This window comes from Rhea americana, unplaced genomic scaffold, assembly GCF_003343005.1.
Source record: "Rhea americana isolate MKP2758 unplaced genomic scaffold, rheAme1 scaffold_64, whole genome shotgun sequence".
Lineage (NCBI taxonomy): Eukaryota > Metazoa > Chordata > Aves > Rheiformes > Rheidae > Rhea > Rhea americana.
In genome coordinates this window covers 1,825,601-1,896,989 of record NW_028186801.1, presented here as the reverse complement: position 1 = coordinate 1,896,989, position 71,389 = coordinate 1,825,601, and the positions used below count along the sequence as shown (strand labels likewise).

At 40.6% G+C, this 71,389-nt stretch overlaps 4 protein-coding genes across 6 annotated transcripts in view; 3 read left to right on the top strand and 1 right to left on the bottom strand.

Annotated features, from left to right (window-relative positions):
- The window catches only part of LOC146586875 (GLIPR1-like protein 1), a 10,664-nt gene extending 5,039 nt beyond the window's left edge, over positions 1-5,625 (top strand). The window contains exons 4-6 of the mRNA XM_085320527.1: positions 3,734-3,819; positions 5,347-5,373; positions 5,471-5,625. Of these exons, the coding sequence (XP_085176653.1) occupies positions 3,734-3,819; positions 5,347-5,373; positions 5,471-5,625 (268 nt within the window). The remainder of the gene's footprint in view (positions 1-3,733; positions 3,820-5,346; positions 5,374-5,470) is intronic.
- A 10,792-nt stretch (positions 5,626-16,417) lies between these two features.
- On the top strand, positions 16,418-22,856 carry LOC146586874 (glioma pathogenesis-related protein 1-like). The gene is made up of 6 exons (XM_085320491.1): positions 16,418-16,597; positions 18,815-19,060; positions 20,240-20,352; positions 21,133-21,215; positions 22,489-22,515; positions 22,603-22,856. Exons 1-6 carry the CDS (start codon positions 16,418-16,420, stop codon positions 22,854-22,856), a joined length of 903 nt encoding a protein of 300 aa, XP_085176617.1.
- A 2,694-nt stretch (positions 22,857-25,550) lies between these two features.
- On the top strand, positions 25,551-36,087 carry LOC146586873 (glioma pathogenesis-related protein 1-like). 2 transcript variants are annotated; one of them, XM_085320471.1, is made up of 6 exons: positions 25,551-25,795; positions 28,943-29,107; positions 31,344-31,453; positions 34,162-34,244; positions 35,138-35,164; positions 35,249-36,087. In XM_085320471.1, exons 1-6 carry the CDS (start codon positions 25,616-25,618, stop codon positions 35,398-35,400), a joined length of 717 nt encoding a protein of 238 aa, XP_085176597.1. In that variant the 5' UTR covers positions 25,551-25,615; the 3' UTR covers positions 35,401-36,087. The 2 variants fall into 2 exon arrangements, with proteins under 2 accessions (XP_085176597.1, XP_085176596.1); XM_085320470.1 differs by having other exon boundaries at positions 28,862-29,107.
- Positions 36,088-38,803: 2,716 nt separating this feature from the next.
- KRR1 (KRR1 small subunit processome component) lies at positions 38,804-45,195 on the bottom strand. Of its 2 annotated transcripts, XM_085320498.1 has the most exons (10): positions 45,021-45,194; positions 44,016-44,191; positions 43,361-43,495; positions 43,042-43,167; positions 42,866-42,949; positions 42,102-42,158; positions 41,414-41,584; positions 41,183-41,260; positions 40,978-41,071; positions 38,804-39,439 (listed from the first exon to the last, which is right to left on the bottom strand). In XM_085320498.1, the coding sequence occupies exons 1-10, from the start codon at positions 45,094-45,096 to the stop codon at positions 39,297-39,299; spliced, it is 1,140 nt and encodes a 379-aa protein (XP_085176624.1). In that variant the 5' UTR covers positions 45,097-45,194; the 3' UTR covers positions 38,804-39,296. The 2 variants fall into 2 exon arrangements, with proteins under 2 accessions (XP_085176624.1, XP_085176625.1); XM_085320499.1 differs by lacking the exon at positions 42,866-42,949 and having other exon boundaries at positions 45,021-45,195.
- Between the last annotated feature and the right edge of the window lie 26,194 nt (positions 45,196-71,389).

Genomic DNA, 71,389 nt, shown 5'->3' with positions numbered 1-71,389 from the left:
ATCTTTCTTATTCCTTCTCGAAACTTGGGTCACAGTACTGTTTTTCTCTCCCCCTTGTCCTTGAGTCTTGTTAACTATTTGCAAGGTTTTTCTCACAGTATTTCTCTAACACTATCAGGGAGTTCAAGTAGGTTGACCTATAAACTTTTTTGAACCCTTGCTGTCTCTCTCACCACACCCTGAGACTGGACTTGCACTTGAATAATTATTTTGAAACTTGTTGGGGTATGGAATTTTGTTCTTTTTTTCAAATCTGACCTGAAATATTTTGAGTTATAAATTCAGAATAATGAGTAATTCACATCAGCAAGGTCTGTAAAGTATTGTTACTTAAGACTTTTCTAATCTGTCACCACATGCCATATTGATGTGCTGTACTATTCTACAGATCCTAAAGAACTGATCAGCTAGGCTAAACAGTCCTCTAAGATGAGGTCTAACATACCATGGTTCTTCTGCTTACTGCCTTGACACCAAGAACCCTCTACTTCRCTACAGAGTTAAGTGGAGTTAGAATAGACAGACTAGTTTCTAATGACACCTTTTTCCCTTTCTAAACTGTTTGAAAAAACATGTAGAATATTGCCCCCAATCATCACCACACTCCAGGTACTGAAACAGACAGCCTTTTTCAACCTGACTTTCGGGTCTCCTTTCTGAGATTAGGGCCCTTAGTGCTGAGTTAACCTGTGAGAGAGCAGTTTCTTCTTGGACTTGAAGATATACCAATTTGACAGCCTTCTCAGGCCTGAAGTTAGTTGCCACATCCATGCTACCAGGCCCAGTTCATCAAACTGTTCTTCTAGTCTCTTCGCTTCTACCTACCTTACTTTTGGCAGATGAATCTTTTATCTATTCTGTCCAAGGAGCCTTTGGCTCTAAGAGGGGCCTTATGATGATATTTGTTATTCTGTTTCAAAGGGTAACAAAACTTTACAAATGCCCTTGGATCTAGCAAGATATCACATAACTGGACATTCACTGTACATTCTTCTCCACTATCACAATAAGCTTTCCCAGTTAATTATTTCTTTTACCTAGTTGGCAGGCCCTTTTGTATTTTAGCTCTTCAATTTCTGCACCATAGGCAAAAAGTCCGAACTAGAAGAAATGAACACTGTCTCACATCTAACTCTCATTGCTGATAATCATGGCTGAAGGCAAGAAGTGTAAACAGTCTGAGGAATCCTGAAGGGAAGACTAGATAGAGATTATGGTGATTTGTCAGCTATCAGTTACAGCTTCCAAATTACCAGGAGTTGTATACATGATGTGAGTGTAGGGTGCTGCAGCTTTTACAGGATGTCAGAAAACTCCATTATTTCTGGAGACTTAATAGCACTGCTGGGTGAAGCCAAACTGTCTGTCTGAACTGGACTCAGTGGATCCAGCAAACTGTTAATGTCTCAGGTTGGGTGTTAGCATTGTTATTTTAGATACCAGTTAGAGTTTGCAGTCCCTGGCSACATTGTGATGTATCAGAGGCCTTCTCCTTTTAGTGTTCAAACTTGTTCCAGAGCAAATCAAGTCCTTTACATATCCATGATGCTCAAGTCGTTTTGAAATCGTGTAATTTCTGTTTTATGATGTGAAGGAAATGTCTACTGATACCTTTAACAATGTCTTCTGAGACACTAACATGTGGCAACTTTGCTTCCTTTTCCAAACCCCTTTTAATTATTTTCTTTCAATTTTTAAAGTTTCTGCATTTCATTTGTTTTATCACAAGAAGAGATGGTGATTAATCATGCATTGACTTCTAGGGAAACTAGTTAAATGCATGCAAGTCAGATATCCCAGATGCAAGTCTTCTTCACTCTCAGTTTCCTCTACCCTATTCGGAAAATGCATATCAAAATTATCAGCGTGACTATATCACTACATGGTTAAGAATATCAAATATCATCAGAGACAGCTGGATTTTAGATGTCATTGAGAGGGTTTATTCAACATTTTGCTGTATCAACAATGTTTCCATTTTACTGCTCTGTAGGAACCTTTGTCTTAAGTCTACTTTAGCAGAATAGGAAATCTCTCCTGTTTCTGGAACTACAGGTTTCCACTTATTTTAGAGTAAAAGACTTTATAACTGCTTTCTGGTGTAAGAGGATGGAACATATTTCCATATTCCAGAATTTACCAAATTACTAGATGTATTGTCATTTAAAGTTCTAGAGCAGTTAATAACAAGATCCCTTATTAGCATGATTCTATATTTAAGTGCCCCTCACAGTTTTGGTAGCTGTGTACAAGTCCACTAAAGGGTGAATTTATAGGTAGATGGAAAAGACAATTTTAATTCAGTCTCCAGCTAAACAACAACAGCTGAAGAAATAGCTTGATCCATACTTAACTTTATCAAAGACTCCTTAAGTGGAAATGAGTGCATGTCAACCAGTATTCSTCCCTTTGCAGTCTCCCCAAGAGGGAAGAAAGTGCTTCACATTTTGACCCTGTTTTTTTGTCTCTGGAGTGCTATTCTATTTCCTTATTCTGTTTTTCTATTGTATTTTCCCTACTCCATTTTCCTGTTTGAAGAAAATAGTAAGTACCTAGASTTCCTGCCAGATGAGGAAAGTCCATGAAGAGCAAGGATCCCATGTGTTTCAGTTCAGAACTTTGTTACAGACATATCACTAGACAACATCTAAGCAATATCTCAGTAAATCAGGAGAAAATATTGTTGATTAAACAATCTCACCTGCTTCTTCCCAAAGACAGGTTGATTAAAGATCCTGTTAAATTGGAAGCTTGAAGTTATCTTAGAGATTTCACATATAAATTCTGCAATATTTTGTTGTACAAATTAGATCATCTTTAAAATAAAGGAATGGTAAATTAGCATGTTTCAGTTTTAATTGAAAGGTATGTGACATAYCAAAAACTCAGATTTCCATTAGATTTGAGCTTCCAGTGTGTTAAATGCCACTAAGAATGTACAAGGCTCTCCAAGACTATTCTTATGTGTACAAACTATCTTTTAGTTCCTCAGGTAGGATTCTGTCTTCTGAATTGTCTGTTTCTTCACTCATTTACTGACTTCATTTTCCATAAAATTAGTTTTTACTTTAGTTAGACTTAAATACATTTTATTGAAAATTACCAATTTCAGCAGTTATTTGTATAAGTAGCCTTTTTGAGAATGTCATCAGAGTAACTACTGCAGGCTAATCTTTATACTTAAGCACTCAATCTCCAGTGTGATGAGGTACTTAAGCATGTAAGGATCGCACTGTTTTCAGTAAGACTGCATACTTTCTGTTAGGCATTTGCAGGCATTTTGCTGAACCATGGTGCTGTTTCTCAATATTATAGTTCAACAGTAAATAGCTTACAGGATTTTTTTTTTCCTAAATAAGTTGTTTTAAGCTATTTTGGGAATGTCAGCTTTAAAATTTTCCTATTTCAAATCCTTTTCATTTTACCTCCACTATTTAAAACCAGGCTCTACCCAGAACATTCTTTTTATTTTTTTTTAAAATAGTTTATTTTCTGATTTAAAGTTTGAATAAAAACCTGAGGATTTTCCCTTAAGAAAAACAACAGCTTTTTGAGATTGTTTTCTGTATCAGGGACCAAACAATGAAAATGAGTGATTTCAAACTATTCTGAGGTTTTTAATGAGTTTTCAGTAGTTCATTGTATTTTCAATGTATTTTTTTCAACAAATGATTTATTTAAAATTATGTATAAGGCCACACATCTCATAAAACCTTTTTCTTTTCCTTTGTAGTGGTAATCTTCCAAGAAAACCTTATACAAAAGGAGCATCATGCAGTAATTGTGCAAAAGAGGACACCTGTGAAAATAAATTGTGTAGTAAGTACAAGCCRATGTAAAATGCAATACGTAAGTCCATTGTTGCTTGATAAAGAACGTTACAAACTACAGTTTTACTCAGTGCTGATGTTCTCACAGATCCAATTCACAAACAATTTAAAGATATTCTTAAGGCCAATTAAGTTCAAAACCCAAATAATTAAATAGTTCATATTTTGCTGAATCTGGGCCTCAGTGATCATGATAAGGTCCCACTTTGATTCCAAGTATATATAATTAATGATTGTAGGTAAATGTGTTATTATTTTTCCTATTGCACTCTGATATTCTACTGACTTCACCATACCAAAGAAATCAGCATCCAGCTGCATACTTTTTAAAGTAGCACATAGCAGCAACTCTTTAGTGGTCACTTGGGCCTTCAGAAACTGCATACTTCTGTATTATTCATATTGTGTTATTAATCAGTTTTATTTAGATATAAATACTAAAATTTGAAGCCATTGAGTCTGTTGTTACTCTTTTCTGAAGCCACAGCCAAATTTCATTTGAGAATTAGTATAGCTGACACAGTCTCCATAAGCAGTCACAGTCACTGTGGGAAAGTCAGTCTGGTTGTGCAATCCATGTTAGAGTTGTAAAAGAAATCTTTCTCAGAGGCACACTGTATATCTCACTTATTCCATCCGTGGGAAAAAGGGCTGCATCCTAATTTAATTTTTTAGCTATAAAGTTTTTTTCCATGACAAATAGGATTAAGTCCTCGAACTGTTTTTTTAAACTCTATTATTGTCAAAAAAAAAAAGGAATTATTGTTGTGAAATGCTAAACATTCCTGATGTTTTGAGGAATGAAACATCAAGAAACAGWATATGGTCTCTGTTCAGAAAGTTCTAGACCTGACAATTTCTGCCTATTGGGAAATCACAAGCTGGGAGTTTCCTGTGGCTAAAGTTAGGACATGTGTTTTTAAGTTTCATTCAAAAAGCTGTCAGTAAGGCTCATGGCTTTCATCCAACAGTTAGTTATTAGCTTTAGTCATTATATATGTTAGTATAGCTTTAGAAACATTCAGGAGTTTTGTGGTCTTAATTTTTAGGTAGCAAACATCTCTGAAATAGAAGGGCTACTGGGTTATACTTGATCTTGAAGTTAGACACCACTTAAGCAGTTTTGTCTTCCTTTCTCGTTCATAAAATTGTACCTGATAATATTTACTAGCTTATGTGTGTAGTCAGAATATTAAATATCATTTCTTTTTTYGAGAAAGACAAGAGAGGATTCTAACTGAAAATAAAAAGGCCTTGTAATATGTTCCTCTTCTCCATTATCATTACTGTTACAAGCAATAATGCCTTTATGAATGTATTATAAAGTACAGCTGTTTAGYTTTTAAGAAAATATTTTAGCTTTTGTTTTATTTTTAAGGTTTGTCAGTGAGAATTCTGAGAGTTTGTCAGATTCTCCTGATTGTAAATCTGATTAATTTGCTTTAGCTAACTAAGATAAGCAAAGAGAAATTACAGCTGACTTGTAGAACTGTTTCTTTTTTTTTCCTTTTTCTAGGAAATCCACAACGTGATAAAATTATCCGTACGTATTTTAATTTTACATCCTTATTTAAATTGCCTAGTTACTGTATATATACACATATTCCCAGTAAGACTTGTATTTATATGCTTATTTATAGATTATTCAAGATGGAATCCCCCGTGGGAGTTCAGAATTGTATGCGATGAGATTTGTATTGCTCTTGCAGTTTTGAGACCATCAGTGATGTTTCTTGCTTTTATAGCTGTTTATTTTATAAAAAAGCGTTTTATAAACATGCATATGTCTACATAACTTGATTTGAAATATATACTCCTAGTGAATTATACTCTAGTATAATTCAAGATACTCTCAAGTGAATTAAGCAAAAAAGTCATACTGACATGATGCTAAAGACAACTGATCTGACAATAATTTGGTTATTATCTTTCGCTCCTTAGAGCCTGCTAACATGCTAGGAAAATATTTGCGGGAAAAACATCTCTGGGAAAACATTAAGCTAAAGATGGCATTTGGTAAGATTTGGAATATTAATTATCAAATTTAACAAAAATGTGTCATAGTTAACTCCTAGAATTCAAAGAAAAAAAATGTCAATTAATTAAACAGCTGTTACAGTTCACACTAAGCCAATATTYAAAGTAATTTAGATGCAAGAGAATACTAGCATCATTTTATGTACTCAGTCCTGTTTTCCTAGGATAAAAGAATGCTCTGAATAAAAAGTAAAAAGAAGATTCTATAGAAAAACAGTTCTTTAGAAATCTTAATGTTTGTAAAGTTACTACGACTTGATATTTATAAATTAGTAAGTTATAAAATAATAAGTCTCTTACTCAAAATGAGAAGTTTCAGATTTATTATTAAGTATTTTGTTCCTAAACTCCCGCTAAAGGTAATCAAAAAATTGAAAAGGTAATATTCATCTTTTTAAACTTCCTCACATATTCCTTGTTTTAGCATATGTTGTTATTTAAGCATATTCTGGCTTTAGCATAGCATACTTCTGGCTTTGTAAATGTTCTGAAATTTTAATAATAAATTTTGTTCACTTTATCTGTAAACTTATTCAAGTCTCTTTAATCAATGCAGATTTTGCTCTTCTATATCCAAAACATCATGTCTTTYATTAATATATTTTAATTTCAGTTTCACCAAAGGACAGGTAACGGTTACACAATAATTTTTAAGTTATTTTCCTGTCAATAGAATAAACTGTATTTTTTCCTGGTTATAGGTGAAGCAGAGGGATAAGACTATCTCAACACATTAAAATACCCCAAAAAGCTTAAGGYTATTTTAGTCTTATCTAGTAAATGCCTATATTACTGCATTACTGCTGACGTCCATTATTTTGGGGTAATGTTTTACTGTTGCTGTAAAACAAACAAATACCACTCCCCAAGCCAAATTCTGTCATTTACTTAATGACCAGAACTGAAACTGAATTTACAAAATGTTTCCAGGAGTTCAACTTTCAGAAATAATTTGTCTCATACTTCCCTTTTCTAGGTATGTATTTGAAAATTTAGGTCTAAAACATGGCAATTTATTATGTAAATCTATACTGATAATTACAGTGATTATGTAAAAAAAATTTTATTCTTATTATAGGAGATTCTCAAAGAAAATTAGCTAGATTTTTATTGCAGATTAAGTTGAAAACAACCATTAGACATAAGTGCTAGCTGTTTCTTCTAAGTTGCCTATTCTAAAATTASTAAAATAGAGACAAAACTTTTCAAATACAAGGTTTATTTTTTAAAACTTAGATTACATTCTTAAATCCTGAAGCCTAATGTTATACACCTAAAACCATAAATGGCTCTTAAATAACCAAATTGCCCAGTATGACACCAGCTGTTCCCATTGACTTACCTGCAAGTTGCAGATGTTCACCATCTCTGACAGTAAAATCATCATTTAGATGCCTTAATGTGGCTGAAAAGCCTAATTCAGAGATTAATTTCTGACTTTTGTAAGGAAAATAAAATATATATAAAATAAAATAGAAAATTGTATACTATAATAAGGCTTTTTCATGTTTTGAAGTGTTACTATTGCATTGATTTAAGATACTGCCTTTTTACAAGCAAAAACCCCATTTACATTCAAGTATTATTTAATGTTAAAAATTAATTCAAAAGTTTTTCTAGTCTGAGCTGTATAATTGGAAAAAAAAATCATATCTAATGCAGTAATTCATATCACTCAGAGGAACTCTCCTTTTCATCATTTAGTAACTGCATTAAAGTTAGGGCTTTTCTAATCACTGTATGCCTTAGAAAGCTAAGTTGAGAAAGAAAGAATTCTGCAGTCTCCCAAGCCGTTAGGACAACCTTATTTCCTAGCCAGATTTATACTGAGATAACGATGTTTTGTAGGCCTTTAATCTAAGACACAGTTTATTGCTTTTCCTGAGCTAAGTAGCATGGAATTTGCAATACTGAATGATCAGCAGATAGTTATGCCAACTGTTTACCATCAGGTTCTGTTTCAAAAAATGAAGTAGTTTTCATGAATATCATTTTTCATTCTACTCTCTTGAACTTGTGATATAATTCTTTTCTGGTAGTTTTTTAATTAAGGTGTTTTAAAGTTGTTAAAAAACAAATTAGAAAACTGGGACAGCTTTATGCAAATGGAGATTAGGATAAGGTTAACAAGCTTTTCAGCTTGTGGTTGATAGTTTTGATGAGTTTTTTGTTGTAGGTATTTTGAAGTTGAGAGAAGCTTCTTGTCACGTTTATCAGATTAAAATGTCTTTTTAATTAGTCTTTCATAGTATCTAACTGTACCTACCTACAGGGCCTATAGATGAGCATAATCATCTTAAAGCACCAACAATGCAGTCCTTCTTAMACAGATTACCCCTAGAAATATTGATACTACTTCCTATATTATTTTTTTACACTAACCTATTAACTTATGTATATTGGTTGTATTCTGTTAAAAATACACAGAAAGAAATGAAATTATGCATCAGATATTTGGATGACTGTGGTTTTCTGTTATTRTTGATGACAGCAAGTATTTTATTGTCCATTTTAAATGAAAAACTATGAAGATGAAAATTGTATCACTGAATTACTTCGGTTTTGATGAAGAGGATTTCAGTTGAAATGATCTGGTGGATCTAGCTTCCTTAACTTCATTCATCTGAACTCAATGTCACGATAAGATGAAAAATGAGGTCAGCTGCTGCAAAGGCCAGTGTAATCTGATGTACTGATAAAGTTGTTTATCACTATGTGTTGGCTATTATGCTTTGCTACTCAGAAGAGTTAGTATAACTGTAGGCTCTGTGTTGTGAGGCACTGCAAGGTTGTATCTAAAAACTGACCAACTGTCTGTGTGTGTTCTTCACTGTTTCCCTCTTGGGTGCTAGCTCTTCTGGTGTCCACACACAATATGTATTTCCAATTTCCTCTCTTGAAGAAAATGTAAGTATGGTTAAGAAGATAGTTTATTCCAAGATCCACTGGCTAAAAATAGTATAGATGTGGCCTATAGTGGCTTTTTCTCTCTTCTCTCAGGACAATCCTGAATATGATTCAGTAATATTCCAATAGTACTGTTAGCAATTCTTGAACTTTCATGCTATTGCTATGCACCAACCATTTCTGGTCTTATATTATAAAAACATCTCTAATGGACAGCAGAACAACTTCATTTTTCAAATGTCTTCAGTTAAAAAGAAGAAACAAACGCAACAAATCATGGTAGTTTATGTTCAAGAAACTTAAATTAGCATGTATGAAGGTCAACGAAGATAACTAGAGATTTGATGCAGCTAGGCATACATATGTACTATATAACAAGCTTCTTGTATCTATGTTGTCAAGACCAGACTAAATCCTTCATCCTGCAAAACCTGCAGACCATTGTCTTCCACAGTTATGTCATTGTGTACCCAGCTTTCCTTTACAATCTTTAGCAGTGCTATCAGCAAAGATTAGGAGACAACTTTTGGTAAGTGTATCACACATCTCTTGTTCTTTGGTTTAGGAAGGGGAGTGAAGCAAGCTGTGCTTGAGCAGCAATGGAGGCGTCATAAAGTGCCATTTTCACTAGCAGGAGGTAGACACCACAGGGGAAAGAACAACCAGCAGCACCTTGTGCTTTGRTTCATCTGAAATCCCAATACTGTCCCAAGAGACAGCAAGCAACGCATTACAATTTTGCTCACTTAGGCTAAGGGGCATGGTTGCAGTAAATGCTGTTATGCAAATCCCCCTAACCTTCTCCCACTAAAACAATAGTAAACTTCCTGCAGTCCAGCCACATACTAATGGCCTCCCATGCTCATAGGCAGGACATTTATAGCTCAGCAGAATCACTGAACAACTGAAATCCTCTGAGACATAGAAGAAAAATGAGCAGTTGGACAGTAGTGAGCAGACAGACCCAGTGGTACACCAGCTTCATCAGTCTTCAGATTTTATTGGGTAGCAGTGTGGCCRAGAGCAGCTGTACAATGAGCAGGGACTGCACTCTGCCATCCCTTTCAAAGGCTTCATTTATTTTCTAGTTGGAATGTTCTGCAGGATACTGAATTTCCATCTTGCAACTCAGAGCAGGCTGGAAAGACATTTCAAGGAAGTATCACTTACCTAGCTCTACTAATCAGCTTCTCCCTTCTGTTTTGCATGCCCTAGCCTGTTAGATGCTTATCCTGCAGTCTTAAAGACCACTCTGAAGATGATGACCAGCTGGTGAGATGATTCTCATCTGGTTTAGTCACAGCCCCTACTGACTGAGAAGAGCTGGTGGGCCATTCTATCTGAATTTGTCTTCTCCAAACTGTTCTCTAGAATGCAGAGAGATACATCTCCTCCATACCTTCTAACATAAAGTTGCAAAGTCTGGCCTTGGAATATAAGTATACAATTCAGCTATGGATTAAGACACTTACACTCGTCCACGTGTGCTATGGGCCTAAGCTTTTACTATAGGTAGGTAGAATCTAGCCAATGCTTCTTCCATTCCACTGATAGTAACTAATTCAAATTACCCTAAAGCAGATTCACAGTGCTTGGTCAACCGAACTTCTCTCTAGGGTCCTTTGACTGTATTAACTAGGTATTAATGAAGTATAACATGAGTTTAGACACTTGTATCACCTGTAGCACCTAAATTTAGAGTTCTTAGTTAYAAGCTGAATTCCACCCTGGAGGTCCACAAGTAGTATGGATATTGCAGTGGTGTCTTTTTTGGTTCCAGACTCTCTTCCTCCTCCCTMCTTAAAAAAATAACAGATATATGTGATAGTAAGGCTTTGGCCACAGCTGTACTCAAACTGGAATCAACCTCAGACCCTGGGCCCTCAGGCAGAGGGAGACCAGAAAGAAGATTCTGTTAGACAACATGAAGCTGCTGGACAGAGGACCAGTGATACTTATAGGCYCTCCATGGACTATTCTAGGAGCCTTTTCCTGCCAATAAAAGAGAAGTTACATGGTTCCCCTGAGTCAGGAAATCCTTCTACAAGAGATTCTTCTACTATGAGATTCAAATTGTTGCCAGTCTGCTCAGTAAGAGCAGCAATTCTTTTAGTAATACAAACTTTGCTTTCACAGACTGCAGATCCTGTCCTATGCAAGTAGCCAGGAACAAGAAGTTTGTCTCTCTTCTGTGTACTATTTGCTGAGGTTGGGGACATGACTACTAAGATATTTTCGTTCTCATGGTTCAGTAAGCATTTCTAATGGTCAGTAACATCCAAAAAATATTTATCATTGTATTTTGACATTAAGTATAGCAAGTTGCTTTCTTTCTTCTCATATCCTCTATAGAGTTAAGAACTTGACCCAGCCTCTGTCATCTTTGCCTATGACGTGCCTGTCCCTTCATGCAGTTGTAGCCTGTACCTGAGAAAGGGTGAAGGTGTGAGATGAACTCCACAAGTCCACACAGTAAAAAGTGAATACTATAATGTCTCTTACAGGAGATACAAGATTATGATCAGTGTTAGAACTCTATAGCATCTTATAACCTTCAGGGGTCTTAGTCTATCTTCTGCACCTGCATGGCTACCAAGGGCAGGAATAGTATTTGTGAAGGACTGTCAAATGTTCTTTACATATGCAAGCCCTGACCCTCTGTTGATTGTCCCAGATGTTTTGCATGTGGTTACACTGAAAGGTAGTAGTCTTCCAGGTCCATTACATCCCTTAATGAATGCAAGGTGACCTGGGGCTATTTTGCAGTCTGAGAGCATAGACTGGAAGTATTGGTTCAAGTATCTGAAAGAGATTTCTTCCTTATTCTGGAGGTAATGAAATATTAGCTCCTTCAGCCCAGCATGTTCATAACCTCATCTGACCCTATGGCAGAAGATGGAGCTGGTCCTAAGGTAGTCAGTGTCTCTTAGTCTTAATCACAAAGAGTTAAAGTAAAAATGGGAACAGCAGTGGAAGCATCATGCTGTTACAAATGAAAAGTGGAAGTTGTCAGCATCTATTAGGCATGTCATTCCTTTTATGTTATGATCYAAAAAGGTCATACAATGTGTGAAGCTGATGAGTGGTGAGTGTGGATTGCTGGAGTACCCTATGAGTGATGAAATGCCAGAGACTAGTTGGGTAGCTGTCCACTAACTACTTTGAAACATAGGCATCTACTGTCTGTCCAGAGGATGGTACTGAAGAGACAGATAAAATTTGTCTGATGACTTGAGTCACTCCTTGGCATAATTTGTAAAGACATAGTCATACTCTTGCTCTACTATAACATAAGATGAATATTTCATCACTACTTAAATACAWATGTCTAAGAACTGTTTCATCTAAACTGCCTTCAGTTGCCTTGGCTTTGCATAGGAAAACCTCAAAAGATCTTGCAGTTTTTGGCCTGCATAGGAAATAATTAAGAGCTTAAGATAAATTTCCTTTCTTTGCTATCATCTTTTTGGCAAACTTGAGCAGCCAAAACCAAAGTAATGGAAACATACATTTTTTTAATGATAGAGTCTAAGTAATTACAAATACTTASAGTTATTTTAAAAGCTTAAGATTTATACTTGGGGAGCTGCAAGCCTCTGAACAGAGTATTATTTAAGTTATCAATACTATCCTTTAATTTCCTAAAATGTCTCCTGGTTTCTGAATCATACATTAGGGGAAATTAAGAAATTGAAGAATTCTGTCCCCAGCTATTCTAAATTCAAAGCAATGTCAAAAGGGAAATCCTATAAATGACTTTTTTCTGAATGTTTCCATTTCAGCATTGCAAGCCTCTTTTCATATACCCAACCGAAACTAACTGTTTTAAGGTACCTTATCTCCCTCACCATGAAATTTCAAATGATTACTCAAAATCTGGGGATCTATGAAAACATTTTTCTTATTRCAAGTAAACTAAAGATACTTATTTTTTATGATTTTCTTAAAACTTGAAAATCGAATGCATTTCTGTTAAAGTAATTTGCGTATTATGATGATACTAATCTAAAACTGTGAATGAGACACATACCATAACAAGCAAATTAATGTACTTAGTGAAATGTTGGTTAAGTGCCATCTAGTGGTAAAGACAAGTATGAAGATCAGGGTTTTACATCTCTTCAGTCAAGATTCGAAATTTTTCTGAACGTCATTGTAATTCCAAGGTATTTCAAAGAGTTTTCAGTTCATATAGCAAAATAATACTATTATATGACTGTCTAATGTTATGAAAATCCCTTCTGTTAATAGTTATTCAGAAATTTAAGCAGGTGGCAGAAAACATTCACTAGGCTAATTCATATTCCTTTAGGCATGATTTTAATCTTTAATGAATTAAAACACATCTACCCTAAAAAAAAAAAAGATTACATTTAAAATTATTATTAGTATTTTTAATCATAGGAGGAAATAATATTGGTTTATGCGAGCCCTGACCCACTATTGATTTTTTGCATAATGCAGTTTCACAGAGGTTTTTTGGCCTCTTTTCTTTTGTATATGCTTGATTAAGGAATCAGTGTTTTGGAGCACTTTTCAAAAATTACATACTATTTTCTAATCTTTAATAAATTATATTATTTCTGTTTCTGTTTATTTCTATGTTTCTATTTCTGTTTTATTACTAAGAACATTTAAACACAAATCATACCAAATTTAAAGAGGAAATACGGTCCAGTGGTTCCATATTAAGGTACAAGCCTAGCATTTTCAAGATCAATGCTTACTGTCTGCTTTACTATGAATGTGTGATATTGAACATACCATCCATAAGGGAATAACCATAGTTAAATCAGTTACTACATGCTATTGTAGCCACAATATCCAGGTATACCTGTACTCTTTACATATGTAAGAAGCACATATGTATGTACGTATGGGGCAAAATGTATGTTTCCTCTCACATATTGCTGAGAAGTATTTGCAAATGGAATGCTTCCAGGCTGTATTTAAGGAAACTCAAAATATGRATTCCTATGGCACAAATTATTCCATATTTAAAAATATTTCAAAATCAAAGTTTTTTGTGTCTGGCTATGTCATTTCAGATTGTTTTGCAAGCTGCCTGACAATACTTGAGAATAATTCAAGTAACTGAGTGCTATCTGCTAGAAAATGGTTCCCTTTACTGTTTCAGATAAAACAGACTTCTCAGGAGGAAAAATGGCCGCTTCATCAACATGATCAATGATTTTAGTTCTGGATTCTGGAACACCTACAAAATTATTGACTTTGAGTTGGGACATTTATTTTTCTAGGATAAAACAGGCAGTATTTCTTGGTTTGAACAATGTTTAGTGTGTCCGAAGCATTCTGAGATTATACATTTCCAATATTAGTACATTCTGTGCCTTCAGTTCATCTTTTCAACCACTGCTGTCATGGGTGCATGTTCAAGAGATGCAAGTTCTAACTTCATGAGTTACGACAGAAATTTCCTAAACATGAGTAAAAGACACACTACCTCTAAAAGTCCTCATATGCAAAGAGGAGGAGGGATCTGTAGTCTCTTTCAGACCCATGTTACTTAAAGTAATTTCTTTATGAAAATGAAATGCTGCATGATCTTCTTGGTGATGAAAATTATGTCCACTTCACTTTCATGTATCCAAGAAACTCAAAGCCTTTGATTTCCAAGATAAATATTTTAACATGTTTATCAATTAGGTTCTACATATTAAATAATTTATTATCATATTTAACTTGTAGAAATATTGCAAGTTGTTTGATAGTTACAGAAATTCAGTACCAGCAGTGTTCTTCCATTTGATCTGAGGTGAAATTGTATTCTAGAAGTAGCAACTCATATCAGGATATTAGTTTATTCACTGCAGCTTCTTTATCTTGTTTGTTCAGCTGAATCCAGTAAGTTAAGATTCTCTCCCTAATATAAATAACAATATTCAGTGAGGAAGTTGTTGATTTAAGGACAAAGTCAAATATAATTTTACAGATTCTCAGGCATCTTGGATTTCTGTAATAGTTGTAAACCATCATCTCTTATTCTTGTGACTGTATCATACATTAGGGAAAAATGAGGATGCAGAGATTTTATGTTTCCAGCCATTCTAAACTGAAAGCAGGAGRTAAGAAGTGAGAAAGGTGGACGTAAACATAGGAATTTTTCCCAAATTTTACACATCTTCCTGCTCATAATTAGCTAATTGTACTAGATTTCTCTTGAGACTCATGCAGGGACAGGCAAGGTTTGTATTGTCCTGTCAAATGTTATGTGGATAGTCAGATCTTAAGGCTTCATTTTGATCCATCTTAAAAAATAAATAAATAAATAAATATAAAATAAAAAGAAAGTCTGATTAAGGCTGACAAAGGATTTTTTCTGAAAATCTTCATTATGGATGCTTGAGGGCAGGTTGCACTTCTTTTAATGTAGAGAGAATCAATAGATGGAGCTAGAGTCTATCTCTGCAGAAAAGCAGCATAACTTGAACTGGGTATGTCGAGCTTTCTGCTTCACAAAGGTCTCAGGTAAGTTTCCAAACACAGATTTTTGCCTGCACTAATAAAAAAAAATGCCAGACTGCTGGACTGTTAAATTACTGGGGCAGTTGTAGTATGCTGCTAATATTAATCTTCGTACTAATCATATGTACCTGTAGCATGGCTTTACATTAAGTCTAGCTGACCGAAGATTTTAGGTCCTCATAGATTGTATGGACAATGTTAGAAAAAGAAAACAGAGAAAGACAAAATGGTTATTTTTGCAATCTCAAGGTAACGGTCATCTGGAGAAAGATAACAAGTGCTGGTAAACAATGAACTCAAATAGCTATTGTTTAGAAAACAGGCAAGTTGATCTGCAAAAAAACAGAGCAGTTGACAAGCCTTTTTTCTACCTTCATTTTAGAAGCAGGAGGGGGAGCTATTCACCATAATGGGCTGAATCATCATAAATAGGACTGCTACATTCCCCCCGCCCCTGCAAAACCCTGTGGTGACCCCTGCATGGTGCCTTGCAGGCCTCTGGAGAGCACATGGTGGAGATGAGGGTCCTTGCAGCCCAGAAGGAGGCAGCTGATAGGAAAATCACGCATTCTTGGATAGGACAGAAGGTTACATCACCCACAGGAAGAAAACTCCCTCCAAAACACCAGCAGGTGCCCCTCCATTTTGCTTCCTCCTACAGTTGCCCTTACTTACCTTCCTGATATCAGTCAGCAAATCGTGGCAGAGCTAAGACAAAAGTGGGGAGAGTTAGTAATTCACAGATATAAACATGTGCAAATAAATATTTGATTACAAGTTTGCCTCCTGTTTATAACTCAGWTATAGTTGTGATGCTGCTGGATCTTTCTTAGATGTCACAGATGTTCTTAAATTCTCTGAGACAAGTCAGACGTACCATTTAGGAAGGAAAAAAGGTCATGAAGCAACCAGGAAAAGCAACACCATAACAATCATTTCATGTGCCACCTTGCTCAAACACCTGCCCCATCAAGCAGGGCTCACACGCTTGTGTCCTCATACCCAGGGCAGCTTCACAACAAGGGCAATTCACTTCCTGTTTTCAAATTTTCAAGTGTTTCCGCATCTAGCAAACAACCACACTGAAGAACTGCTTGCCGGTATTATCGCCAACTAAGAGATTTTTTCTTTCAAAAAGTTAAAAGCGTTGAAGAATTATGAAAATCACATTTTTCTGTGCTGCATTCTTCTTCCTGGATCTCTTAATTTGCTGTAATGCTTTTGCACAAAATCCCTTGCCTGACATAGGAGATGCTAATTTTATTAAAGACTGTGTGACAGCTCACAACAACTTTCGATCCAAAGTGAACCCACCAGCCAGCAATATGTTTCGCATGGTAAGGAGATATTTGTGATCACTTTGAGAATTAATATAGATTGTGCTGCTAAACTAGTCCATCTTCCTCTCAATTTGCTTTGTACTTTTCTTTCCCTGTCAATGATTTTCTTACTATATAAGATAGTTCTTTGAAGGAGATACAATAGAAAAAAAATTCACAGTTTTGTTCAATCTTACTAATTTGAAGGGAATTCTTTGTTTAGGGATGGGTTGCTACGCTAACCTTTAGCCAGCCTTGCTGTATTGTAAAAATATAAATATTGTTCAGCTCTTTACCGCTTTTTAAAAGTGGTAGTAACCTTTCTTACATTACTTCATGTTTCATGATACAAGGAGGCTTGTTATTATTAAATAGCCCCAGAATAGTCAGTCTGTATGACAGGATTCCCCAGTGCTGAAAATCTAGCATCTCCTTTGTTTCTTCCAATCCAAAACGTGTTGTAGAAAGGGGCTTGACAGGGTGTGCATAAAGACATCTGACTTCAGTTAATGTAACATGTTTGTAGAGTAAGGGTACTAATATTTCGGCTGGAAAGCAGAGCTTCCTATCAGTAAAATGGATATCGGAACAGACTATGGATAGGTCTCAGTTTATTCAGTGAAATATGTAAGGAAAAGGCAGAGCAGATGAGGAGATAACACCAGTCAGTGTATGCCATTACTTTGAGCCCTGCAGCAGTGCTSTTTAGCTAGAAAAGAAAAGTTAAATGTATAACCACAGAAATAATATAGGTCACTTCTGTGAAAGGAAATCCACAGGAAAGCTCTAAAACTCAGACTACCTGTGATTCTAATTTCTTGTCATTTTGTTAAAAGCAGTGTTTAATTAAGAATGATAGAGCACAAGAACAAACTTAGCCGGTCAGACTAAAGATCCATTAAGTCCAGAATTKGAGCAAGGCAAGCATACCAGAACCTCTTGAATCAAAGGTGTTGCATTATATTTAAAAGCTCTTGATGAATTTTTCCTGTATGATTTTTTTCAGTCTTGAGCTGAAAAATGCAAATTTTACCATACTTTCATCCTGTAGCAAAGACCTGCACAACCTAACCACAAGTTGTACGAAGTGATACCTCCTTGCATTGGTTTTAGACCCACTAATTCCTAGCTTCATTAAATACTCTGGTATTTTTACTGGAAGAAAAAAGTAATTATTTCCTAGTTATGTGTTTCAATCCACACAGGATGTCCAGTTGTCTCTGCTCAAAGCTGCAGAGTACTCCTTTTTTGTTTTATGAAAGCTGACAACTAGGATGATCTTCCCTATCTGTGGTATATGTTCCTTTGCCAATTCTATTGTGCCCTTTTTAAGATGAGATACTGCACACAGTATTTAGTAGGTATAATGAACTTGCACAGTGGCGTAATTACATATTTGTTTTTATTCTCTATTCCTCTTCAAGGAATTTTTAACACTTGATTTGCTTTTTAAGCTACTACTAAACACTGATTTCCAAGTAGTAGCAGTCAACTCTAAACTTGTCATTACAAATAAAAAGTCAAGATTGGGTTTTTTTCCTCACGTCCCTCAATTTACATTTTTCTACACTGAATTTTGTCTGCCATTTTATTGCCTGGTCATTTAGTAGCACAAACATTTTCAGACAGTCCTGCAGACCAGTTTCTCAAATTATCATTTGTGTCACTCAGGGTGTATATGGTTCTTCCTCAGCCCAGTAGAAATGAGTGAGCTCTCATTTCCTTCAGACATGTAGAAGGCCCTAAAGAGTAGCTCTTTCACCCAATGAGAAGGTAGAAGAGCAAGGTGGCAGAAAGAGGTAGGGAAGGGAGCAACTGTGACTCTGCTCCTTTCCATCTTGGCCGGCAGAATAGGACTCCTATCCAGTCTACTGATAGCTGTGAAGTGCAGATCTCTGGAGAGCCAAGCACTCCTAGGCAAAAAGTTCCTCAAGCCCCTCTACAGCTCTTACTTGCTCTCAGGCCTAGCAACTTAAACACCACAGTCCCGCTCTAAATATTTAGCAACTCAAACATCACAGGACAGTGGATAGATAGTACTGGTTCTGCAGTACCTAAAGGAAAAAGAACATTTTTTTTGTTATGTTATGGGTGTAGAAATGACGAGGGAGAGGATGAAACTTCTCACAAGGATGGGAAGCAGAAAGGGGAAAAGAGTTATTAAGAGAAGAGGTRTCTGAATTCAACTAAATCACTGCAGTGCAGGTCATATTATGCTTTCTTCTCATTCCACAGTCCTGGGACCCTGCTTTAGCTAAGACTGCCAAAGCATGGGCAAAGAAGTGCATGTTTAAGCATAATATCTATCTTAAAAAGCCGGGGAAGGTGCATCCGACCTTTACACCTGTTGGAGAAAACATCTGGACTGGCACAGCCACCATCTTCTCTGTGGATACAGCTATCCATGACTGGTTTAACGAAGTTGGAAGCTACCATTTCAATACCAATAGCTGTACTGGCAAGTGTGGTCACTATACCCAGGTGAGTTTTACTTGTCCAATGGTTTATAACCTAGTAGTTTSACAGGGTCCAAGTATAGGCTTGAAACAGACTACTTTGGAACAGAAAACATGTCAGGGATTTCTTTTCCCCATTTCAGTACTGGATGAGATTGGAAATAGAATATTCGGAGCAGCAGGGCTGTCTAGGGCCTATTCTCCTGACGGAAAGGGATTATCTGCCTGACAATTTCACAGTGATGTCATMTTTGAAGTTTACAATTTGAACACAATTATTAGCACCTTACTCCTTACCACAAGACATGCCACAGCACCCACCCAGACACCTGAAGAGAATGGCATTTTCTCGTGTAGCTGTATTTTAGGCCAGATGCCCTTCACACATTTCCCAAAATTTGTCATCCMCTGGTGCATAGCACAGAGGATCTGCTAGAAAAATGCTATGGCAACCTCTTTGGTATACGTGATTGGGAAAGAGAAGTAAATACCAGGGCCTTGCTGGGGTGAAGGGTGAAGCTAGGATGTGGCCAAGGGTGCATGCGAAGCTGGGACGTGTGCTTGGGTCCTACCACATACACAAAGGCTTCTGTAACTGTGTGCTTATACAGGCATCAAAACTAGGTACATTTCAAAAGAGAAGTGCCTTTTAGAGAAAACAGGAGGCATGCTTGAAGCTCACCACTAGGGACCGTTAACTTATGTTTTCTCTTTTTAATTAAATAGAAAATTTATTTGAGAGAYTTTTAAACTGTCAAAAGAGATCCCTAGAAGACAGTTGCTTTCTGATGGTATCATCTGCTCGGTGGCATGCAGCACAACTGGACAGCACTTACCCTAGAGGAAGGATGCTCATTACCAAGCATGCACAACATTACATGGTTCGGGCTATTAAATATATACATAGAGAGATACTAAAAGTTGAGAAAGAAAAATAATGCCTGTTTTCTTCTAATGAGGCTGTCAAAACAGAATCTGTTTTCATGTTTCCAGGGCAACCACACAGTAAATGAAAAAAAAAACAATCAATCGGTGATTGATCTCAGCTTTCCTTCAGTCTGTTAATGCTGTTTCTGTGTTGGCTATTTTAAACTCCCACAAGAACCCTTCACTTCAGCTGCTGGTTCCTCCCTTAATCCTGTGAATTCTAGTAGCTTTTTCAGTCTTTCAACAAACACATTAGATATCTTGCTTTGCTTTTCAGGTCGTTTGGGCCACAAGTTACAAAGTTGGCTGTGCAGTTCACTTTTGCAATACAATTGAATACTTTCCAGGAATTTTCAGAGCAGCACATTTTGTTTGTAACTATGGACCGGCGTAAGTCAGTTATGACCTTTTGGGGTTTTATTATTTTTTAAATGTCCTCTAACTGTTCTGGTATCAGATGTTACCAATAGTGGGAGCAGTCTTAACAAATTCCAGAAAAAAACATCATCTAGATGTCACTGGTTGAGAAGAAGTTCCCCCAGCCATTTAAAACAGAGGCTGCTGCCCATGGCCTGAGCTGCAGAAAATCCTGTTCTGAAAAAAGCAAGTGAGCAGATCCTTGCTTAGAGCACTCACCATAAGCAAGAGTGGTGGAATCATATCTGTTTTGACTTCMGCCTCTGCAGGAAAAGAAAGAAAAATGCAAACTTTCAATTTGACAAATACTCCACCTCTCTACAGCCCCTCTGACTTCAAACAAAACATTTTAAATGAAGAAATAAAAGGAAGATTGTTCTATAGCTTATCCAATGCTTTGCAATTTCTGGACATACATACATTTTACAGATTTTTATTTTTTTTTTAATACAGGTGGGTAATGAGAAACTAGAGGCAGATTCCTGTACCCTTATGCAGAATGGTAGTTTCCTCACAAAGTCTGATTAATATCAATGACAAGAATCACCAGGTAGCTGCTCCCCATGTGAGTGAGAGTTTCAGTCTGACCCCAAAGCGGTTTCAAACATTGTAATGATAAGTTTTTTGATAAAGTTATTTTTCCTCTATAATAGCTTTCCATGATGAGTTACTCTAACAATTTGATGAAATAGTGTATTTAATTTGCTCTTCAAAAGATTGAGCTAACAAAATATGCTTTTTTCTGCTTTTCAGGGGGAATTACCCAACAAAACCATATAAAACAGGACAGCCATGCAGTGGATGTAGTAATGACAAGTGTGTAGACAATCTCTGTGGTAAGAAAAAAGCAATCAGCTAAGGAAATTATATATAAGTATTATATATATATGATTACATATAAATAAAATTATCAATGGAAATACAATCGTGAGTTAATTTGTGTTAAGTATATAGTGGGTCTGTARCCCACCAAAAATAACAACAGTACCAAACACTGGTAAGGACAGTATGAGAAAAAGTAATTTGAACACTTTGCTGTTTAAGGCCCTCAGTTACAGAAGCTAGAGTTTCCAGTGAAGAGATATATCAGTTCAACCACTTCATACCTCTTTATCTGATCAAAAAGTCAAACTATAACATTATTTCCAACAAATATTCCTCTCCGGTTCTCTTCTCCTAGGAGAAACAGTATATTTAACTTCTASTTTCTAGCTGAGTTTGATATGTCCTATCACATTCCCAGAAAACTATACAGGTCTGAGCAACCAATAGACTGTAAAGAAAAACAGGTCTGTTTCTAACTTCTGCAATTTTCTGAAATAAAGCAGTAAGAKCTTGTTTTTGCACAACAGTTTACAGCCATGGACCTTTGTCATTACACCTACTTCCTAATTAGAGTCAGAAGTAGTGTTTCAAATAAATGTAAACTAAATGGCATGTAATACTGTCTTAAATTAAATATGATTATCATACAGATTTTTAGGGACGGTCCTATCTGGAGCCATGCTCCAGATAGATTCAGCTGTAGAAACAAATGAACATTTGGCATTCTTATTTCCTTCTGGGATATCCTGGCTGAATCATCAGACTGATGCATCACAGAATAACCAGAAACATCTCAGACTGGGGAGGAGGAAGGGAGCTTTTAAAAGTTACATGCTACGTCCTGAAAACAGTTCTACCATATGGTTTCATAGGGCAAGTCAGTAGTTCTGGCTGGGTGCACCCAGGAAGTCCTGCATAGTTCTTTAACAAAGTTGTATTTCTGTGATAAATTTTGCACTTAATGARATTTGTCTGTCTGTAACTGCTTTATTTAAATTAGTTTTGTGTATCAATCTTAAAAAAAAAATCCTAGGTTTCATTTTTATTTGCTATTCCTTCCTCCCCATAATACAAATTCTTCCTAATGCAGCTGCTTCTTTTMTGCTTCTCTTCCAATTCGATAAAATGATATTAGACCCACCTAAGCTGGGAGGCTGCTCTTATTGATCTGGTTCCTGCTTTTAACACTGTCTGGCATCAAAGGTGCAATCAGCCAGGCAGCAGCAATTAATAAACATTGCTGAATGATATTCACAATTACTTTCTTTTCTGATCTCTCAACAGAAAACATAGAACGTGAGAAACTGATAAGTACGTATCTAGTTGTTCTTAATCACTTTCCTTTAGRTTCAGATAGATTTGATGGATTTTAATAGCTATTTCTTTGCTGTTTTTTAGGCTCTACCAGCTGGTACCCAGACTGGGATACACAGCCTCAGCCACCACCAGATATCCCTAGGCCTCCTGCCCCTCGCCCTCCAGTCCACCCGCCCACCATGCCTCCTCGCATCCCGCCTGTGGAGCATCCACATCCCTCGTGTGACAACTACTGCCTTAGTCTTTCAGTTCTAAGGCCGATATTTTTGGTACTGAGTGCTGGTGGTGTTCTTCTAGTACGACAATGGTATCCCCATATGTTTATATATGAGTAATGGCATTTAAGACACTGATAGTTATCCTATAGCCCTATCACTGTAAGAGAATTACACGCATTTAAGAACCACCCATGGTCATCTCTCTCTGCTGTCCTGGTGACATTTATTCAGCACAGAGAAGGCTGCTTCTCTATTCAAGGCAAGATTCAAGTGGCTGTACAAGTGGTTGAAGCTAGTATAACTTATTAGCATGGCAGTAGCTCCAGTGTACTTCAGTGTCTGTGAGARCCTCTTAGCTCTGGCCCAGTGGTGGATTCCTAGAGGGACCATATGGACTCTATATTACTATGCTTACTAACAAGCCTCCTGGAAGCCTGGACAAAACCTAGAAACCAAAGAAACGTCTGCAGTGGCATATTGGATCCAAAAGCAGCAATGATGGGTCTTCATTAACCTTCAATTATCCCAGACCTCATTTTTCCTAGATAATAGATACTTAACTGTATTTACTGCTTTTTACATACAGAAAGACTGAAGCTCATCTTCTGCTAAATTTAACCTTTGTGTACCAATCTCCATTAAAGTTACTCTATCATTGTCAGTCTTGCWATTCTGTTCTTCTCCCCTCAGAGTTCGGCTTTGTCCTCCATAGCTAGAAAKGTATCAGGGAAAGCTGACAGAGCACAGTTTAAGACAGGATGTCTGTGGGGACAGTTGAGTTTTAGGATGCGAGATAGTGACAAACATCTGAAAATTCGGAGAAAAAAAAACAGAAAAGAACATAGTCAACCTGAGATAGCAGACAGAGTGGGAGAAAATGAAGATGACAGTGAAGATGAAAGGGGCCCAGGACAGTCTTTTTCAGAAATGAAGATTTCATCCTCACTAAGACAGTCTAAATGATTGGTGGATTCAGTTTGTTTATGCATAATTATACACTAGCCCCTTATTATCTCTATATAGCTTATAGTTTATTTGTTATAAAAGTAAGCAAACCCATACTTAAAGCTAAGAGATACTGGCTGAAATCAGAAATGCTTAGCTGTGCTGTCAATATTTAAAGCTGTGTCTCCTCCTTTTTTCTTAGTCCTAAATTTTGAGAACACTGTGACTCAAATCCTGAACCTCTCTGCAGCTTGGAATGAAYATAGCATCCAACAGAATAAATATAAGCCCCAAGTGTTCAGACTTGTTATATGCTACAAAGTGTCACCTTGCAAGAAGACAAATATTTTCACCATTGTCAGTTCTTGTCTGTCGTGATTTTTTATACCTAGAGATAAATAAATATTTAAAGATTTTAGATTAAAAAATATGCATACGTTACTAAGGGGCAAGTAGTTTGTTTAAGGCAATAAAGTTCTGAAATCATGTATCAAGACCTTAAAAAAAWTTGTGTTAGCATCTAACATGAAAAATAGTGATTCTAAAATCCAYTACTTTGAGGACACTGAAAATGGTGGAATTATCTATCTAAAAGAAGGGTGGAAAGAGGGATTGAAAGTGACCGATTTACAGAAACATCCTAGGTTGCATTATATAGCTTTATTGCCTGATTTAGAGTCCATGGATATTTTGATTCTAAAAAGTGATTCTCTACTGATACTCTAAAAAGTGGTTTCTAGGGGAGTTATATGCACAGTATTTCTCATCCTCATGATTCCCTCCAAGGGCCTTTTAGCCTGTGACCAGTCTACCTAGGGATACCTGAAGGTGTGTGACCGAGTCTGAGTGGAGCTGCTCTTGCAGGTTCACTGTACAACCTGTGACAAACAACCCCAAAGTCACCTAATCCCCCACCCACCCCAACTTATGTGGAAGAGGTAATTGTGACCAACATCCAAGCRTTCGAAAGATGCAAATTCCTAAAATGAAACCTGAAGTGGAGAGTGAAGCAACCTCCTTCTCCTGGAGAGCCGAGCTCTGGATTGCAGCAAAATGTCTAAGCTTCAGCAAGAGGCAAAAGTTAAGGAACCATGACAAGGAGGGTGACGGAGGTGGTGGATCTGGGCAGGAGGGCCTGGGTTCCTGAGACAACACACGTAGGAGGTCAGCTCTTGACTCACAGTTGTGAAGTGCAGTGTGGGACCTGGGCACCCCAACACCAGGCAGCACTGAGCCTCGTGGCGCCCAGCTCCGTTGAGGGTTCGAGTCAGTGGGAGTGACTTACAAATTGCCAATGCTCAGGAGGAAAAACTGATACTAACACATAGCACAGGGCTGTGATCACAGGAGACACTCACCGGTAACTGCAGCATATTTGAACTATAGTTCTCAGCCAATTTTATCCCTCCAGTAATGCAACATGCAATGAAAATGACTATTCATACTATAGTAAAATCATAGTTAGTTAAATAGACTTATCACAGCGTTTTGGCTCAGAGCAACAGTCTTAATAGCAACATTATTTTCACAAAAAGCAGGAAATCTATTGCAACCCATAGTGACTGCAATAAGAAAAGAGAAGTAGAGACAAAAAAAAGAGAGAAAAAAGAAAACCCAGGTGTCAAAGAGAGAGAAATTTTTCTCACCATAAAAGGCTTCCAAAATTAAAAAAAAAAAAAAAAAGACAGAAAAAAGAAGAGCAGAAAACCGTATATAGCTCTGGTGTGAACTTGAAGCTTAATTTCCCCATTCTCATAGCAACGCTGCCGAAAAATGACTCATTTCCTGCCACAAATGCCGTAGCATTGCCATGGCTCAAGATAAAAGTCCAGCCCACAAGCCTTCCAATCAAACACTGTCTGTAGAGCTAAAAGTACCTTATACAGCTAAACTATTCTGCTTTTAAAGCAGAAGATAAGAGACTGAGAATCATGGCAAGCAGACTTCTTCCTCATGTGGTGGCTTTGCTGCACTTCTGTCCTTCCTCTGATGCCTATGAACCGCACACATTGCCTGATATTGGAGATACAAAGTTTATTGATGAATGTGTGAGCACCCATAACAGATTCCGGTCTGAAGTGAATCCGGCAGCTAGCGACATGCTTTACATGGTAAGAGGACCTTCACAGCTTACATGCGAGTGCATAACATTGCGATGGTGCTTACAGTTCTCAGAAATTATTTTTGCAATCAGCCGTAAAAGGAGGGGGTCATAACMGCAATGCTTTTAAGGCAGACAGTAGGACTGCAATTATCAGGTTTATACAGTGAAGTATGTGTATAGTTTTGCCCTGTTTAATTCCTTAATTTCAGACTCAAGATTTGAACCCATAAACTTATGCTGTAGTTTTGTGCTGTGAAAGCCAAGCCATTACAGTTCAGCTGCCCGGGATGTAATTTATGTGCAGAATGAAGCACAGCCTTTCACGCTCAGAGTGGTAAGGGCAGAGAAGACTGCCAAATTCCTTGGAGAGCTTCCCTTTAAGCTTTCTTTGCAAGGCTCTCACGTCCAGGGAGCCAACAGAGAATTATTAACAGCTTCTCCTAAGCCCTGGGGCTGCAGAGGAGGCCAAATGGAAAACAGAACAAGTGCAGCAGAAATGAGAAATGAGACCTCAGATTCCACCATTTTGCTCCTTTCTCGTTTCTCACTAGTGCAATATCTCTAAACACACAGACACACACACACAAAATAAAAGGAAAAGAAAGAAAAAGAAAAAGAAAAAGAAAAAGAAAAGAAAAAGAAAAAGAAAAAGAAAAAGAAAAAGAAAAAGAAAAAGAAAAAGAAAAAGAAAAAGAAAAAGAAAAAGAAAAAGAAAAAGAAAGAAATCTGTCACAGCTGAAAATATACCAGATTCCCTGAAAGTGGCCACCCCACATTGAAGACCTGCAGCACTTTTCTCCTTGCTATGTGGCTCACAGCAACCGCAGCAAGGAGAAAGCTATAAACACATAAACAAAGCTGTTATATCTGGGGACAAGCCTATCTTTGATTTGGAAGGAGCTGTTCTGTTCCAGAAGCTTAGAAGCTGTCTCTGATTTTCCTCCTCTGCTAGGTAACACTTGAGGCATAATGTTATTTGGTGTTTCTTCTTGGGATCAYCTCCACCGATCTTTCAGATGGATCCTAGCTATTGTCCAAATACTGATCTYCCTTCTTTCATTCCCCTCTCTTAACATCCCACATGCTCACCACCAGACRAGGACCTAACCACTTCCACAATCAGCAAGCACTTCCCCAAAGGTCCCCCCCAAAAAGCCCATTTTCTATTTCTGGTGGTAAGACTCTAAGGAAGAAGTGGCCATTCAGGAGGTATAAGTGAGCAACYTGTAAGCTCAAGCAACCCAGACAGGAAAAAATTTAGCTGCTCTTCTAGATTTGTTTTTTACTTCAGATTTCTTCAAGTGGACTCTAAGAAGTATATCCAGTGTCGATTCTGAACTTCCAGTGCATAATGTTCCAGACTCTATCAAGATTATTTTATAGGCCTTACACTAGAAAGATCTTGGTATGCTTTATGAAGAGGGCAGCATTTATCTTTTAAAATTACAGTAATTTTGTTCCTGATTTTTCCTTTTAAAAAGTTAAAGGGCTGAAATCCCTCCCCCCCAAAAAAAGCTTAAAAAAAGAAAAAGTTTATTACAACTAATACAAGAATTAAAATCATGATAATGTTCATTTTAAACAAACTCYAGTCTTAAGTATGAGCTCTCCCAGGAAGAAGTTAATGTGAAGAAAGTAATACAATGCATGATAAAATCTRTTATGCAAGTAAAAGTATGGAATTGAAAATAGCATATTTATTAATTTTTGAATGGCTTTTAGTACTTCAAAAATGAGGAAAACAAAACGATTTCTTTATTCCACAGGGAATTTCATTTTGATGTTGATAATTGTCTGTCTAGATATATAAAAATGAAGATTGTGAACTCAAGGCATTTCTACCTTTGGAAAAGTATTTTTTAAAAGGAAATATAAGACAGAAACTTGTTTAACTGCAAATAACAATGCATAACCAGTGACATCTGCAACACTTTTCTTATATAATAAGAATGCGGATCTACAAATTTTTTACCTGACCAGYGTGACCCTTCTTTCCTGTTCACTATTCCACATTCTCCTGAAGTGTTTTTAGGTCTGTTCCAAAGTTCTGCAAAATCAGCAGAAAGATTCGCACCAGTTTCACTAGGGATTCACAATGAGGCTTTCATACCCCTCCTGCTTCTACATACTCTGCTTTGCTGCTGCCTTGCATCACTGTTCAGCAGTCAAATGACCAGTTCCCCTTCCCTAAATCAGAGAACAGCTCATCCTAGTTGTGGAACTAACATTGAGAAATACATGGTGGGAAAAAAAATGCAACTATTTCTTCCCAAACAACTATGATATTTATATGARATCCTTCCTGTCCTGTGCATTTTCCTCCATGCAGTTTAGTCCAATCTTTTTGCATAAATGTAGTTTCATAAGAAAATTAGGATTATGAGTACAATTAAACTAAAGATCAATCTGGACTATGAATATCTGCACACCGCTCTTTCAATAGCTGACGTGTTCAAGCAGTCATTCAAAAAAGGAAAGTATCTTGAAACTGAATTACCATTAATGCTGTTACATCRGTATTATTAATACTATTGCAGAATCACAGACTCTCACAGAATCACAGAATGGTTGGGGTTTGGRAGGGACCTCTGGAGATCATCTAGCCCAACCCCCCAGCTCAAGCAGGGTCACCTGGAGCATGTTGCACAGGATCATGTCCAGGCAGGRTTTGAATATCTCCAAGGAAGGAGAGACAACACCTACAGTGCAAACAAAGACATTCCTATAACCCAATTGCTTAAACAACAACTTTCTATAAGATGTGAATAGGCAAGTGAATGAGTGATTGCACAAATATGAATTCAGTTCTAGCATTTGGGGTCACAAAACACAAAGATGCAAACAAATAGGTTGAACTTAAATTGTTCCAAAAATCCCAACGTGCTTGTGAACATGAGAAATGAATCCATAAGACAATTTACCATGCAGTTCTGTAAGTCTGTCTCATCAGAAGTAAAAATGTAGTAAACTTGCAAYGTGTATGATATTGATACCCAGTTTCATCCAGAAAGTTACTCTGGACTGCTGCTTTGCTAAGATACTGTYGTGACTTTTAGTTGTCTTTATTTTGCAGAGCTGGGATCCAGATTTGGCAAAGACTGCAAAAGGCTGGGCAAAGAAATGCCAATTTAAACATAATATCTACCTCAAACAGCCAGGGAAAGCTCACCCCAAATTCACTTCTGTTGGAGAAAACCTGTGGACAGGCTCACTTTCAGGTTTTACTGTGAAAGAAGCCATCACTGCTTGGTATAAGGAGGTCRGCGCCTACAGTTATGCCACCAATAGCTGTAAAAGAGTGTGTGGTCATTACACACAGGTAGGTACTGCGTTTCACCATCTAAGCCATGAACCCGTGTTGTCAATCTGCCACATAAAAACTAGGTTTCTAGTCTAAAAATCAATGAACAATTTTTCAAGTACTGTGTCTGCTTGCACAAGATATTCTTACTTCACCTTTTTAGGGATGAAAAGAATCACTGTKTTTTGTTAAACATATCCTTTCTTTTCTTCCCAAGAAGAAAACCCTCTCCTGAAAAGGAGCCCAATACCAGCCTTCTCCCTTGTAGAGCCAGCACTTTTTGACATTTGCTCAGAAGCAGGACTAAATTAGAAACCAGCAACTAATTGCAGAGTCTTTCACCTTGGAGACAGCCTTCGAGCAGTCAGATTTAGCCAAATAGCGGRCAAAAAACTCAGTAAGGGCAAAGAGCATGGGCTGCAGCCCGGCGTGGGATGAGGTCTCAGCTCTGTCAGACTGCCCCTGCACTGCACTGCGAGATGCTTTCACTGTGGCAGGACTGTGTCAGCCTGTAGAGAGGTGTCCACAGCTCCTACAAGTATCACACGTGCATGTTTCCCAACCACTATTCAYGATAAGGGCAAAGAAAGGGAGGTGAGTGCCACCACCATGCAACCCCATAATTCTTAACTAAGGGCATCAGAGGGCAGGACCACTCGCAGCAATGCTTCTAGGGATTAGTTTAAATCTGGGGCTCTTAATCATTTTTTGCAGAGGCAAAAATATCCATATAGAACTGTGCCCTATGAAAGTGTCCACACCCTGGTGAGGAGGTGGAAATGCCAGCAGGARCTCAAAGGCAGCCAGGAGACTGGCTTTGCAACACTATCCCTGAGGGACCAAGCACCTTCAGTCAGCCAGTAGAGAAACTGTGGGAGGAGAGGTGCATATGCAGGGGCTGCCTTGCAGAGGAGCTGTTTGGAGGTAGGAGTTGCCAGAGAGGACCACGTGGTGCTCTTTGACCTTGCTCATGAGGACCCAGCAAGATTCAATGTTCRACTGTTGCAGTGAAACATATCTCACTGGCACTGCCATACTGCTTCTGATGGGGTTTGTGAAGCAGAAGCCCAGGCAGTGATGGGGAGGGAGCATGAGATGCCATCAGCAATGCGGGAGGTGGCTGTGAATACCCCAGGAGCTGCATGCTGCCCAGCCCTGGGAGCCAGCCCCTTGCAACTCCCCTTCCCCCATAGCTGCTGGTGGAGAAGGACTGTCTGTCAGCACAGTCGCTGCAGTGACCATAACTGAACCCCTGGCTGGAGCACTGCAGCCGGGCACCGGCTGGGACAGGAATGCTGCACGATCCTTCATCTTCTTCAGGGATATAGCTGGCCACAGCTTGCATTGGCAGCCCTTCGCTCTGGTGCTGCCTTGAAAATGTTCTCCGGGGCCTGATGAGCATGTTCTGCTCACAAAGCTGGCCCCAGACAGGTTAAAAATAGAAAACAACAGTTTTCTTCTTTGTGCTGGCAGGGACGCATGTGTTTTCCTTCATCTCGTGTGCTGCTGGGCCTGCTATGCATCTCTCATGTAACTGGTCATCTCTGCTATTGCAGAGCCCAGGGCCTGCCAGGCCGAGGTCTCCCCTCTGCCCCTGGACCGAAGCATTCAGTCAGGCTGTAATCTTTGAGTTGGATATAGGACACCAAGTTGAACTTAATGGCTTGTAATAGGCATAAGTTTAGATTAGATGGTCTAGTGCCCCTGCTCTAATCGTGTTAGTGCTGTCCCGTGATGCTAGAGGGCCGGAGTGCAGCCAGGACATGTTCCTTCTCATTGAGTCTCCTGAAGCATCAGTGTCTTTGGGCAATTTGCCAACACAGCCCTTTTGGATTTAGTGCAGGGGYAATCAACCCTTACAGAAGCTGTAAGGGATCAGGTAGCCTTTTCTGCACATGTGTGGTCTGTTAACATCCACATGTCCAGCCAGGGAAGACAGAAGGCTGGTGGGTTACCATAAAGCTATGGAGACAAACTCAACCTTCTCCTTTGCAAGAAAGGAAAATCACCTGTTACGGTCAGTTCCTCTTTCTTTCAGAGTCATTTGAACAGATCAGGCAAAACAATTAGGCATTTTTAAGAACRAAATACAACTTAGATGTCCACCACTACCACTTTCCACTGTAAAGCGTTTTCCAGGGAGCGCTCCTCAGTCAGTTTGCCTGTGAGCTTGTGCTAGGGTGCGACTTCCTCTCTAACCGCTCAGATGATAAAACAAGGATTTTGTCACCGGTGTACCCATCTATCTTTTCAGATTGTTTGGGCTGCAAGCTACAAAGTGGGCTGTGCTGTTCACTTCTGTCCGAGAGTGACGGACTTCCCTGGAACGAATGCAGCACACTTTATTTGCAACTACGGACCAGCGTAAGTGTTTTCGTTACAAACATTGCAGAGGGTTTGTGCCCGGCCACCTCCATCCCACAACTTGCCCCCTTACATGATCACTCCATCTCACTAATGTTCCTGTGTTTTGTGGGATCAAATGGTCCCCAAAACAAAGATGTACAACTCCATCCACTCAGAGTTTTATGGCTTAATGAGGACTATAAAYCAGAGCCAGAAACCAGTGGCACTGGCAGAAAGGGTAAAACACAAGATGTTGAAATTAATATACTAAAGCAATCATTTGAAAACTAATTTATTGCTCTTGAGTGCCAAGAGGGCCCCAGATGGTTGCCAAGGCACAGGCTCAAAGTCTGCAAATATTTATGCATTTGCCTGCATAATTAAGCCTGTAGCTCAATGATCTGGCTAAATATTGAAACAGCAGTGTGCAGTGCTTGAACCCACATCTTAGCTTTAGTATGAGAATTTGGACTCATGAGRCTGGGGCTGCTCAAGGCAAAAGCTTATCCAGAAATCTTTTTGAAAGGGCAAAGATTCATACCACTTGTTATTACATTAAATATGCATCATTCATAGGACATTTGTTGCATCTAGGATGTTCTTTTTTTTTAACTTTCTTCAGCTAATTAATGCTACCACAGTCTAAACATAAGTTTAAAAAGTTTGTGTACATACTGTTTTAGGTCAAGTCCATGACAACCCATGAACTTGAGGAAGTTTGGCATTGCTATTGCCCATTCTTTGTCCTTGAAGAACTGAGTGTCCCCAATGAGATACCTTGAAATGACAYGGGTGTTGCTGTGCCAAAACATGAACAACACCCCTCCCCCCCCCAAGTCCCACACCCAAATCGAGTAGGGGGAAAAACAGATGACCAGTCCTCACTTTGACATTTAGTTTCCAAAGGTCAGGCTTGAGGGTTAGCCCAACTCAGAAATAGCTTTAGGCAGCTAAATCCTATTTAGACACATAATTCCTTTTAAAGTTACCAGTAACTTGACTGCCATGTCAGTTCGCTAGCTAAAAGCCACGGGTGGCCTAGGTTGTCCTCTCCCTTTCCTTCTTGGTGCTTGGTGCAGTGATGCAGCCCCTGAATGCCAGACGTTGCCAGAACGCCTGGACCGAGGCTCCCTCGAGCTGTGCACCCAGCTCTCCAATAAACCAGTGGCTTGGTGGGAGGTGAGGACGGGGCTGTGTATGATGCCCTGGTCCCTCGGAGGTGCCTTGGCCGATGTCCATGGGGCGCAGATGRCAGGCCCTGTGCTGGATTCCTTTCCGTGCAGTGGCATGGATCAATGGGGAAGCGGAGGAGCACCCTCGCCCCTGCAGTGGGCAGWAGAGTAGATGGGGCGCTCCTCTAGGAAGCTCTGCCGCTAGTGAGGTCTTCAAAGTAGAGTCCTTCACTGCATGGTCGAGAACACTGTAAACAGGCTAGTGCTTACTAAAAATTGAGGTAATGTGACATGCTGCTTGTTTTTAAGACACACAGGGTTTTCACWGTGTTGTCCAGATCGTATTCTGGATACCAAGTGCCAAGGTGGCTCAGAAAATACCTACCAAACCTCAACACCCACTATATTAAGGCAGGATAATTTCTAGATCCTGCTCAGTCTTGCTCTGCCTGGGCACAAAGGCACAGCAGCAGACGTTCACTGGCTCTACAGATCAAAGAGGGAGGAACCTGTGAGTTTGGGCATCTCCAGAGCTCAGCAAAAGCTGAGTGGGGYTTTTCAAGGCTTGCAGTTATGGCTTTGGCACCTATATTTTGCCAAGGATTGTTTTGGGCACAACTTCTTTACTAATCCTTAACTATTTTCAACTCYTCCAAGGGGCAAAACAAGATGCATGCACTATTTCAGTTCCTACGGTGAATATACTCCACAGGAATTTACTTCAGCTTAGACCAAACAGCGATAATGCAATAAAATCCTGGTCTTGTTGAATGTAATGAGGTTTTACCACGATGTTTACCAGAGCCAAGACTCCATGCACATAAAATCCCTCTCAGCGTGTTTACAGGCAGTCAGAGCTGCACTGTAAATCTTGCTTTGGCTGTGCTCCAAGCAAAGCAGACGCACTGAGTTGCAGCTGGTATGGTATTGCACATGAGCTGGCAATACTAAACGCCTTCGGAGGAGTTCAGCTCAAGGCCAGCGCTGCACTGACCACGTYGAGCATGCCAGCGTGGGGCCCAGGAGCTGAGAGCATGGGCAGAGCAGGCTGCTGCCTGCGGGAGTATACTGCACCATACCATCCCACTGGCCAAGGAAGATGAGAAACGAGATAAGAAGCAGAGGAGAGAAATGCACTGTTCTTAAAATATATAACAATGAGTAGATGAAATCCCTACCACCCTGAGAGATTCTCTAGCACCAGGGAGTCCCGTTTGTTTCGAGGCTCAAATAGAGTCACATATGCAATAGCAGCATCTGTTTTTGCTTGCATAGCTAGAGCCAGCTTCGAGAATCCATAACCTCTGCACACCAGAAATCTTACAGCTCTAATACTATTTTAATTCCCAAGTTTGAAATAAGTGTCTGTGTTCCTAAACAAGAGGGTGTCCTTTTATACTTATCCTTTTCCRTTCCATTGTACATTCTGCATGCAGAAAAGTGCCAGAGCTGCCTAATAAAAAAATTCCAACCCATGTTAGAAACAAATTGGCTATGGATACTAACATTCCTCTCACAAGGCTGGTTTCAGAATGGTGTTACTTTCCTTTGCAGTGGGAATTTCCCCAGGCACCCATACCTGACGGGAGCACCATGCAGCAAGTGCAAGGGCGAGCAGTGTGCAGACAACCTGTGTAGTAAGTACAAGACAACCAACCTTCCTCCATAGAGAATTCCTCCATGCAAAATAGCAAAGACCACAAAAAACATACTGGCAGGAGACAGAGCTCAGCAGTATCCAGTTCCTGAAAGATGCAATCAAAAGTCAAGAGAACTGTGAYGCTTAAAGGGGGCCGGGGGCTGAAAGAGCCTGCTTTCTACCCAAGGGGTGGTGGGATGCGGTCTGCTCTTGGTGCTGCTGGACACAATCTGGGACATACAGCAGCTAGAGTTTAAGATGTTGTTGCCCTCATTTGTTCCCCCTGCCAGAAGCAGAAAACCACAAGGAAAGAGCCAGGCTAACCCGCATACACACACCCGTGTGACAAGCTCTCAAGGGGAAACGGGTGGCCAGCCTGAGCCCCTTGCCCCCTCTACGCCCCTGTACTCGTGCGTACTCTTTCCAACAGCGCGGGGCCAGGGCCAGGCACCTTCCACTAGTCATGCAAAAATAGCATCACAGCAGTGAACCCTTGGTGAACTAACAGACGAGSAACATGGTATTAAAACATTGGCACTGCAGACAGGAGTGGCACTTACCCTTTCACTCATGGGACAGATTAATGTTAGCTACAAACTGAAAATCTTTAACTCAAGAAGTTCGCTAAATACAGTAATATTAAAAAGCATTCTTGGAAAAGTGGGCTCTTTCTGCCAGCTACTAGCAGGGGGCAGAAGTTGGCAAGGTATGAACCAGCTCTCCTCAGCAAAGCTCCTGAAGCCAACTGGTCTTATTTTTTCTAGGAAAGAAACATAGCTCCCATATAAAATTTCCCAGCTCATTGCGAGGCTCAGTTAATTCTCTTTTGCTTAGACTCAAATTATTGCTAACGAGTCAGTCTGCTTATGCTGATTTCTTTTCTGTCTCCAGAAAATGCAGAGCGTGACAAAGTCATAAGTAAGTATCACCAATATTACTACTTCAGTTTGTTGCCCCTTAATGTAGTTATGCTTGAAAACAAGTAATTTATTTTGTTTACAGGTGATTCCAGATGGTATCCAGACTGGGACAGACCTGCATGTGATGACTACTGTATCACCGTYATTGTTTTAAGGCTGTTATTACTTATGCTGGCAATTCCAGCCACCTGGGTCTTTCAGAAATACTGGTCTGTAGCACCTGCCAGTGAATAACACACARGACTGCAAGAGCAGTTAGGTCAGTTCATCCCCATCCTTTCCGTGAGTTACTGGCTGTGGAAAGATCTGTAGAGACACTGATTGCATCCACAGATGATTTAGAAGTATAAAAATATCACCTTCATTTCCAGTAGCAAATAGGAAAGCTGGTAGCAGCTTTGTCATTGTTCAGAACCAACCACTGGTTTTAATCRGTCACTTTTCTGAGGTGGAGCAGACTGAGAAGGGTTCAGTGGGTAACAAAGTGCGCTGCAGAGGCAGCGCACTGAGACACTGACAGCTGCTCACAACACTAACACCAAACGGAAGCTGACTCCAGCCCAGGACTTGTCCCTCACCCCAGCCAAGGCCCAGGGCTGCACTCATACCACTCCTCTTCCCGCAGCAATAGCTCCTAGGATGCTCTTTCAACGAGCTGCAGCAGCATGGTGTTGAGCGGCTGACAATTTTATCTAACAGTATTTACCAAAGCGTTTTTGGACCCCTGTAAGCTTTTGCATCTGCATCTGGTGGCAGGTGGACAYTTCCCAGTCTTGCTGCGCACAGAGGGTACTGGCACCTCTCTGTTTAGGATCTGTTTTCAGATTCACTTCATCTATGACAGGAAGCAGTTTCAGCTGTGCTTATATGCAACCTCAGTCTTTCTTCTCTTTCTCTCTCATTGTTCTTAAATACGGAAATTTTGACTTCTGTTTTGAAAAATAAATCATTTTTCCTATTTCCCCTGTGTGGCAACTCTGTATTTGCAACATTAACTTAGTTAACAAAAAGTCCACATTCAGCTCTAGCCTGCATCATGCTGAGCAATGTGGTGCTGTGCTCTTGGTTATTTATGCACTTCATTCAAAAACTACCAAAGGATGAGTCCACTGGAGGTCATACATCTGGCATGGCAGAAACCAGAGGGGACTGCTTCTCTCTCCAACCTGGCACGTCCTGTAGCCCATCACACTCCCTTAGCTGGATCCGAGGATGGAAAGAGTAGAGCTGCACAAGCACAAAGCTGGCCTGTGAAGGAGAGAAACTCAATTCCCTCTTCCAAACTAGACAGTTTGGAGTGGGTTTTGTGTGTGTGTGTGTGTGTGTGTGTGTGTGTGTGTGTTTTTTTTTTTTTTTTTAATCCACTGCATAGGGCAGTTACTTTCCTCCCCATTTGTTTTTTCACCACTGGCTTTTGTGTGAGACACAGGCCTTGAGCTTCGCGTATGGAATAGATATAGTAAAGTCTTGTTTGAAAATGCCGTGAGAACTACAAGCAGCGCAGTGGCAGCATGCATACTTTGTGCATGCTCTTGCACAGAAGGGCTCCCGCACTGTACAGCGTCTGCCCCAGTGAAGCAGCTGGATCCTATTGCGCAAAGAGAAACGCAAGAGAGGGAAAAACATACACTATTGCGTTCAGGGAGCTACAATGAGCTCAGCAGGAATCTCCTCTGCTAGGTTKAATCTCCACTTGTTTTCTAGGATTGTAAACAAAGTAAACACAGAGCCCTTAAAGTTCAGAAGATTTACAGCACAACCTTTTTAACCACATACTTCAGAAGCTCTAAGGAAATTCCACATAAAAAGCTTCATAAAAAACACTGCAAGTCACTGGGGCTCAGGAAAAATAACAAACAAAAACAGAGCAGACCTTACAACATGRTATCTTTCAGCCAAAAAAGCCTGACATGCCAAACAAATACTGGATCTCATTTTTAAGGACATTCAAAAATCCAGATATTTTACTCTTGATGATCAAATCACTTTGTAAATTGTCCATACCTGTTTTAATACAGATGCCCTCAACTTGCATATAATAAATGCAAAATATAAGCTGTCACTCTAAAAACAGCTTTCAGCTACTTTTTCACTAGTCCATGAACTCCAAAATTAATTTGAAGAAATGATCTGTAAAAGTTCAAAGTGTTCCTGAGAAGATCAAATCTACTTTTTCACCATTCCAAACCCACATTATTTTCCATTCATTAGCTTTTATACAAATAAATGTTAGAATTGTATAGCCATGTTGTGTCTGAAAACAGAGGCAAGAAGCACTAACAGTAACAGCAAGCACTAGGAGTATGCAGYCAGTTACCATTTGGRTAAGGATGGCAAGCCATCAAGTCCTTTCGTCTAACTTGTCCATAGGAATACAAGTGGATTTTCTTGATTTTCCAGTTTAACTAAATAATTGTCCAACCAACAATCCTTGAAACCTATCAACCATAACAAGTGAAAGAGATTAAACATAGCGTGAAGCTTTTTCACCCTATGACAAGGGAAGGAAAAGGTTCTCTGAAGCTTGTAAGGGATTTTACTACAGAAGGGAAAGTGATGCAAAAAATCTACATAGATGCTACGCTTGTGGGAAACGAGTCCAAGATTAAAAATGCACGGTTCTTTGAAAATATAGTTGATTTAATGCCAGACTGCCACCAAGCCAAACCGTGTACTTTCTGTATTGCAACTCTGGTAACCACGCTGTAAGCTGATCTAGCTGGAAGACAGCAACTGTTTTGTAGAGTGTTTTCAGCCAGATTAGGTTCATGAACTGAAATGCTGACAAGGCCAATGAACCTAGCACTGCACTGCCACTCGAGCAGTGACCAGTGGTCACAGCACCAGCCTTAATCTTGTTTTTAATTTTCACCTTTTAAACAGCAAACAGGAGAACACCTGTGCAGTCCTTTGCAGTGAAAGGAGCATCTCATCTGTTCCAGACTAGAACTAAGGATTCTCCCTCCCCAAACATGCTTGCACTCCCTCCTTCATTCAAGTGTCACAAAAACAGCTTACAGTCAGATTCTCCTTACTGGCTTCTGGCTCTGCAGATTGCCCTTTTAAAGCAGGCATATTTATGGATATTTATGAGCAAGAAGCTATGGGATAACACTGTGAAAACAGCTATTTAACTGAAGAACTGCAGTACCTCCTTCGATAGCCCACARTCTGCTGAAATTAGTCTGTTCTGAACATAAGAGAAGAGAAGCCCAGCAGTGAGGGGGTAGATTATCTGCACAGGTGAAAAAAAAAAAAAACTAAGAAGAAAGAAGGGAACAGGTTAARTGTCAAAATTCCAGGAAAACTAAAAACCTCCGAACTTCTTTTAAAGAGGTTCTAAATAAAATACAGTAACTGAATTTCTTATAACACAATYTTTTCAAAAATAAATTTAAAGTATCTCTAGAGAAAGGGAACAATTTATGTTTATCCTGCAGCACATTCTATGCGGAAAGACATCCGCTTTATACCATATTCYGTCTAATAGCCTCTAGGATAGTGCTAACGAATGGCAGCTGATTAATGATTTAAGATTACAGTTGTTTAATTCTCACCTGAAACTGAGAAAATTGTTTCCTGGAAACTAAAATACAGTTTTTACAGTAGATGACCATTTAAAGGATTTAAGAAAGAATGTATTAAAAATAGTTTATTAACACCAAGACAAGAAACATTACTAGCTTTCACAGAAACAGAAGTATAATACAGTAATAAGTTTTGTCTGTTTYGTAGAAGTTATTCACCACAACTGAGGCTGCTTATAGTCTTTCATAAAAAAATCTAYCTTGGACTCCCACTGAGTTCTCACAATCTGATGTTTAACTGTTTGTGCTAAACRAAAATGGTTGTATTACAGAACTCTCCCTTTAAAAAGACGATTTGTAGAAAGATGAAGTCTCTTACTTCCTCAAACAATATGGCAGAGTAGGATTTCTTCATCAGCTTTGACTRTTCTGCACAGCTGCTTTAGGCCATTATTTAAGCATGCTTAGAAAAGAGAATGGTCTACCTTTTCTTTTCTTGTGTTCRTTATACTGACATCTGTAAGATGTTAAAACTTTAAGTCTCAAATCTCCCAAGTAAGAAAATGTATGTTAGCATAGAAGAGTAGCATCTTGCGTGGYAAATTATTTCTTTTTCTTCTTTTTCTTTTCATCTGCTGCCATCTTTTGTTTGACTTCTTCCACTGGAAGTGCTCCTAATTTCTTCTTCTTTGCATTCTTTACTTTTTCCTTGATGGCTTCAATATCAATTTTTTTCTCAGTGGAGGCTATACAATAAAACAGAAACAACAGACAGGAGTTTTACTTTTTCTAAATTACAGCAGTCTGCAAGATGACTTCAAATCTATAGACAGTAAACTGTGTCCTGCAGCATTTGTTGAGACTCTACTTTATATTCACTAAAGATTTTGCAAGCTATYCTAATAATTTTTATTGAAACTTGTATTCTTCACAAGTGTCTTTGAGCAGAATTCAGAATAGTCACATAAAAAAAAAAAAACTTACACAACTGCACTTGAACACGAGTGCCATACACTGCACACACRCAAACTATTAACACCCTCCCCTCAGACATTCCACCAAAATCAACACAGAGTCACTGCCTATTGTCTTGGTGTCTCACATAAAGAGAGAAGAAATTTCTTAGTGAGTTCTTACACTTGGAGAAGCAATCAGGTCATTACACCCTTCTGTATTAAAGTGATGAGCTCCTCCACACACCTTTCATAGCCTTATACCCTTTCTCTGGCCACTCATTACTGCCCACTGTTGAAAACAGAATCAGAGGGGCAGGGAGGAGATAGACTTTTGATTCAACACTCCGTGATTTTTTTTTTTTTTTTATGGGGAGTGTCAAATTACTTAAGTTAAATGCTTAATACTGAGCAATGTAAGTAACATTCTGCTAGTCTAGTGGCATTTTCTCTTTCGGGCAAGAGTCATGGGCTCGGACACTACTCTTCTTTCACACAATTAATGCCTATACCCAACTGTAGGTACCAGCTGTCCCTTTTGTACCTCAGTTCTTCTCTAAATTCAAAGTATACTTGTAATTTATTCTTGGAAGACTGAACTATTTAAGTTCAAAATACAGCAGCTGGAAGAACACAGTATACAAGTATACTCAATAGCATGATCTCAAAAATTAACTGCCATCAGAAAAACATGTGTTGCATAATAAATCAGTTCCTCAGAATACAGATGCTTCTCAAAAAAAATTTATAGGAAACTTTGTGTAATATATAAAATAATAGGTGTGTAGTATACCTAATACAATAAGTATATAGTGTAACCAATGAATCCAGAAAACTTTTTTTGGATTTTATGCACTAAAGAAATAATCTGAGAAGGAATACAAGTTCTTACTCTGCCTATAGTGTGAATTTTTCTTCTAACTTTAAGAAAACCTGTTATTTTATCTTATACAGATACTTACTTGTGGCACAACTTTTCAAGGAAGCATTGCTTTGTAGTTTCTTTAAATGAAAAGTATGCATTTAAGTGCAGAAGCCAGGCAGCTTCACTACAACTCTAAAAAGCTCAGAACTGATGCAGTTGAAAGAACTAATTCAGAYAACCTTCTCTGTACTTCCATCAGGAAGCTGCTCCACAGTGAATTGTCAATGTATAGATAGAGTCAGGAACTGTTTGATTTTTCTACTCTCCCTGGAAACTCCACGGATGGATTTAACTGCTAGGATTGTTCTGAGTGACCTTTCTTACTTCCTACAGCTACATCTCTGCATAATCACTTAGTCTAGGAATCAACTGCAGAAAGTCTGGGAAAAGGAAAATTAAAAGTTACCTTTCTTTGCTTTCACAACTGGCTTTTCCTTAGGTGGGATAAAAGCTTTATTTCTTTCTTCTTGTCTTTTCTTGATTGCATCTGCCTGTTTTGCCTGAAGTTACCAATAAAAAGGCCAAGCATCAGCAGTGTAGGGCAAAAGGGACAAAAATGAAAGTCAGAGCAGTCATAACACTTTTTAAATGAACAGTAAGAACAATTTTACCTTTATCTCTTCTACCCGCTTTCGTTTCTTCTGACTTTCTTTCAAGAAATATTCACCACTTGCCAATTCCTTATCAATCTGCACAAGAGAAGTTTGAGATAATTATTACTATTAGCCACATGTGTAGTATCAGGAAATCAGAACTTGACAAAGAGGGCTTCCAACTTGCTTTTAGCAAGAACAAGATTTCAAATCATGTTATATTCCTGTATAATCAAGCCTTTAACTGACCTGACTTTCTGGCTGTGGAGGTGGGAATGGTGTGTACTCCTTCTTAATATTTTTCTTTTTTGGCTCCTTGCGTTTTTTCAAGTTTTTACGCTTGAACTTCGGCAAAAATCTTTCCCAACTTTGTGATCTCAGTTCAGGATCTTTCGATAATTCCCTTTTGATCATCAAAGTCTTCAGTAGTTTTAGAATGGCACAGAGAAGTTATTAAAAAAAAAAAAAGTATTAAAGTATTACAGGTTAGAGTTCTTGGGTAGTACTTTAAGTTTTACTAAACTCTCTAACATTCAGGCTGCATCACCCAAACTCTCCATCTCTCTCTACAGAGAGAGATTAGTGGGGGGTTAATTATGAACAGCTGAACCAGAAAGATAAACAYGTCTCAAGAGGGGCGAAATGCACTAGAGGAGCTGTCTCAGTTCACAAGAGCATACATCAGGCAATCAATCATGAAGRGAGCAAAGTTGACACACATTCTTCCTTTGGTATTTTCTCGGCTATTATTGATGAAACAATGGCAATATACCCCAGTGAAAAGGAGGATATCAAAATGAGGTTTTTTAAAAAAGCATAGTCTAGAAGTTCTAAAAAAATAATTTATCATGCAGAAAAATGTAATTATTAATACACAGTTCTACAATAAGAAATAGTACTTTACTGTAAACAAAGATGCACACTAGGCCATACTCACCTTGATGTTATATATGGGATGTATATTCTTCATTGTGTCCAAAACAACTTTTCTAACCTACATTTAATAAAAGAAAAAAAAAAAAAGAATAAAAGACATAGCAAGTACACCAAATCCCAATCAATTAAAATACTAAATATACTATCATGTTTCAAAATTCCTCAGAGAGGCACTTGGAAAAGAATTAGAAAACATTCTCCTCCCCCCCACCCCACTCCCAAAGAYTGTAGATACTTGAAAAGGCTAACCTGCAGAGACAACTTGAAGACACACTCGTTCAGAAAATCACTGTTGTCATGTTTTTATGACACTTCAACACAACCACAAATAATGCTTTCCCATTACCATAGATTTTACAGCATCATGAGAAATTTTTGCTTTTGACAAGCATTCTGTACTTATGTCATTACTGCAGTATTTTCAMTCCTATACTTTCTTATTTGAAAATGCACACAAACTCTGCATTGGAGGCACAAAAACAAAAGCAGAAGAAATARAAGAAGTCACAGATACTATTCAGAAACATCTGAATGTACCCTCCCCAGCACTTCACAAAGCATCCTCTTACTTCCAAGGAAGAAGGAAGTCAGAGACTAAAATGAAAACCAGCAGCTAAGAGTACGGACATTCAYGTAAATGCTGCTTACTAACATATAGCTGAAAATCAGCAAGATCCTCCTCAGGTTGCCAGATTCTGCCTGTAAAGTCTGCCCTAGAGCTGGGCACAGAAGCATGCTGCACAAAATGCTCATGTCTCCCCTTACCTCCTTAAGCCCACTGAAAGGTCCCAGGGCTGAAACAGTGTTGCCTTGCACCATAATATAACAGTTTGTTAACAGTTCCAGGGCCTATAGAAACAAGCAAGAAAAAAAGGCAAGCCAAAAATCTGACGCAGATTCAGGTTTAAGAATGTCATGATCACTACACCTAATGGAAATACCTTCAGAGTAGATCCTTTTGGACCAAGAAGTCGTCCTCTTCTTTTTATAAAACTTTCTCTGTTTCTCACTAGAGTTCCTATTTTAATGATATCACATGCAACATCATCCTGTAGGATACGAACTGCCTAAAGATACAAGAAGTAGATCTGAATATCATCTGAATATAGATGTATTATTTATAACAGTCAAGAAAATACCATATAGATAATTCTTTTCATTTTAGTTAACTCTGCTTGCAAGTCCCACATTTTGAAAAAGTAGTATAACTATTCTGACATAAAATAATTTGCTACAAACTTCCAAGGATGTGGTACAGACCTGCTCAAATGGAACACTTCTTGCTAGAAGTTTTATTAAATCTCTAGCCCTGATGATTGCATATGGATCAAAAGTCTTCTTAGTGGTAGTGACTGTCATGCTACCTTCAATTAGATCCAGCGTTGCATTGACATACTGCAATATTTGAAAAGAAATAGTGAATTAATCTCTAAATAAGAATCTCAGAATTCACTTTCAGTATTAAGAAGTTAAGAAACAGAACATTACATGCTGAACGCACATTTTCAAGAATTCCTAAAAATCACTTCCAGCTTAAGAATATTAAATAAATAAATAAAAAATAAAAAACCCYGACTGAATATACGTATCACAAGTCCCAAAAATGTCACCTCCCTCATCTCCTTCAATTTAGGTGCAGTAAAGTTATCAGCTTCTGGATGACTAGATTCTTGCTGCTGCAATGTGTTTCACTGAAAATTCAACAATTCTGAGGAACTTTAGGCCTGGCTACACAGACCTCCACTGATATCAGTGGGAACAAAAAAAAAAAAACACAAATTCCAAATACAAGCGTATTATAAATATAAATACATGCAATACTAGAGAAGTGACCTGCACTATTTTTACTAGGTGATATAATACCTGTATGTTGCAAACAATAAAATATAACACTATAATAAACAACCATTCATACATGTTCACTCAAGGCTTTCTGGACTAGTGGCCAGCACTCTTTCAAGTATGCCTCTCTATATTTTGGGAATAATGTTGCAAAACTGCTTTCTTCCAGAAGCCCTCTGGGATTATCTTCTCTTGTGAAGGCTGGCTCTTTCCATCCATCTGGGACAGTGAGAAGTTCAGCTTCATCAACTGTAAACAAAACAACAACACATATTTAATTACTTTTTGTCTTTCGTAGAATCAGTAAGGTTGGAAGGGACCTCTGGAGATCTTTTAGTCCAACCTCCCTGCTCAGCAGGGGCACCTAGAGCATGGCAGACAGGGTTGCATCCACACAGGCCTTGAGGATCTCCAGAGAAGGAGACTCCACAACCTCTCTGGGCAACCTGTGCCAGTGCTCCGTCACTCTCACAGTGAAGAAATTCCCCCTCACGGTCAGGCAGAACTTCCTGCGCTTCAATTTCTGCCCACTGCCTCTTGTCCTGTCACACGGGACAACTGAAAAGAGTTTGATCCCATCCCCTTGACACCCTCCCTTCAGGTACTTATACACATTGATAAGATCCCCCCTCAGTCTTCTCTTCCCCAGGCTAAAGAAGCCCAGCTCTCTTTCATCAGTTACTATTCTCCCTCCTCCTTGCTTAACTACAAAAGAAGGAATAACAGGAAACAGTTACTCAACTGGGTTCATTCAGCACCCAGTTATGCATTTTTCCTGCCCTTGAAAAAAAAAAATTACTGTTCTGAAGCAAGTTTTTTTWAAAAAAGAGCTCCTCAACTGACATATGCTTCACAGACCTATTACGCAAGAACTCGACACAACACTCTTGGAGGTGCAACCAAAGCGCCGTGACGAGGGGGTCATCGCAGTCAGGCCCCCGCTGCCCACTCCCCGCACTGAGCACCTGCGTGCGCCSCCCCACGCCCGGCCGAGGCAGGCCCAGGAAGCCGCGCGGCTCTCACACGCTCCCCCTCAACCCTTCCAGCGCCGCTGCCGCGCCGCACAGCTGCCCCCCACCTTTTTCCGCTTTCTTTTTGTGCGAGCGCTTCGGCCGCGGCTGCTCCGCCGCCTCTACGCCCCCGGGCGCCGCCATGTCGGTTCGGATCCTTCGCCGTTCACCCGCCGCCGGGCCGGGGCGGGAGCCCACATTGCATGCCGGGAACCGCCGCGCTCGGCGCGTGGCCGCGCTGCATGCCGGGAGCTGTGGTCTTTCCCGCGGGGGCGAGCTGCATGCCGGGAGCTGTGGTCTTTCCCCGCGGGGGCGCGCTGCATGCCGGGAGCTGTGGTCTTTCCCGCGGGGGCGCGCTGCATGCCGGGAGCTGTGGTCTTTCCCGTGGGGGCGCGCTGCATGCCGGGAGCTGTGGTCTTTCCCGCCGGGGCGAGCTGCATGCCGGGAGCTGTGGTCTTTCCCGCCGGGGCGAGCTGCATGCCGGGAGCGGCGGGTCCGCGGCGCCGCCTGCGGCCGGTGGCGGCCGAACTGAGAGGGGCCCCTGGCGGGGCCGTGATTTGGGTTTTTTCCCTCAAAAATGAGAAGAATGACCACGCAAGCCGTGGGTTTTCACAGGGCACACCGGCACCTTTGCTTGGCCTGAGCGCGTCCGCGCTAGGGGGGACGGAGGCGCCTCGAGGGGATGCGCTGAGGAGGTGCCGGCCCGCTGAAGCGGTGGGACGACGTCCTGCGGCGTTGTCCTGACKCGTTGTCCTTCCCCGAGAGCGGAAAGGGAGAGAAAAGCCAACGCAAATGGGCACGGCTGTTCTGCTCCGTTTCCCGCGGATAAGCAATGCTAGTTTCAACTATTTAGACCGTGGCAAACAGGCAGGTGCAGGTATTTTGGGCCACAAGTTTTACTTGCYGTTTGTCAACACAAAAAAGCCATATTTTCACATCAGGATTACAGTATTTTAACGTGTGCCTACMTCTTGGTGACAGTTGTTCCTATTTCTAACAGCAATATTAATTTTAATGGCTAAATCGGGTGGGTAGTCACGCTACCAGAGCGCTCTTGCAGTTTCCCAGGAGAGTTTTGTAGCCACTTCTGAATTCTCTATCTACTCAAATTACAGTCACCAACTTTAATAAATCTAACACTACCATTAAGGTGAGAGGCATATACCAAGTGTCTTCTTTTCTTCCTCCTCTTAAATGTGAAATGTATTTTTTTCCAGGTTTTTCATCTTTATTTTAGTATTGTTATTATGCAAAACAAARGAAAAAAAGACGAGCGTTGCCAAAATGTGAACTGCAGTACTTTGATAAATACTTGAAGTACCCTTAACAGTGCTCATAACTAAAGAAAATGTATATTCCTGATGAGATCCAATTATTCAATGAATAATGTAGTTTAAGATGCTCTGGCTGATTTTCTGCATCCTTATAAGTTCCCTTTCCTGTACTTGTAACTGGACATTTTCTTCACTAAAAAATCAAGGGAGAAAAATAGCAAGCACTTCACCCTCTTTTATGGAGACTATTTAAAGTCAATGAAGTGAAGAACTGGACAAGACCRTTAAGAGAACATCTGCTTCTCTGAGGAAGGATGAAGCCTGACTTGTCCTTTTATTTTAATGTCTTTCTGTCCACATCCTTAAAGCAGGGATGCTGGGGTACGAGTGCTTGCAGGCCTGCTAAGGACCAACTGTGGGTGTCTCCAGGTCCGCATGGAGGACACATGGACAGCACAGGGCTCTGCTGTGCCCCTGGAGCTGCCTTGAAGGRAAAGATATATCAGGTTATTGCATTCTCCCCTGAGAGGAATCCCCAAGGGCCCCCAGAAGAGGGATGCTGTTGGGTCCCTTCTGCAGTTCAAGGCCATTTATCCGATGCATGGATGTTTAGTTATCCTTCCTTGATCCCACTAGATGGCAGTGACCGCTGCTTCTGAGCAGAGTATCCCAAACTGAGCTGCCGTATACCTCGTGGTTTCTTGTGTGGGGAGGACAGGAGAAGGGATGGAGGCCGCAGGAAACATATTTGAACTGTTGAGCGATTTCTTGCATATCCACTGCCATGGAGCAGCTGGGCCCCCTGCACCTCCTTCGCTTAGGACCAGAMTAGGGATGCTGTACCTCATTTCCTGAAAGATGCCATGCCCCTGAGTGAACACAGGGAGGCAACTTACTTCGCTGAGCTCTGGGGTGCAGAAGTCTCCTCATCTCCTGTGACTGCTTATTGGCTGCATTATCGCAGAGCCCAGGCGCCAGCCGGGGACTGGTGTCCCCTTGCCAAGCAGCTGCAAACGCGGCACAGGAAGGGCTGCAGTCCGAGTGTAGGCGCAGGTGAATATGCAGACATGGCTGGAACGGTGCCAGGGGAAGGATTTCTCCTCGAAGAAGTAGCGCATAAAGTGCGCAGTGTGCCTCTGGGCAAACAACAGGCCAGGAAGCRCAGCAAAGCCGATTTTGGAAGGGTTTGAAGGAGGGTAAATAGTTAAATTCACCACTTACTCATACCCTCGCTTCTCCTACATGTGCGTTCCTCCTACCTAATACAACACACCGAAACATYGCAGATGTGGCCAAATTACATTTTTTGCTGTAACAGAGGACCAGCAGCCCAAYGGAGGGATCCAGGGAGGGAGGTAGTGTGGCCAAAGCAGCAGGGGAGGCGAAGGCGCGTTGCAGCAGGCTCTGACCATCAGGGAATTGGGAAAGGCAGCAGTTTCTAAGGTCAGAGCCCTCCCCGGAGCAGCATAGCACTGACACACAATTTTGCCCGATTCAGACAGGTCTGCTAAAAGTAATGGCAAACACAGGCAATTGTGCTAACAGACTTGGAAGGCAGTGTYCAGGAAAGTCCCTCGCATCCCCTCCGGTCTGATTCTTTGAAAGAGACAGTAATTTCTCAATTTTTGTCTTACTTCAGGCTCTGTGGTCTGATCGCTTATGAGGAAGCTGCTTTGCTAATTTTTCACATGTGCAGGATGTCTGCACAGACCCCGCTCCATTCCTCAGTGCGGTCTTCTGAGACTGTGAATGACAGCATGCTTAAATCGTTGTTGTTAGTCATGGTTCAAATGCAATAACCAGGCATGTCTTTCCYGGGGGGGTCAGGGGTGGGGAGACACTGGCTGCAGATGGGATGGGGTGCAGGAGGCTGGTGTCCAGAGTGATGGAGACACCTGGGTGCATAATGCTGCTTTGAAGACTTTGGTGTGAATAATTCACATTCAAGCCAATAAGACTGCTGTGCCTGCTGAAGTAGTTGCTGGGCTTCAGTGAAAAGCTGGTGCCTTATTCAGCTCTATATGTGCATATAGATGCATATTTTATTTCTCATTAAAAACAAACCAACAAACGAAACAGCACAGCAGAGCAACCTCCCTTAAGTGCATTTCAGGATATATGATAAAAAGGGCAGATCATTGCTATTAGAACAAAGTTGCCTCTTCAATATGCAGCACAGGAATTATTTCCCAGTCACTAGATAGGACTCCAGCCACTTGGCACTTTCTTACATGACATTTTCAAATCCAAAAGAGCAACTCGGGATTTTGAGATAATTCAGGCAATCAGATGAGCTCATGTACATGGCATTCATTCACTAGAAACGCCACACAGATCCCATTCAGCCTCACCACTCGTAAATCCATGTGACACTTTTATCTATTTATAAACTTTTAACAGCAGGTTATGATTGTTATGCAAGCCATTTTCCAGGGATTAATAAGCAGCCTGTGTTGATGGCAGAGAGAAGGGCCATTAACTGCTCTGGGACAGTCATTAATCTCTAGTAAATGCTCAGCATCTGGATAATTTCTACATAATTAAATAATCAATACTGCCTTTAGATTCAAATAACTGGAGAACTTTATTTCAAATTTATCTTGGCTAAGGGGGGGGTTAATTCTTTTAGTTTACAACAGAGCGGGAAACAACCACACGGGCAAGTGAAAACTGTTCTTGGGGTGGCTGGCTCTTAAAATTTCATCTCTTTCATACAAAATGTCACAGGCAGTCAAGACTAGATACAGGGAAAAAAATCAAAATTTTGTTGTCTTTTTTCTGTTAATATAGAGATCTTTCTTTATCTGAATAAAATTAAGGTTCTGAGTGACCCAACACTGAAAAATAGCCTGGCAGAATTAAAACAATGAAAAAGAAACTCCCAGCCGCCTGCAAAAAAGTCCCTTTTGACTCATTCATCATTCTGTTAATATGACCTTTGTACCGGCAAGCAGACATGGATTTGGTCATATGCTAATTCCCATTCTAAGGAGCTATCTTTTTGCCAGATAACAAATCTGCACTTTACTGCAAGTACACAGTGGACAAATAGCAGCTCACCTGCCCTGTTTGGGGGGGGGGGAGTAGGCCTAGAAACAAGTAAACGCTCAGACAATCATTTATCTGTTAATATTCTGAGGCCTGAAAAGCAGGAGGAAGGAAGATTTTGCAAGAAATAAAGGRGAATATTACTGAGCTAATAGCAAAACTTTCAGGTGTAGCTATCCTGAAGGCATGAAGAGATAAAGAAAAGGAGACATAGGCCATCGTAAGTTCAGCTGAGCTAAGGGAGAGCAGAGTTTGTGAGTGTGGACAGGGCGTCCCTTTGAAAGAGAGCTAATTGAGGTGGAAAATAAGAGGACTACAAACCATAAAAGCAGTTCAAAGGGTTAGATGGAGAAGCCAGGCAATGATAATTTTTGGAAGAAGGATGATGTCCAGAAAGAAACAATAGAAAAAAAGGTGATAGCCCTGTCTGGGGAAAGGCTTGCTGCATTAAAACTGTTGTCACTAAGAAAAGGATGAGAGCTGAACTGTGGAAGGAATTTAATATTATGAAATCCAAACAGCAGGTTTAGATCAAAAGGTCTTCGGAGCACGGGATGTGTCCTTTCATGTATTCATACGGTGATGGATAGAGTGAGGCTTTTGTCTTGACTTGTGCCTCCAGCAGTTGTCAGAAAAYAACCAACCACACTGTGGCAAACTGCGCCAGGGTCTGGGGTGTACACTAGAAAACAGAAATGGGAGGGTGAGGTTCAGTACCGATGAGGGATAGACGTACCAGAARCCACGGAGGAGTAAGGTAGGAGGCTGAGAGAGCGAGGGAGGAGATGGAAGAAATGGCTAAGCCGGGATATTGACCCAAAGCCACGGAAGGGAACAGAATCAAATGAAGATGAGAAAGCGATCCCTCCTTTCTTCTTCAGAAATTCCCCCACCTAATGCAGAGTTTTCTCCAGCTGGTTTATAGTGCATCCTGTTTAGTTAAAGCAGCATCTTCGTTTTGCCAGGGATTTTATGGATCTGGGCAAACAGGCTCCTTGCTCCCGAGAGGAGGAGACGTCGCTCACCGCCTCTCCCCACGGCCGGCCCTGGGGGACCCCCCGGGCCAGCTGCAGCRCTCGGGGAGGAGGGAGGCAGGAGTCGCACCGCGCCATGGCCATCGCCTCCCGTGTGCACCTCTCCCGGCTGCTCTGCGGTGGGTGTTTTGGAGGGAAACACCTCTGGAGGTGCGAGGAAGGGAGCGCTTGGGGCTCTTTCAGCGCAGGAGCAGAGAAGAAGCCTGCGAATCTCTGCTACTCACTGAGGCCAGCCYGGTGCCAAGGTACTGGGGAAACAGGAGTCACTGCCCTGTTCTTTATAAATCGCAAAGTACTAATCCGTAATCACACCGAACAGATCCCTTTCCAAACGCGTGCAGTRCCTCATGGGCTTTGGGCTGAAGCTGGAATTTCCAAACCAAGGTTGCGGAAATCGTTTCAGAGTCACACGTAAGCAGCTAGCCTCTGAGCAGCGTGGCTTTTTCAGAATTCCCAACAGTGCTCACAAGTGTTATTCTGAAATGCACAGATAAAACTCCCTCCGTTTATTTTTCTCTTATACTAGAATYCAGGCATTATTATGCAGATTTCCACTATAGCAAAATTACAGCAGAATAAATAGCTCTGCGATACACGAAGGGGAATCCTATTACATCTTCAGTAACTCTCAGTAAGCATCATCGCTATTATACCAATTGAAGAGACAGAAAACAATTTTTAATTAAAAATATTTATAGCAGGCATAATACCAACTGCCAGTTTCACTATTTTGCAGCTGGTACTAATTCTCTCTTATTTCCATGAGGTTAGCCAGTATCAGCTGTTCATTAAACAGAGGACATTTCAGGAGTATATTATATGCTGTGCTATCTGAGAAGTCCTTCCTTTGACAGATTATAGGAAATCAAGGTTGCTTTGGTATGTTATTCTAGGATTTTAGAATGAAGAAGTCATTTCCCAGCCATTTGAGTTGGCTGCATCATTGGTTTTATTCAAATCAATCCTATAAACTGCTTAAGCTCTCCAATAGATAAAAAAAATTTAATTAGCCATATATATTTTCCATCTTATCTGCCATGGTGTAGGGATGGGAAATTTATTTTAGTAAACCCTTTATTTTACTGGGACAGTAGCATAATCAGAAARTGTCAGCAGAATCACAGACAAATTAATTTTGAAATACATAGCTTCATAAAGCCAAATGCACTGGTCTTCCTTGCACTGAGATACTTGCTTTGTAGACAAGCTCACTGCTATCTACAGGGCCAGGCAGCTCAAGGGGCAAAGTCTGATATATCTTTTTTTGAGCTGAGGGTGTAATAGCAATCAACTGTCTCACCCTGGGACATTCTCACACTTTTTGTGCCAGAAGGCACATAAACCTCCTTTCTTATCCTGGTCAGATACATGCATTAGTARATGTGCTTGTGTGTAGTTAAAGATGACAGGCAATGGGTCCCAGCAGCTGTAGGAACAGCTCTAAGCCTATAATTTCTGCTGCAGGCATAACTCAAACTTGGGGGAAATAAACAGGCATGAGTCGGACACGGAGGAGCCCTAGTCCCACATGTCTCCATTCCTTCTTGTTCTTTATGCCAAAGGACGCGTGTCTGAAATCCAAAGCTGGCACAGTATCTGCACCAGCTTTATGTCCATGGAGAACTCTCTCCCCATAAAAACAGTGATTCAATGGAGTCAGTTTATCCTTGGTTCACATTCATGTGACTCACAGGGAACCCGGCAGACTGAAGACTCCAGCCCATAAAATCTAACATGAAACTTTTTGTTCTCCATATCCACTCCTGCAATAGCCAGCAGCTCAGCAAGTGAGAAAATTCCCCTGTGATTTATCAAAGTAGCAGCTGGGAACTGACAAACAAAGCAGCTTATCACAGCCTGGCTTGTGACTTGCTAAATCCCATATGGCCATTGTTTTTTCACTTTAAAATATTAGGAGCGAGTTTCAAAACCCGTATTTAGCAAGCTGTATTTTCTGCTTGGAAAAATATAAGCCCATTTGAATCTATAAAATCACTTAGAAGATGCTTATCCTTTTCACCTGCAATAGATTTTACAGATGTTTCTTCTGGCCGAGCTCCACAATGACAACAGAGGAGCCCAGGGGACACAGCTGTAAAAGGAGTAACGTGTAACGTGTAACGATGGAGAGGGGCATTCACATGGGAGCAGAGGCTCTCCCAGGAGGTGATTCAGAGCAGGAGCTTAATGTAGGTGGCCTGAGTCACTCCCGGAGGAGCTTCTCTCACTTTGCTGCCCTGCAGACAGACCTATGAAGAGCAGCTGCTGTTGCTTAATTAGTCTTTGTGAATACTCTGTTTAAATCCATCTTAAAGCCTGGGATGTCCATGTGCTGATCTAGTTCTAGGCCAGCATCACACCATTTGTCAACAGCCTCAAGAAGCTGAATTATGCCAGCTCCATRTGGGGATATTTGAGCTGTTACATCAAATTTCTTCTGTCTACGGGGAAAGAAGTCTTTCGGGCAACCAAGGAGCCAACCCTTTTCTTAGTTCAAAGATGTCAATAAAGGCTTTCAGAGCACTCTGGACTGAGYGTATGCAATACAGTCGTCACAACAGCCCCAGATCTGACTTTCTCAATAGTCACAACAACCCAGGCAAACTCTGATTTTAGCTGTTATGCTTGATACTCTGTATAGGTGAACAGTGTGCATCTGGGAGTTGTGTTGATTGTTTCCTAATAGTAGCAAGTAAGATTTCACTGAAAAAAAATTATKCCAGTCAACCCTCCAGAAAAGCAATCTCTCAACAAGCACAGCAGTGGGGCATGTAGCATTCTTTCTCTTGCTATTCATCTTTTGATCAATCGTTCATGAAATAGCATATGGAAAAAGCAAACAGTTCTCCCAGATTCTGCGTCTGGGTTTAAATACAGTTCATAGGCTGAATATTACTCAGGTACACCAGCCCTGACGAAGGTGAGTCAGTGTAGTGAGCTGTACAGTGAGCAAGGAGACCTGGGAATCTATAATCAGATCTATCATTATCTGAGCTTGGACAAATTGCATTCCTTGCCTAAAATGTAAATATTCAAGAGCAAAAACTTTCTCTAAGTATGTGTTTGTACACAACTGGAGATGATCTGGTAGAAGTTACAGCAGTAATGCAAACCGCTAGCTGCTGCACATTAAATTTGCCATAAAGTCATATCTGATGTGGAAGRAAATACAGTGAAGCTGGTGGGTGGCAAAGTAGCTGCTAAAACAACCGTCTCAGATAAAGTATCACAGACTGAAGTTTGATTGATAAAATTTCATTTCCGCATGCCACTGGGAGGAAGAAAAGAGACCATCTGTTCTTCAAGCATTCCACATTGTTAAGCAAACCACTTGCAGCTTGGCAGATCAGAACATTAGAARAAAAAAAAAAAAGCCAACCATAGATGAGCATGAATACAAGATGAGTCATTGAAGTTTACCCAAAAGCAACATAAAAATTATGGTTCTTGCCAGGAAGTTATGCCAGGGTATTCTCATCGGCTTGGCTCACCCGTGCTGCCAGGCAGGGAGACAGAAAGCGCCCCCGAATAGTAGCGCATTCTTCTGCCGCCGAGCCTGGCGAGGGCTTGTTTGGCTTGCTGGCCGCTGGAAGAATGCATGTGTTTGTCTTAGCAGACAAGGGACACCATTATCACATACCTCAGCAGGGTTGTAGATGTCAACCAAATAATTGGTTTTATTTAGAATATGACGTCCAAATGGTGAATGAGGCATTTCTGGTGTCCTGGAAAGATTTTATATACAAACCAGCTGGAATCCCATTGACAGTAAAAGCCTCTTCCTTTCCCTCTCCCCCCTCCTCACTACTTTCAGCCAGACAGAGCTTGAAATGACTGAGAGAAGCTTTAAGAAGTCTGCACATTTGAGCAGTAAAGTCTACTGGTGCTAAACATCTGACAGTTGTTCATTAAGAGAGACCCAGACAGGCRTTTCATCATTGAGATGAGTATTTAATACATGAATGGGTAGCGAGAAAACATATTTGTGGAYATTTCAAAAGGTTGTCATACGAGGAGACTCCAAGTCTGAGCAGGTTGGAAGAGCTGCARAGCCCTTTGGAAATCTCTCAATTGAACTAGTTGCTCTTGCAGCTTCCAAAGAAAAGCAGAAGTAGACTTAGAGGGCAGGAGGGGGGCAGACAGAGGGTGCTGAGCTCCAGCTTTCCTTTAACACAGCTCCAAGGTTATATGGGGGGCTCAAACTACTGCAGTTTCCTATCARCGGCATCACAGATGCCCCCAGAGCCCCCAAAACATTACAGCTTTAGTATCACCAGTTCATAGTTGCATGTGTGATATACTGGGGCTTTCCAGACACTCAGGAAAGGACAACCAGTCCTGGTAATGCTAATACCTCACCCGGCCAATGCAGGAATGATACAGTTTCTAAATATTGGAATTACTGTTTATTCAAGGACAATTATCAAATGTAAATATACACAAAATGAAACCTGAAAATGAGTGAGAATCTCCAAAAGCTGACAACAGAAAAATGCTTAAAAGGATAYAAAAAAGGCAGAAGCATCCATTCATTGAGAGCTGTTTCTCTGCTTTTGGAAGATGCAGGATGCTGTGTTCCTGTAACAGGAGTGCATCTTGTGCACCCCAAGGGTCCCAAAAAGGTTGGAGGAGATGATAACGATTTTTCAGTAGCTTCTGGGATACCAAGGGAAATCCAGAAGATTTAAAGCAAGGTGGCGATGTGATACTTRAAAAGGACAAGTAGGATGTCACAGGCCGACAGCTATAGGCTGGCTGGCTGACTTCCATCCTAGATGAAATTATGGATAAGCTTGATGTGTGATTCAGTTATTAAAAAGATGTACATTTAATTACTGGCTTCAGCATTTTATAGGAACAGACCTGCATTATTTAACGCATCTTTCACTTTTCAGGTTTACAAGTTTGGTATATAAAAGGCAATTGTGAACACATGCCAGACTTCTGAACTATTCACTTTACAACAGGCTACCTGTGTGATATCTCAAAAAAAAAAAAAAAAAAAAGAGAACCTCCTCCCCACCACTACGTATTATAGAACACAGTCAGTGGATTAAGACCTAGCTGATTAACAACAAGGAACAGTCATAAAATGAAGGATTTGCAAGATTTCTGATTCAGTCAGGATATGACCAAGGCAACATTTCTGTCAAGCACCTGAAAGCTTGGCAAAAGAGGAGCACTGCAAAGCCAATGTGTGGAAGATGCCCAGGTTGCCACGGGGATAGACAGTGATATGGCAGTCATGCRGAGTGAGCTGGGTCGCTTGCTGTGCTGGAGCTACCCGAAAAAGAAGTATTTTTACACAATTCAGTGCAAAAGCACACCTGTAGGGAGAAGGAATGCTGGTTGCACCTGCACAGGGGGAAATAAGATCCTGGAAAGGACTGGCTCTTGTGCAGGATTTAGGAACTAAAGAGGACAAGCCAGGCAGCTGAAGTGCCCCAAAAAAATGCTGTAACAAAAAAAAGATATATGCACAAGAAAATAGTGATCAACACTGTAATGTGATTTTGGTGTACAGCATTGGCATGGTGATCCTGGAATACAGTGTCAAGTTAGTGATCATATTTCTCACAGAATTAAAAWTAACTTGCAGAAGAGATCCACCAAAATAACTGGAAGACAGGAAAATTGCCAAAAACTCCAGAAAAAAATGTCATTTTCTTATCAAAATTGCCAGAGATTGCTTCTATAGGGTATCTAAATACCTGRTATTAGAAAGGCTTTAGTTCAGATAAGAGACTCGGTGATAATTTGGATTAATAGCAATAATAAGAAATACAATTTGTATACAAACACATTTTCTAAAGGAAGGATAAGTATCAAAAAGTTAGGATAGCAACGGATCCTCCTCTCCTTGATGGCTTTTGCTGAAGACCTCGTGCCTTTCGGGATGACGTGCGTTAATCTTACACAACTTATTTAGTTCATTATATGGACACTCGAACAAAATGTAATGATGCCCTGCAGGCGATTATGCTTCCTCTAATGGTCCTTTCTCGCCTTCAAGTCTGTGACCGTCTCAGTTCTTTCCCCACATTGCTCTGCACATTCAGGCTTGCACTGGGGAAACCACAAGTAGAGTAGAAAATATCCTCCTAAATCACCCTGGTTAAGCAACACTTCTAATTAGCATTTGGGACCTTCTCTAGCTCAGGGGAGAGGAAATAAAGGGAGGCAGCAACAAAGACAAGATGTGCCAATAGCAATAATAAGCCCAGGGATTATCTGGGGCGCAGGTACCCAGCAAGGTCACCCCAGCTGACCAGGACCGAGCGAYGCTGCCAATCATGCAGGTCAAATGACCCCATTTCAGCAGGTGCCAGATCGAGACATCCTGCCTAAGAGCTCTCACAGCCTCTTACTGTGGGGCTGGGCTGTGTGCTGATGCCTTTATCACGTTCAAGAGCAGGAATTGCAGTCCTGCCAAAATTAGATAAGGATTAAAAATAATAATAAAAAAGGAGGGGGGCACTAGCAGATGCTGCTATCAAACAGAGTTCTCACTTGTGGTCTTAMACGGTTGGAAATGATCAGCAAATTAGGTATAAAGGGAACAGGCAGCATGTTCCCAGCTGAACTGCTCTAAAGGTCACAGTGCTTATATTGACATCACAGGCTGAAGGGGAAGGCTGCAAAGATTGTAGCTCAAATGAAAAAAGTCAAATGTATTTAGCAAAATCTACCTTGCAGGAGTCTAATAATCAGACTATAATTGGGTCRTGGCCAAAAGCAGCAGAATGATGAAATACTAACTCTGCTACATCGCTGACAAAAAATACTTAAAACATGTAAAATAGTTTCTCCCAGAAAGTAAATRGGAAATGAGATAGACGTGAAAGTGTTTGGACTGTTTATTTAGGCCAATACTTACCTAGAACTGGAAGAAGGCTGTGCAAAGAAATTTTGCAATTCAAGGAAAGGTACTGAACTGCTATACTCTTACATTATCTTGAGAGTCCCTTTGCTCGCTGTTAGAAAATACACAACTCTTCCTTACAACCAAAAACCCAGCAGTTTCTTTCTTGCTGCTTCCTCAGTATCCAAAGGAGTAGGTAAGCAGCAGCTGGAGGTAGCAGCTATTTCACCTGATTATTTTTAAAGGGAACTCTAAATTTTGAAAGTTCCTTTTCAGTAGCTTGGCTGGCATGTGGCTTTCTACAGGCAGAATTACCAAAAATGTTCACAAGACCCCCCCGCCCCCGCTTTCCATACAGAGCCAAAACGCTCCTGGTTTCCGTGCATTACGAATTCAAAAGTTGGAGCAGGTWTGCAAAGCTCTCCGTGCCTCAGGCAGAATGCTAGGCGAGCACCATGTTTCAGGGCAGGCACTGGGTGATGCCCTGAGACGCAGGAGTCATTCCAACTGCAAAATCAAAGCGATGAGCACCGTGGGAAATACGTAGGTAGATCAGGTGAAATGGTTTACCTGAAAACCAGCAGTATCCTGCAGTCTCTCGAAAGACTCCAGGATGTTTTGGCATCTCTTGCTCTTTTGGTGAACAGAAATGCAGGATGAGGCTGGTTTCTGTCTATAGCAATGCAAGTCAGAAAATGAATCCCAAGGCACTAAAGGATTTTTTTTTTTTTTTTTTTTGAAATTTCTAGGAGGCAACATCTGCCCATTCCACAGAGCTCTACACGGAAGTGGTAGAAAGATTCCTACAATGTTTTGAATACCACAATGCCTCATTTATTCCTTTTCTTCTTCTCTCTCTCAGTCAGGAAAAAATATCTCTCATTATCATTTATGAGACTGTGTTTGTTAACAAACAGGCTGTGACCTCTCTACTGGGAATAAGGAACCTAAGAGCAAATAGTACATCATGATTTATTCCCCTAGCACATGAGAAAGAGCAGCAAGGATGTTTTACGTAACCCTTCAACCTTCCCTTCCAAAGGGACCACAGCTCTCATCTCTGCCTTCAAGAAGTAAAGCCAGAACATACACTGCAACAGAACTACAGCTCAGCAGAGGAATATCTTGATACCAGGCCCATAAACTAGGAGATGACCATCTGGCTATGCCCACTCACTCCTACAGCGAGAAGATGTTTTCTTCCCATGATGTCCAGTGTTGTCTCCCTGCATTGCCAGTGGGTCATACTTTACATTTAGTCTTCAGGTTCATTCCACTTTCATCAGTGCTCGTGTGYGATCATGTTTACTTCAAAGTTTCTTGCTGGGATATGTGACAACTAGCTGTGGGAGACAACGATTTCAATGTGCAGGGCATATGAACGGATTAATTTTAGCCAGAGTGTTTATAATAAGCGGTTTTAATTGCAATATAAACCAGCCAGCAAGACACCTTCATTTAAATAATTGATTCAAGTCTTGTTCTGCATTTCTACTCTTCAACTCTTTTGCAAGGGAAAGGTAGATCTCACTGATAAACACCATGAAGAGGCGTTGATTTGAAACTGTGTATTGTCTTTGCACAAAATTCAGTGTTTGTTTTTGCTAATGATGATGCTATATGATGAGCGTATTAAAGCCATTACACAATTTCACATACACTGTTTGGATTCTTCATTTTGTATGATAGAGAACAGTAAATGAAAACTAAAGAAAAAAAGTTTTGTGCCTTCTTTCTGAGTAAAAAGTGAAAATCAGCAAAAATGCAGAAATCATAAAGCTATGGTAAATGAATTTTCAATGTATCACTATTCTTCTGAAAATATAYGCTCCACTGGAAATCAGCTGCTTTGTTACCCAAGGAAAGTCAAGGAATTTAAACAGTTGCTTTTAGTCATCTTCAAAATTTAAGAGGTGAGTCTCTCACACATTGCTTTCTTAACTACCATAGAAAATAAAAACGAGATTTCCCTGCATTTCTAGAATCACAATTCAGTTCCCCAAATTTGAGTGAGACCGTTATTGACCTGAAACTAAATAAAGCAAATCAAAGCAGATATTGTTTTCATATTTAGGGAGGAAGCTGCTGCTGTCAAAAGCTGGTACGTTTCCTCGGTTGAACCTTGGTTCAAGATGTTTGGCTGGACTTCCTGGGTTTTAGAGCTCCAGCTGTCTTCACAACTTTGACAGCAAACAAGTATTGCTYGAATATTATCTATCAATGTTTGTTGAATTCATGCTCTTTTAATGTCTAATGGTAAATTCAAAACAGGTCATCATAATTTTGAATTAACTTTYGAATCTATTTACTTTAAGGAAAAATTTGTTAAGTTAATCATACATATTTTTTCAATATTTAAATCATAAATTTTATTTATTTCATAAGTAATAGTAATCAATATATTATATTTAAACAAAACTCATATTTCTTATTTGTTATCCCTCCATAGTAGCTGCGACATTGCTGTGTATCTCCACTGCATCTACCTGGCATCCCATAATAAAACTCATGACCTGCTTTTATCTAAATAATGAAGGTTGCCAAGGCTGGCCGAGCAGAGCATTAGATTAATAGTTATAGTAACGACACTGACTAAGTGCGCGATCCTAAATGAGAATTTAGGGATCACGGTACAGGTAYTATGTGCTTTCCCCAGCTGACTCATCTCTTGCGTTGGGCACCCCTAAAGTGGGAGGAGGTACCTTCGTCTCCTGCCCAGTTGCGGCAGCAGGCCCTCTGCTCCGGGTGGGCTGAAGGTAGTTCGTGGGATATTAGAGGCATCCAGGGCTACTACTATCCACTGAGGAGCCTGATGGCCTAGGATTTTTCTGAATTACTGTACCAGAACATACCAATTCACAGGCTTAAGAAATCCAGAGCAGATTTGCTGCTTTAGTGCTGAGAAATCCAATTATGTTATCTGAATAGAGCCTTTTAGTCTTGAAATTTACAGTCCCTTTTCACCAGGACTTTAAGTTACAACTGTGCAGCTGCAAGAGGGACGGTAATCACCATGCCGTAACAGCATTTTATTCCTACAGTCATTTACTATCGGCTGTAGCCACTTCCGTAGCTCACATGCAAGAGTTGGACTAATGCACTGCAGAAATGGATGTTTTTCTTTCAAGCAATCTCTCAGAAATCTCTTGAAATGAGCYGCCACACATTTTACATATGGTTAATTTAATCTTTAATTTCTATTTAAAAAGCAACGGCAGCAGAAGTGATTTTATTCCTTGTAAGCTCCCAGTCCAAATATAGGAGAAAAATGATATCTCATTATGACACAAACCTCATCAGTAGAGATGCAGCAACAAATAGAGCCTGGGGAGATCAAAGTCCCGTCCGAGGCAGTTCATATGCATTGCTGTTCCATTTGAGAAGATTTTTTATGTTCCCCTACTTCTAAGGCTGTCAGTTAGCTTTACTGCAGCACGCATTTAACCTTCCCCCAACACCGACTTCAAAGCTTCAGTGCTTTGCGGGCTCCATCAGTCTTCCAGATACAAAAAATATTGCTTTTTGCTAAGAGATGTGCTTTGTTCCTTTTGTTGGATAAGCAGTCTTAGCACTTCAGCTTAGGAAAGAACTGGAGCAAAAGGAAAAATGCTTTTGCCTCCCTGCCCCTGACCCCRTGTCACCTGTTATTTTTCACAAAAAATCTAAAACATTTTTGAGCGTAAATCAGTATTGTTCAAAAAAAAAAAAAAAAAAAAAGGATCTTCAGGCAGCAAAGGAAGCAATACAAATGCAATGGTTTTATGAATGAGGGGGACTGTTCTGTCCTGCTGGGCTCAGATCAATGCAAAGCTGGCAATACAAGCCACAGCGAAGAAATAAACGTCGCCATCTGCTACTCTTAAGCTCGCAGAGCATTTGAAAGGCGCCGGTGAAAGCCAGCGGCTCCCCGTGGCGAGGGGTCCCGCGGCGAGGGGCTCCCGCGGCTCGCGGCGAGGCGGCAGGGCGAAGCACCGGGCTGGCGGGGYGCCGCCGGTTCCCGCGCTCCCGCCGAGCCGCGCCGCGGCCCGCCGTCCTCGGCGAGCAGTGCTCTTCGTCCCCGGCCCGCTGGGAAGGGGGCCGAGAGCTTCCTTTTGCTCCTGCTGGTCGTCGCATCTCCGATGGTTAGCACCGGTAACCGGACGGGAGCAAACTGTTTCCCACGTCCCCCGGGATTTCTGGGTGCCTGGCTTAGCCTGTTCCAACGGGTGGGAGCATTCGCACTGTGTGATAGCTGCGGCAGGCATGGGCACAGAGCATCTGGAAAATTTATGCCCAAGACCCCTAAAGGCTCCCAAGCATGCCTCGGCAAGCAACGGCTTTTTGTCTTCTGACATGCAGAAGCGAACGGAGCTGCATGACGGAAACACAAGGGAAGGAAGACACCTGCCTATGAAAACAGTCTGCTCTGATATTTTAGTGTATAGTACCACTCATGTTTGCAGCAGTGTTTTTTTTTCTTTCTTTCTTTTTACACTTTGAGTCAATGCAGAGGATGGGCTAAATTGCTTTCTTTACATTTGAAGTGTGTATTTTCAGGTTGAAAGGCTCAATGGGCAATATTGGCTACACGTGAAACGCTGTTGGAAATGGGGCTTGTATGTGTAGCTTTGAAAATCTGGCCCTCAGGGGACATCATCATTTCCCTCATCAGACTAGCTATTCCTCTCAAACGCCCTTCCCCTTTCAAGCGTACAGCTTCTCAAACTGAATCTCTCATGAAGACATAGGGAGCTACAAATTTATTATGGAGCTTCAGCAGTGACMAACTATGCCTGACTATGGACAGAAAAACACCAGCCTCAAAGCAGGGACAAGCATACAGATGAACCTCTCAAAAGATTTAATTATGTAGAAGTCCACATAAGATTTCTGTTTTGAAAACTGACTACCAGAAAAATGTTTTTCCTGCCTATATGTGTCAAAGCATTTGTGTCCCTCCTACCTTCTCTCCTGTTTTGCTTTGTTTTTATGGAAAACGGTGCATACATMGTGACATTTTAAGTATTCTGAGCAGCCTTTTTCCTCAAAATAGATTCAGTGATCATGCTTAAGCTGAGATGTGCATGAGTTTTCCACTGAATGTGAGTAAAATGCAGCTAGGTTAATTACCTTTGAGCTTATCAAGCAGGAGAGATTAACAATTTGGAGAGATATAGCCAGCTACAAATTTGTAAGACTAAATAGAACAGTCTCATAAGCTGATTTTTAACTTAACTCGTTTTCATCCAGCAAGAGCTTCATCAGGAGGAAAATAAGACTAATCACAGAATCACAGAATGACTGAGGTTGGAAGGGACCTCTGGAGATCATCTAGTCCAACCTCCCTGCTCAAGCAGGGGCACCTAGAGCATGTTAGACAGGGTTGCGTCCACACAGGCCTTGAAAATCTCCAGAGAAGGAGACTCCACAACCTCTCCGGGCAACCTGTTCCAGTGCTCCGTCACTCTCACAGAGAAGAAATTCCCCCTCACGGTCAGGCRGAACTTCCTGTGGTTCAATTGCCTCTTGTCCTGTCACACGGGACAACTGAAAAGAGTTTGTCCCCGTCCCCTTCACACCCTCCCCTCAGGTACTTGTACACATTGATAAGATCCCCCCTCAGTCTTCTCTTCCCCAGGCTGAAGAGGCCCAGCTCTCACAGCCGTTCCTCACAGGGCAGATGCTCCAGCCCTCKGATCATCCTCGTAGCCCTACGCTGGGCTCTCTCCAGTAGCTCCATGTCTCTCTTGTCCTGGGGAGCCCACAGGCTGGCCTGCAGATCTTTTACAATCCTAAAGACATCTGTATCTAACTTCTCTCAGAGATAATATCACAGGGTTTTTCTAGTCAAGGAAGAGGTTAACCACGATGTTTTGTGCCTCAAAAAGCGAAGTGTGTTAYATAACAATATACAGAATAAATATTATATTTCTTCCACATAGCGGCCACCTATCTCGGGTTCCTTGAGTGACTCTTGTCTTGAATTYTAATGTTTCTTGGGACAATCTTGTTTCTCACTTTTGAGAGCAGATAGTAAGTCTAGATCTCAAGCTACAGAAATCCATCAGAAAACACAGGCCTGGATAATTTTCCTGAACTAAACTGTTCTCTTTTTCCTTTTGTGCACATGCAGAAAAGKTACAGGAGAGGGGCAGATTTTTAAGTCACAAAAAGATGACATAGAGATAAACCTGTGGCCAAAKGCACAAGCTGGGAACAGGCCAGAGAGCCCAATAGGCTCAATCGGACTAGTAGGACTTGTGTCCCTGACCAGTCCTCTTTTGGATTATAGGATCATGGGATAATGCAGGTTGGAAGGGACCTCAGGAGGTCACCTAGCCCAACTTAGCTCGAAGCAGGATTGACAAATCTGTCTCCTGTCTTTGCCCTTGACCAGTTCTGCTCATTTGTAACTAACCCTGAAAAATATATAGCCTCACAGCTAGGTGCCTGCAAAGGTATATTGCAGTCTATGTGACTGCTTTCTTCTCTGGACTCCCGCTCATACCTCCGGGCAGTGAGAACCAGTGCAAGGCTGCCGAGGAGCCACGGTGTTCAGGGAGTGATGGTCGCCCTCAGCAACTGCCCTGAGGACTTTCCTACAAGCAAGACCTGAACTGCTTTGCCGAACCCTTGCACTTTTTAGCACTGGGGATCAGTTTTAAAAATGAAGAATGTTGTTTTATTAAATATTCTGAATTAGACCCAACTTGGTATCCTTGCTGATTCAATCTGAATATAGATATAGATACATTTATGTTCAACATGCTGCAGAATTTTGTAAAAACATGATTGACTGTCATAAGTCTGCAGGCATAGGTGGGTAAAAGGACCAAGGAGGATCACACAGGCAAAGGGGAAGCAATTGCAGTGCTTGGCTTGGGTGAGGAACTCATCCAAAACCAATAGAGCACAAAGGGCTTGGCTCTGCCTTGGTAACTCTGTGCGGCTGCCACAGGATCCTGTTTTGTTACTAAGACACGTTGCAAGTCAGCAGATAGCCRTGTTTTCCTGACTCATCAGCTGATATTAATTAATGGCTTGGGAACAGAATAAAAATTCCCATTGGACTTCCTTCCTTGAAAGGCTGTGGTGTTTTTTTCTTTTCCTTCTTTAGAAAAATTGCATTAACAAAGMCGTAAATTTTAAATATGGGAAATGACCAAAACAGCTTCCTTCTAGAGCAGCATCCTGCCTCCAGCAGGGCCCTGCTCCTTCAGAARAAGGTGCAAGAATGCCAGAAGGCAGGACACAAGCCTAATAAGGAACATAAAAGATAACACCTTGTTTCTTTCCTTTCATTCTTACGAAAATCAGCTTCACATATTACCAAAGCTACCTGTTACAAAGCAAATGYCCATCTCTGTGGGCTGCTAAAGCTCCCCGTCGGCCAGAACAGTAATTCTCCGTGGCAGCATTTCAGATATACGCATTCACAACGTCTTAGTTTCTGTCGAACAAAGGAACAAGGCAGCTCCACCTAACTAGCAACCACAGAAGAAAACAGCACTGGTCTCCTTCAGAGAGGACGGCCACATCTCTTTGTCTCTCTGAGGGGGCCAGCCTCCTTTTCCCATTCCTAAAACCTCACTGGGGCCAGAACTGGTAAAAATCCAACCTCTGAGAACCAGTCTTCCGGGCTGAATCCCGTCGTCTCCGTTTATTTGTCCTAGYAAACAGGGCCGCTTATCTCACCGTGCTTGGGATCCTGTATCCCTGCCTGTAATCTCCAGCTCCTCAGTTAAATAGCTGCATTGATATGAAATGGATTTTTCCCAAATCCCCTGTAAATATTAATCCTTGGAGGAGCATATTTACCCAAAATGTAAATAGTTTTCTTTATATAATTTTCTTTGGACAGAACAACTGCCACCAGGATATCATGTAATCTCTAGGGCATCATGAATCATGTTTTCATGCTTTTCTGTCACTGAGATGTAATTAAAAGAATCTTTTCTGTCTTGAGTCATTACTGGAAAAATAAAGCCTCCTGTGAATTACCTCAGCCTCCTTCAACATAAATGCTAAAACAGAACAAAGCTGTATTTCTGATTTCTCTCTGTTCTTAGCAGATATAACCATGTCAGTAACAGCTTAACCAAGCCTTAACGGACACAGATGGTCAACCATTCCTTACCTCAGTTCTAATGCTTGTATGCTGATTTTTCAAGCACCAAGGAGTATTAAATGCATTTTTCAAGATAAACAGTGGCTGTGTGTTAGTGAATATTAGTCACTCTGATGAAATTATCCAACCTTTGTCATGGATTTGTCTAACACCAAACAAAATATTAACATGTYTTAGGAAGTAACAGCTGAATAAAAGAGGCTGAAATCGTTACCGCCTTCTGATACCCTCACAGTGAATTACAGCATCTCCAATGGAAAGTTAGGTAAGGATGACTTTAGTCAATCGCATATATTCAAAACAAAGTCATGTGCAAATCATACTCCCAAAACACATTAAGTATTACTCCTATTTTTTATATTTAGGTTTATTCTTGGTAGGCATTTTGTTTGATCTTGCTAGTCTTCCTATTTTTGCATTTCTGTTTTGATCATACAGAAAACCCCTMGCACTCTCAGAACAGCTGAGTGCTAAGAAGCCAAGCCCAAATCTGAGGGTGAACRTAACAGAAACATATGAAGAGAGCTGCTTTGCTGTTTTAGTAGTCTCCATATAAGCACACGCATACAGCAGTATTAATAGCATGGTTTGAGAAACTGTATTTTGGCCACATCTGGGAATGTTGGTCTTTCGTAGGATTTCTTCAGCGGATGCATAGTTTAGAGATGTGGTATTTGCTTAACTGGAAATATGTGGCAACAGGGCAAAATAGAGAGAGATCAGACCTAGGAAAGACGTACGGGCAGCCCATGGGCAATTCCAGGCTGATCCCTGCCTCGGCCGCCACCGCCTTCCTGAGCAGCTCGCACCCCTCCCCGTATGGACAGGTTGGCCTGGAGGCATGTTGTCATGCTGGCGGTAAAACGACCTTCACCTGGCAAAGTCAGTCATATTATATAAATCAGTAGATCCCTAGAATCATCTCAAGGTCACTGCACTGACACCAAAGCCTTGCAGCCTCGCATGCAGARGTAAAGCCTGAGGCAGCTGTACATTACACCTATTGTAGCAGTTCAGACAACAGATTATCTCAAATATGATATGTGAGCCTAGCCGCACCCTTGTTTGGAAAATTGTATTTGGTGGCCTACAGAATTGCCAAGGAGTGACCACGTCAAGCAAAATGCCAAAAATTCATCCCTTCTCTTCTGGGATCACAGGATAACATCCACTTTCACGTGCAATTGGGATGATCAAATATCACTTCTACTTTCTCTCCTGAGCACCAGATTGGACATCACTAGACTCAGGTATTTCTACTTTCATATCTGCATCTGCCTCTCCTGCGGCTACTTTTGAACTGGCTCAGGGAAACGTGTTTTGACTTCCACCTAATACTTCACACACAGGCCGTTTCACCGAAACACTTGAGACCCACAGAAAAAAAGGTCACTGCTGCTGCCCATTAGTGGAAGGGCCATCAGGGCATTTATTTCCTGTAAGGGGCAAATACATGTGTGTATGATATGGGCTCTTGAAGAGTGACTCACACACATTCAAATTCTAAGCAGGGCTTATCGTTGCATTATGAAGATTAGAAAAGCAGTTGACGTAAAACAGTGCCTTCACAGGAAATTTTAAAAGAGGTACTAAGTGCCCAGTATCAGAAATAGGGAAATTAGCTGGAAGGAAGGCCAATCGCTTAAGCTATTCAGTACACAGTAACTTTAGAAATTTGAATGCAGCTACCAAGGCGAAGAGCTAAATTACTCCTCCTGAAGTTTAATATCTGTAATATTAACAACTCCTCTGTAATGCTCAGAATTTAAGTCTCAACAAATTAGAGAATGAAGACAGCCAGTTATTGACTTTATTCCTCATCATTGTCAGTTCTGCAGTGCATTCATTCCCTTGCTTATTCATTCAAGCTCTACCCTTAATTTAGTCTTTACATTCTTCAATCATCTGGCTCAAAACAATTTAAGTAATTAACGCTAGTAAAAAGTTTTTTAGAACATAGTTTGCTTATTAGTTTGCAAGAACACATATGATTGTTTGTTTTACTTATTTTATTTTACATTCACAATGGGTGAGACACCTCAAGGGAAATAAAATCCAGTTAGAAAYTCCAAACAATTTTCCATATGCACCATAGGATGGTCACGGCTAGKCTTCTTTCTCAGGGATGACCTGTAGTGGGGAGTGTTGCTTTGAAATATAGCTATAGACATGAGTCACTTTTAATAAAAAGGAAAAAAAATGAAATGAAAATAAGAAAATAGAAGGAATATCAAAACCACATATTCCTTTATATGACAGTACTGAAAAATCTGTTACTGCTCACAGAACCAAACTGATTTGTCTTTTTTTCTGGCAGAAGAATCAAGGTCAGCCCAAAATATCAGTAAGCCAAAGAAATAATTTGCCTCAAATTCTGATTTTAGGGTGTACATGTTTTGAACACTGTTAAGACTTCTTAAAAGATCAGAAATGTAAATCTGAGATAAGACTTTGRGGAAATCTCTAAAGTAAGTATGAAAAAGAAGTATCTAAGGGCTTTCCAACAGAATTTCTTGTTTGTTGCTGATTGGTGCCTAAAATTATTACTAAACACAGAGGATTTGTATTAAGTGTGTTTGTTCAYGKTAAATCAGAAAATAACGTTTGATTTTAGTAATAGAGCTGATAKGACTGAAACACTGGCTCTAAAACTTTCAAAATACTCAGTCCTTTCATGTGTGCACTGGAAGTCCAGACTTTAATCCATGCTGTTTGTGTTAGATTTTCCCCTCTACTTCTTCCACTTTAATTGAAAAAAATCCATAGTTAGCTGGTCAAACAAGATGCCTGTGTGCCAGTATGGATCAGCTTCTTGGGGAAAAATGTGTTTACCTGAGTTTAGTGCCCCAATTCTTCAACCTGATCTGGGTTATGAATGTGTGTGCCTGCACGTACTATGCTGTTCAAAAATGGAAACTAAAGGAGCTTCTAACGACTCCACATCAGGAGTAGAAAAGTGAGCTGCACAGATCATTCAGACAGATATCTTAAACTAACCTAGCACCTTGGAATAAAAATGTTCTTTCTTCAAATTTTACATGCAGTATTTGGCAACGTTGTCTCCTTAAGCACAATTTCAGGTTTCTGCTTTTTTATGATTGCTGTAGTATATATATATATATATGGTCAATTTATAAATTAACGGTGATGAAAATGCTGTTTATTGTGAATACATCTGCCATGGCACTGTAAACTCTTTGGCTAATATCAACAATAATATTTTGTTAAAATCATTGTAATAAAATAATGACAACAATATACTATAACTACTGAATGTTCTAACCCAGAAATTCTTCAAAAAGGAAATATTTTTGCTCTCTTAAATACATGGCATAGACTAGGTACGGCAAATAGTAAAATAACTGAATCACTGTACCTCGCAAGTCCTGATCTAACCAAAAGTGCCTTCAAACCCAAATACTGGCCCTGCTCTCCTTTCCTCAGGAAATGAATGTAAAATATCCCTCCTCTGGCTCAGTAGCATTTGCTGTCTGCCTGGCATGCACTTTACAGGGTACAAGGCTTGGCAAAATCAGGTAAGAGATATGTATTTCAGCAAACACCATGTTTAAACAAGGTGTCATGTCACGTCAAAAAATACCTCCCGTCCTTGACGCCATCTGCAGTCGCCGTCCTTTGCTGAGCCCAGGTCCTGCCACGTTTCCTCGCACGCCTCCCCGGAGCTGCTGAGTGCCTGCGACTCTCCCTGAGCCGAAGGCACCGCGGCAGCACACGGCTTGAAGTGGTCACAGCACTGGCGTTCGGAGAGCAAACCAGTATCTAGAACGGCTGGTGCTATCACTGCACTTACTCTTTTTAGCGCCTCGCTCTCCTGATGCCACCCCACCGCTCGCTTTGGCCCTGGCTCTTTGCGGTACCCTGTGCTGGCCTGGTCCTGCGCCTTTGGATAACAGCCTTGGGAACCTTCCAGTCTTGTAGTGACGTGGTTGTTGAAACAAAGAGAAAAACTACAATCTCATGCACAAACAAGTAATGAGAGAATATTTTTAAACTTATGTCCTCCTAAATATATACCTACGATAAACACAACTACAAGAAAAATATTGGTTTCTTGTCATAGGAGATATACACTCAAAGTCAGTTTTCCATACACAAGTCAATTCATAAGTCCTTGGTAAAAGGCCCATCCGTTCTCCTTAAAGAGGGTGGGATTTTAGCTGGAATTCCCTCCAGACACAGAAGCAGATTCCTAGTCTAATCATTTATCGCCATAGCTGTCTGCTATGTTATGGAATGCTTCTGTGAAGCTTTTCATATTGCAAACTGATTGGGAAACAGCTCATTACATTTTATCTGCTGTGGTGGCAACATTTATGCAGAATGAGCTAAAGATCAGCTGAAATTTCATTACAGGAAATTGAAAGCACTGGAAGATGAATGCAAAAAACATTAGGCAGAAATTAAAGGTACCAAAAGTAAAAGCTTCCTTTTTTTCCATATTGAAGTAGGAACAAAATATGTTACAATATTCAAAGCTGGAAAAGATTGCCAAGATCATTTGCTCTGATGTTCTGTAGAACATGGGCCTCAGACTTYGGTGTTAACCTGCTGCAGCCAGAGCATCTTTTTCAGGAGAAAAAAATCCAATCTAATGTGGCTATTAATGAGGTTCAGTATCAACTGTTCTTATCGTTGGACATTTGCACCTTATTTTTAATCTAAGGTGTCCCTATCTTCAGCTGTTCCTGATAGATGATGATATAACTTTATCTCTTAGGCTGAAGAACTATCTGCTAATAAATTTATGTTTCCTCTGTAGATACTCACAGCTGCATTAGCCTTCTTTGTGATAAGATAAACAGGTTGCTCTCCTTGAGCCTTCCTCATGTTTTCCATATTTTTATCATCCTTCTAGTTCTTTGTTGAATCATTTCCAATTTTTCAATATCCATTTTGAACTGCTGACACTGGCAATGGACTCGTTTGGCCGGTATGCTGCTGCCAGACATGGAGGTAATATATCTTACTTACTCCTACTCAATATTTCCCTGCCTTTAATCACTTGGCAGAAGGGCTGGATTAGCAGCTAATGTTCAGTGTGGCCTCCAGCTCTTTTCCAGGCAGTTGGTGTTTCCTCCAAGCAAGCACTGCCCTTCTCCCTGAGGGTGCCCCAACCCCGTTTCCTCCAGTGTTTGGATTTGTGTTGGGCTGTGCTAAACGTGTTATCTGGCTGCAACCAGGCCATGAGGTGATGCGGACTGCTGCGTGACACTGCCCTGGCTGTTGCCTTGTTTGCCATTCCTCCTACTTGTATGGTGCTGGCAACCTTCAGGGCAACRGCAGAGCTTTAAGGCTTGTTTCATGATCCTTTAAAGCAAAGACTGTGTTTTGGTTGCAGGCACAAGCACAGATTCTTTCTACAGGGATCTTGTCTCTCCCAATTTCTCTTCTGTCTAACAGCAGGTACACTGCCATTGAACTGTATAATGCYACCAAATGGTAATAAGCAAACACACTATGTTATGTAAAAATTGGTTCAGTTCTGCAAAGAGTCCATTCTTATTAATGAGAATGCTTAATCACAAAGAAGTATCTAGCAACCCTCCTTATTGCCCTTATTATTCCTCCTTGTAGGATCCTGAACTGMACCATCTCATGGTCACTGCCTCCAAGGCTGCCCTCAGCCTTCACATCTCCAACCAGTCTTTCCTTATGAGTACGAGGTCCAGCAGCACATCTCTCCTCGTTGGCTGCTCCCCTACCTGTGTCAAAAAGTTATTATCATCAGTGCTCTGCAGGAGCCTCCGGGACTGTTTGTGCCTAGCTGTGTTGTCCTTCCAGCAGATATCAGGGTGGTTGAAGTCCCCCATGAGAACCAGGGCCTGCAGTCATGAGGCTGCTTCCAGCTGTCTGTAGAAGGCCTCATTGCCTTCCTCTTCCTGATCAGGTGGGCTGTAGTGAACACCCACAAGAGTGTCACCCATGTTAACCTGCCCTTTAATCCTCACCCATAATCTCTCGACTTGCTCTTCATCCACCCCTAGGCAGGGGTGTAATAGAAACACTGCGTTACTTTGCCCCTCAAGAGATGCTGATACCTCATTTACATCTCACAGAAAAGCACTGTCAGTGCGATGGCACCAGCGCTGTG

Coding starts and splice junctions, on each gene's coding strand:
- LOC146586874 (XM_085320491.1), top strand. CDS start 16,418: ATGAAAATCACATTTTTCTGTGCTGCATTCTTCTTCCTGGATCTCTTA. Junction 20,353..21,132: donor GTTTGTAACTATGGACCGGC/GTAAGTCAGTTA, acceptor TCTGCTTTTCAG/GGGGAATTACCCAACAAAAC. Junction 21,216..22,488: donor GTGTGTAGACAATCTCTGTG/GTAAGAAAAAAG, acceptor ATCTCTCAACAG/AAAACATAGAACGTGAGAAA.
- KRR1 (XM_085320498.1), bottom strand. CDS start 45,096: ATGGCGGCGCCCGGGGGCGTAGAGGCGGCGGAGCAGCCGCGGCCGAAG. Junction 44,192..45,020: donor CAAAAAGAAAGCGGAAAAAG/GTGGGGGGCAGC, acceptor TTTTGTTTACAG/TTGATGAAGCTGAACTTCTC. Junction 43,496..44,015: donor AGAAAGCCTTGAGTGAACAT/GTATGAATGGTT, acceptor CAAATATTGCAG/TATGTCAATGCAACGCTGGA.